This window comes from Erinaceus europaeus, chromosome 8 (genome assembly GCF_950295315.1).
Source record: "Erinaceus europaeus chromosome 8, mEriEur2.1, whole genome shotgun sequence".
Taxonomy (NCBI): domain Eukaryota; kingdom Metazoa; phylum Chordata; class Mammalia; order Eulipotyphla; family Erinaceidae; genus Erinaceus; species Erinaceus europaeus.
Window position 1 is genome coordinate 9,136,728 of NC_080169.1, and position 72,089 is coordinate 9,208,816.

Sequence of the window (72,089 nt, forward strand, 5' to 3'; positions counted from 1 at the left end):
TCATGACCCAGGTTCAAGCCTGCCATACATTGCTTTGAAGATAGTTTCAGTGCTGAGGTTTTTCTCTGTCTCTCTGTCTCTTTCTCTTTCTTACTTTTTCTTCTTCTATCTTAAAAAAAAAAGTCAGCCTCCAGTGATGAAATCCCATAGATAATCAGAAAAATAAGTAAGATACTGTACTATTATACTGTGATGTGATAATCATGTCTTGTCATAGGGCAACACGCTTTCCTCTTTTGTGATACAAACCCTTAAACCATTTCGGGAGTCACTTATGACACACATGGCTCATGTATTAGCATGCTTAAGGACACGTGGTGCAGCAGGGGTAGGGGTGGGGAGGAAACATCTGAGTGGTGGAGCAGTGCTGTAGTTGTCTCTCTTCCTTCATCCCTTTCTGTCTCACTATCAAAAAGAAAAGGGAAACAAACACAGGAATGAACAAACAACAGCCCAGCTTCCTGAAGCAGTGGAGTTCTTATGCATATGCAGACACCAAGTTTCAAATCATAACCTTAGTGGGAAAAACCCAGAGCTGTTTAAACAGAAATACTTCGGCCATTCCTACTTCAATTTGCTCATGCTACTTTAAGCTACAGTGCTGTGGTCTTTAGGACAATCGAAATAATAGCCAAACTTTATTTTCTGAGTGAGGTATGTTAGGTTTTAGAAACTGCTTTCACTCAATGTATGTCTGGTGGATGAGGTGGATTATTAAGGTTAGGGTTTTTATAAATGTGATAGCACTAGTATCTATTTGTGTGACTAAAAAAAATAGCTCCTGAGGTGTTCATTACTTTATACCTGGTTTATTATACCACCTTCTATCCTAGATCCCCCAAGCGTCCCTTTCCCAACTTGCCACTTTCTTGACTTATTCCATGTTATGAGACTAACTAATGACTAGTGGTCACTTTCCTTGATCAATGTCTTGGGTAGCCACCAAGTCAAGTCTGATATATTGGATAGCTCTTCTAGATCTCCCAGCATCTCTGTATGTCTCATCTCATTTTCCTCCACCCACCCTAACCTTGCTGCCTCCAAATGGTATTCTTACAGTATTACAATGCTATTCTTCTCTTTTGATTGAGTGAAATGTTCAACATTCCCTCTGAGCAAACTCACAATTATATAAGTTCACATGTTCAAATATGTATCCTATATAAATATACACATAAGTATTACTGTACTTGCTCTCTAGGTAACTTCAAGATGATCTATATCTTTGGTGATCATACCTTTTATTTCAAAAATGCAAATGGCCAGCCCAACAGAAAAAATTATAAAGGAATAATGCAAAACTTTAGAATTAGTTGTCACTATGTAATACATGATATATTCTATAATATATATTTAACAAGAAGTCATTTGTTCTCCTAATAAGTTTGTATTGGTAATTCTTAGAAATTTTTAGTTATTAGATGCCAGAGTCCTGTTTTTTGAACTTCTGGTTCTTGTATACAGGATATGTTCAAACTTCTCAACACTTTACTTATATATAAAAAAGAATGTATGAGGGGGGTGGGCAGTACAAAGCACAAGGACCTGCACAAGGATTAAGCCAGTTCAAGCCTTTGGCTCCCCACCTGCAGGAGGGTCACTTCACAAGCAGTGAGGCAGTCTGCAGGTGTCTATCTTTTGCTCTCCCTCTCTATCTTCTCCTCCCCTCTGAATTTCTCTCTGTCCTGTAAAAAAAAAAAATGGCCATAGGAGCAGTGGATTCATAGTGTAGGCACCGAGCCCCAGCAATAGCCCTGGAGGAAAAAAAGAAGAAGGAGAAGGAGGAGGAAGAGGAGGAAGAGAAGGAAGAGAAGGAGAAGATTGTAAGATAAATTATAAGTACTTTTCAAAGACTCAGTGATCATTTTTGAAGTTCATGGTTGAAGAGGGAATGTTAAAGGTAGGCAGATTCTTCAAGTTAATCTTCTGTCAGTTTTTCCACTTTCACATCCTATTAACAATCAAGCCTTCCCCTCATTTATATGCATATGTATTATGGAGAGATATAGGGTGTCTTGTGCAATTTAGGAATTAATCTAAATGGTACTTTCCCAAAAAATGACAAATCAAGATGACATAAAGGAGTAAGAATGCGTAGCCCCATCCCTGTCTGATTCCACCCTTGGCGCTTTTCCTTCTATAACATTCACCATTTTGCTTGGAGGGTGTGAGCCATGACTCCTCTTAGAAAACTCAGCATTATAGATTATGTAATTGAGTTCCTGACAAGCACTGTAAGCTCAGATACAGACTGAGAATTTCTATAAGGGAAATGAGGTGTTAGATAGTAGTTTATTGTTAACTGCAGTGACTTAGATCATGATTGGCCTTTCTGATCTCTATCTTGTCCATAGTTTCACTATTCCCTTGCCAGTATACTAGTTCAAAAGAATTAGAATTATCAGTACACCAACACACTCTTCTATTTAAAGATTTACCTAGTTTATTTCATGAGATACATAGGAAGACCAGAATAGCACTCTGGCATATGCCATGCCAGGGATCTGAACTTATGACCTCCTATTTCTAAGTCAAGAGAATTACCACTGTACCATCTCCCAAGCCACAACACTGGTATATTCTAGTGACAATCATGGCTTTTGCTCCACTGTCTTACACATTTAGAATAATTTCAAATTGAACAGACTTGTATGATCAGTTTTTTCCATGAATTCTACATTTCCCACTAGAGATTAGACATTAAGGAATTTGAGTAACTTCACCAAAATAACTCTAGAACCCACACAAGTGAAAACATGTCTGTGTGTATGAGCTAAGAGTAGGCCAAAAAAAAAAAAAAAAAACCTTAGTAAGGCAAAGGAGTGTAGTTGTACATTAACCCTGTTGCATGCTGTCCGGCACTGAAGAAGACTTGATGTCGCTCTTGCTGTTATTATATCCACTGTAACCTATTATGTGGGTAGTACCTGTGACACATTTATTATAGGGGGTGTTTTAACTCAGCTGATCTTAAGGGCATACATTTGGAGCTGGACATGAAGGAAGCAAATAATCATGCAAGGATAGACATAGCAGACTTCTACAATATGCCAGCCAGCATATTATTATAGGGATAATACAAAACCTTCTCTTAATTTGGTGAAAAGTAAAAGCAAATATCTAGTTTTCTTAACTTGTATAATCTCAAGGGAAGCTCTATAATTTGAAGGGTCACTTATTTTTATCCATTTACCCCTAGATCTACATAAAAAAATTTTTTTCTGGACAGAGAACACTTCTATTTTGGGCTACTATATAACTTATCTTCTGAATTAGATAAATTTTAAAAGAGAAAGAGACCACTGTTACTACGGACACTAGAAAAATAGACAAGCTAGTTTAATATATTATTAAGTTGAAATTTAGAATGTATAATGATGGCACTTGAAAGTGTTAAAAGATGCAAAAGAAAGAAGGAGGAGGGGGAGGAGAAGGAAGGAAGAGAAGGAGAAGAAAAGAAGAAGAAGGAGGAGGAGGAGAAGGTAAAGGAGGAGGAGGAGGAGGAGGAGGAGAAGGAGAAGGAGAAGGAGAAGGAGAAGGAGAAGGAGGAGAAGGAGAAGGAGAAGGAGAAGGAGAAGGAGAATGAATGAATGGATAAATTGAAGATCAACCCAAAATACTCAATGGTTTCAGATATTTAGAAAACAGTTACCCCTGTCTCTGTACTTAAGATAATCAATTTATCAGAAACACTTATGAAAAAACAGCCTGGAGAAGGGCAGCTCAGTGACAGATACTGAGTGTGCACAGTCTCTGAACTGTGGTGTTTCTCAGAAGTGGGGGAGAAGGAGACCTTGTCTCTGATTCTGCCAAAGCCTTCTTTTCCTCCTTATTGGCGATTAGTCATCCTGTAGTGTTTAAAACTGAAGTATTCATTTTAAATACTACAAAAATGTGGCAGAGAGCGCAGGCAAGGCATCTGTTCCAGCAAAATGTTATGTTTTGATCATTTTCAAAAATGATTTTTCTGTTTTTAAAGAAAGTGTGTGGACATGGAGATGAGTCAGTCAATCTGAGAGGTACTGTATGCTGGGTTATTTTGAAAGCTGTAAAATTTAAAAATACATGGAAAGAAAATAATTTTTCCTTAAATATTATTTCAATTTTATTCCTTGATTTAGTTTTTTTTTTTCTTTTTTAATCTTTCCATAGCATCAGATTTTTTGTGAGCAAGAAAAAAAATATGTCATCTTGAAGGCAGCTATAGAATCACTATCATATGGAGGTCTATAAAAATGCTTATATTCTTGTTCATGTTTCTAGTTCATCTTCACATGAGAAGAAATCTAATACAAATTTACTTAGATATTTAATTACAATCCCTATTAAAACTGGTAATACAAATGTTAGCCAAAATCTGTCTGTTCCCTGACCACAGTTTCTACCAATTTAATACTAGTTCTCTTATTCTAGTATAATCATACATAAACTACTGCCATAACCTCAATAAATTTTATCCTGAACTATAGACACTTTAATCTTCTAAATTAAATTCATTTAGAGAGTTAACAATTAATCGACAGCCTAATAAATGTAGGGTAGTCTCCATAAGTGAAACGTCTGTGAACCTCAATGCCACAGACAAAAAAAACTCAGATTTTAGTTAAGACACAGCTTACTTCCTGTTCTCTAGTATTTCTCTGTCAGAGAAACTCAGAACTGATTTCTATGCTGTTAGTGAATACTTCCTTGTATGTAGATCTTATTTTGGGGACTTGAGACATCACTCACTGAGAGAGAAGCCCTAAAGAATGAGTAGAAAACGAACCCTGACTGGGTGTGTTTTTCCCAAAGTAAACCAGTGGCATTATTTGACCTAGAGAGCTGGGGAGTAAAGGTAATGCTCTATCTTCTGTTCGATCAATGAATTATGACAAGAAATTATTTACATCAGTAAGGTAATTATCACTTAAAGCTTACAAGGTTACCATTTCAAACAAAACAAATCAGGACATCTACCTACCCAACTATTTTTCTCTTAATCTTGTCATATGGACCATCAATAGCAGCACAATCAGTTGGACCAACCATCCTGATGTACAAATTGGCTGTTAACAAAACCAAAACACCAGATTGGCTGCTTTTTTTTTAATTGGTGTTTTTAATGATACAAAAATATTGGGTGAAAATGGAAAAAAACTTAGCCAGTGATCCAGATGTTTGAGCCTCTCTTTGCCAAACAGCCACACATTTTGCAGTGTTCAGATCTGCAACTAAATTTCTCAGCTTTCACCAGTAAACCTGTCATCACATAGACATATACTTAGAAGAACTATAAACATGAAACTAATATGGTCCCAAGAAAAGCATCTCTTCTACCCAAGATAACAGTTGCTTGTGCATCTGCTGTTTCGTACTCACTAGGAAGTTTCCTGGACAAGAAGGACACAGATTTCTATTGTTTAAAATTCTGTAGTAATTTTTTTCTTTATTTATGTCTAAATATTCTTAGAAAGAAAATGAACTGTTATGACAAATAATGGCCATGGGAAGAAGATATTTCTTGAATTGGCTCACTTAATGATTCAGATACATCGATAGAGAGAAGCATAGGGACCAAGCAGATGTTTTCTGAGTTGTTTTGTCTCACCATATACTAAGTAAAGTTTCGAATTGCCGTCAATTATAGTGCATCATATTCTCCACATGCTAATTCTTTGACCAATTATTATAATGTTCAAAGAAACTTAGCTAATATAAATAATGCCATCCCTATATTCCAAGGGATATTCCAAGATAGGCAGAATGGAGAGGGTTACAAGCTGAGTGTATTGACATTTTTCTGTTTTTTGATGGGTGACATTTGTTTTCATTATATCTTCTGTACCACGGCACATATTAATTCAAAACCACAACCACAGTGTGTATTTTTTTTCTCCTTGGATTCACTCTTTTTAAAATATCACATTTTAATTATGTGCATAGCAATGACTTCACTGCTTCTTAACTCAGTAGCAGCCAACTCATTTTTCCCCTGATGGTATGATGACCTGTCCTTGTGGGAGAAACCCATCTGTTTATATTCTTGAAGCTGTATCTACACAAGGAACAGGTTTTGTGTGTTTTTAAATTATCTTTCTTCATTTCACTATTCAGTGCTTACCTAGAAAGGAGAAACCAAGAAACTAAGAGGGAAGAAATTACCACATTCAATTAATATTTCTAGCAAAACCAATACAGAGTGAGAATTTTAGAATAAAGAACATGACCTGAAAATTATCAAAGGTCAGGAATATCAGGCCATTCAAGTCTTTGATCTTAGTGTCAAATATAAATGTAAACCATTTAACGTGGGGCTTCATGTATGTTAGAATAAATAGTAGTCATATTATTTTCACAGGGGCTGCATATGAAGGGGCCAAAGAGATGTGTAAATGTTAAGGGAAAACCTTTTAACTTTCTTTCTTTCTTTTTTTCTTTCTTTCTTTCTTTCTTTCTTTCTTTCTTTCTTTCTTTCTTTTTTTCTTTCTTTTCAAGCTGGTTGTCTACCTGATGCTAATAATAGGTTTATAAAGAAAAGTGATTCTATCTGTCTGGCATAAATTCCTGGCTTGACAGTAAACATTGGTTGAGATAAACTTAATAGTGTGCCTTCAAAAGAAATTTTGTACTGTCAACTTACTTTTGCAAGTAATTGGGTAAGATTGCTATCACCTGTCATAAGAACTCTTTGCACACGAGAAGGGTTTATTCCAGAAAGAATGCAGTATTTGTATGTGGAACATTCTTCCCCCAGTAGTGTTGTCCATGGCTAGTTTTACTCCCAACTATGAATAGAATGGTCTTTGTTAATGATGCCTCCTAGTAAGTGGAATGCTATATAATGAGACATTAGCTTAGATTTTTATCCTGAGCAAAATTTATGTTAAGTCTTGAAAGAGAGCTGGTAAATTATTTTAAAAAAAAGTTTCCATCTCAGTTCCCTGACAAGGTGCATCTTCCTGGGGAGGAATGGATATAAATCTTCTACAGTCAATAGTTTATCAACAAAGTGTAGCAAGTTCTATGAAAAATAAAGCCTTATGTAATGTAAACAATGTCAAATGTATCCCTACTTACAAACCCCACAGTGACACTCAGGAACAGGCTTAAATATGCCCAGACCTGGAAATAAAGCAAACTTATATTGGAAGGAGGGTCTTAATATTTTTCCCTATAGACAGACAAGAACTGATGATAGTTTATTACTGTTATAGCTTCCAAAGCCCAAGGTCTTGGAACTAGACATGGCATGGATGCAAGTGAGATTTTATTGTTTTGTTTCATCTCCTTTTCTCACCATAGTATATATCATTAGACATTACGCTCAGGTCGCTAATTTACTGTTAAATTTTATTTCTTCTCGTTTCAATTCCCTCTTGATTAAAAATATCAAAATTATCACGTATTAATTAATGAGAGAGAGGAAGTACAACCAGATATCACTCTGTTACATGAGAGGCTGGGGATCGAACTCAAGACCTCACACTTGAGAGTCCAATGCCTTATATACTATGCCAACCCACTCCCACGCCCTGCTACCGATAGAGGTTTGTATTGATCTGTGGACCCCAGTCACATTTTAGGATGCACATTTTCTTTGTTTTTTAATTGCCACCAGGGTTATCACTGGGGCTCAATGCCTGCTGAATCCCCTACTTTCCTAGTGGCCATTTTCTTTTTTCCTTCCTTCCTTCCTTCCTTCCTTCCTTCCTTCCTTCCTTCCTTCCTTCCTTTACCTGGCTAGAGACAATTAGAGAAGGAAGTTGGGGGAGAGAAACCCCTCAACCGCCACCCTAGTCTGAAACTCCGCTACCTGGGGCTTTACCTGGAGTCTTTGTGTTAGGACTTCTTCCCTGAGGAAAAAGAATATATATTGAAAGTCAGGCAAGATAACTGACCTGGGCAGGACTTGTTTTGCATGAAGCTATCCAGGTTTGAGTCTAGTCCCACCTCACTGGGGAAATCTTTGGTGCTGAGGTGTCTTTCTGTCTCTCCCACTTTTTCTTTCTATCTGATGGAAGTTGGATTAGAGTGACTCGAGAAGTTGCACAGTGGTTAAAGTTTTGAACTAAAGTGTATGAGGTCCTGAGTTCAATATCCAGCGTTGCATGTACCAGAGTGATGCTCTGATTCTTTTTCCGTCTCACTTTCATGTTAACAAATAAATGAATTAAACAATATAGTGGCACAGAGCAATGAAGGCTCAGTGACCACAAGACAACAACAACAAAAGTGTTGGATGGCCAGCAAAATAGCTCACTTGGACAGTGTGCTGCTTTGCCATGTGCTTGACCCAGATGTGAGCCTGACCCCTACCACACTGAAAGGCTTTCAGTGCTCTGATCTCTTTCATTCTCTGCCTAAAGACAGAAAACAAAGGGATTGGGTTTTGGACGTAGACAACTAGAGAAAAAGACATTCTGTGAAGGCTAACAATGAAAATGTAAGGGCATAGGAATTCTGGATTCCAGCACACAGCCTGAACATGAATCAGTACAGCTGGGATTTGAAGTTGATACAGTGTCATCTAATACAGCAAAACATGGATGCTAATGGTAAACAGAGACTTCTTCGTTGACTAGGAACAAGACCTAAATAGTCCTACCACTGCTTTCTGAGCAAGACCTAGAGATCTCTATCATTACTCTCAGCTATGTCATGAGGTGGCATATTCACTGGAAGAAAGGAATCAACTATGCTTTTTAAAGATAATTTTTGGGTTGGGGTAGATGACATAATGGCTATGATGGCTATGCAAAGATACTCTCATGTCTGAGGCTCCAAAGTTTCAGGTTCAATTCCCTGTACCATCATAAGCAAGATAAATATATATATATATATTGTTGTCAACTACATTTCCCAAGTTATGGTGAAGCATAGTTCATTACTGTTATAGATTGTGTCAGTTTTAAGATGGTGTCCCTCACCTTTCAAAATCATACTCTACTCTTTGCTTGGTGTATTGGAACAGAGACTCAGAAATCACACTACTTTTTAAAAATATCTATTGACTTATTATTCTTAATTTGATAAGACAGAGAGAAGTTGAGAAGGAAGGGGAGATACAGAATGAGAGAGAAAGAGATCCACCTGCTGAACTGCTTGACTACTTGTGAAATATCCCCCAGAAGCCATGACCAAGGATTTGAACCCAGGTCTTGGCATATGGCAACATGTGTGCTCAACCATGTGCACCACTGCCTTGCCCCTGAAATGACACTTCTGCCTGCCTGAAGACTCTATGTTAGGTTCTTCCAGTACAGAGATCTGGAAAGAGACTATAGCATAGGAGGAAGAAAAAGATTTTCTTTTCCATGTCTCTTATCAACTGAGCAATGGTTCTTCACCCCGCTTCCAGAACAGCAGCTGATTCCAGGAAGTGATCTCTCCTACAAGATCAGAGTAAGGCTTACAGGTTTTTCTCATGATCTTGATCTCAAGTTGCTCTTCAAATCTTGGAATATATCTTGTCTTGGATGGAGGTTGAAGCAGTCATAATAACAGAGTTAAGTCAAAATGATAAAGGGGAATATTGGAAGATGCTTCTCATAGGTCAAATTTAAGTAGCAAGGACAGAAAGGGAAAACAAAGTAAAACTTGGATGGGGGTAAGGAGAGACATGCTGTAGCACCAAGACGTGCATACAAGCTCTCAGACTCCACCTACAGGGGGGAGATTCATGAGTGCTGAAGCAATGCTATAAGTATCTCTCTCTCTTTCCCCCCTTTCCTCTTAATTTCACTCTGTCTCTGTGAATGAATGAATGAATGAATGAATGAATGAATGAATGAATGAATGAAACTTGGACTGTGTTTGAGGTAGGGTATGAATAGTGTTGAGTTCCTGGTGCCTGAAGGTAGAAAAAGCACCTGAGTCTGAGAATATTTTGCAGACACCTATCACGGTGCAATGAGATATTGTAGCCATGTTTGAACAACTGTACTATAACCCCTTAACCACCCTCCGATAAAATAAAAACAAAAAATATGTAAAAGAAGTTTCCTACCTCTTCTTTTAGTTTATCCCAGTTCTATGTGTGATGAGGGTTTCCCTTAACTGCTGCCTCCCTAATATGTTAGAATTCTTCTTTTGCTCTTTTAATGCTTACATGGTTGGTTAAATTTCTTTAGACTGCACTCTCTCAGTGAAAGTGACTAGAAGGGTTTCTGTTGCCTGGCTAAATCTCAAACTTAAATAGATTGATTAACTTGTATTTTTAATGTGAATTAAAAAAAAACCTATAAGAATAATGTTTGCCCTGTCAAGAATTTCGTTTTGTCTCACTTCTCAGGTAGGATGGTCTTTTATTTAGTTATGTATATTGGTAAGTGACTCGGTTTTTCCTTAGCTGATGTCATTTCCACCTGCTATTAGACCACTATGACATATGCTTCTGTTCTTTGGTGAGACCACACTATCTGCATTCCAAGTCTATGAGAAAAACAACTAACACAAATGATTGCTTAAGGATACCCAGTCTATTCCCTTATAGATTCTTACACTGTGAAGCAAGTGTGTTTTTAAAAATCACATAAGCAAAAGAAATGGGAAGTGTTTGTAAAATGTGTGCTAAATTCGGAGCGGTTAGGAAATGGGACTTAGCCACTTGTCTTAGTGCAAACATATTGCCTTTCTAAACTAACATGGAGGAAATGAGAATTATACATAGTCTAGTCCAGTCTCCCCTATGGAATTGCTTGAATGATTATATTTTGCTAATGTGTCATCCATCTTTAAGGCCTTCTGTGCTATACTAATAGGTAATTCTCCTGGAGAGATGTTTGATTAAAGTGTTTTCTGTTCCATTATAGGAATGTGTGTGTGTGTGTGTGTGTGTGTGTGTGTGTGTGTACATTCTCTAGGAAAAATAATTTCTATTATAATTTTAAAGAATGGTTTTACATTCAGTAACCAATTGTAGGTGTTTATTTTATGGACAAGATAAACCATGCGACTACTTTCTCTACTGACTTTAGTTGCTAGAAGACGTGAAACTGAAATCATGGCACGGCAGTATTTTTTCCCCAAGAATTATATTTTTCTTACAAAAGCCATATTTATACCATTAGGTTATATTTTAAAATATTTTATTATTATTTTAATGGTTACTGGGGTGCTAGTTAGGACTCAGTGCTTGTATAAGAATCAGTCTACCACTCCAGGCTGCCATTTTTCCCTTTTTAGTTATTTTTTTATACAGACAGAGAGAAACTGAGAGGTAAATGGGGCGATAGAGAGGAAGAGAGACACCTCTAGGATTGCATCACCACTTCTGAAGCATTCCCTCTGAAAGTGGGGACTTGATCTCTGTGTTGTGTGTCCCCTACCTGATATGCCATAGCCCGCTCCCCAGTTTCTTTGTTCTATAACAGTTTTTATAAGCTGTTTAAGCAGTATTATTATTATTGTCACCAGGGTTATTACTCGGACTCTGTGCCTACAGAAATAATTCACTGCTCCCTATGGCATTTTTATTTATTTATTTATTCCCTTTTGTTGCCCTTGTTTTTTTATTGTTGTAGTTATTATTGTTGTTGTTATTGATATTGTCATTGTTGGATAGGACAGAGAAATGGAAAGAGGAAGGGAAGACACAGTGGGGAAAAGAAAGAGAGACACCTGCAGACCTGCTTCACTGCTTGTGAAGTGACCCCCCTGCAGGTGGGGAGCCGGGGGCTTGAACTGGGATCCTTATGTTTGTCCTTGTGCTTCATGCCACATGCGCTTAACCCACTGCGTTACCACCTGACTCCCACCTATGGCATTTTTTTAAAGCCCCCCCTCTCTCTTTTCTTTTCTTTTTTTTTTTTTTGATAGATACAGAGATAACGTGAGAAGGGGAAGGAAGAGAGGAAGCTAGAAAAAGAAACCTGCAGGAGGGTAGGGGGTAGATTGCATGATGGTTATGCAAACAGACTCTCATGCCTGAGGCTCCAAATTCCCAGTTCAATCCCCCATACTTCCTTAAGCCAGAGCTGAGCAGTGCTCTCTGGTGAGAGGGAGAAAGAGAGAGACAGAAAGAGAGAGAGAGAGAGAGAGGTGGGGGGGGAGAGGGAGAGAGATTTGCAGGACCATTTAGTCACTTGTAAGCTTTCCCCCCTGCAGATAAATCTGGTGGGGGGGGGGGCTGAACCTGGGTCATTGTATAGGGTAATGTGCATGCTTTACCAAGTGCACTATTCCAGGATCCCAGTTCATAAAATTTATAAACAACTAAATGAAGAACAGAGAGAAACTAAGCTTGATTCAGAGTTATGGCCTATTAACAGCAATAACAAAAAAAGGCCAGATGTCAATGAGATGGCTCACCTACTTAGTATCTGCTTAGCCATGGGCATGGCTCAGGCTTGAGCACCTGCACACCACATAGCAGCACTAAAGGCTGAGGATAGCCTTGGCAATGTGGTGCTGCCTCTCCCACCTTATCTCAGTCCTTCCATCTCTCTCTCTCCACCCTCCCCCCCCACACACAGTTGAATTCTTCTTCTAGCGTTTGCCCTTCTTCCGTAGCCAGTCAACAGCGTCAGATTGAGCCTGATGTAAAGTTTCGAGACCTCCTTTGAATCTGGAGAGGTGGCAGTCGTTGACTATGTGGGTCATAGTCTGTCTGGAGCCGCAGGGGCAGTTCGGGTCGTCTCTGGCTTCCCAGCAATGGAACATAGCGGCGCACCGGCCATGGCCTGTTCGATAGCGATTGAGGAGGGCCCAATCATAACGTGCTAGGTCAAAGCCGGGTTGACGCTTGCAGGGGTCTGTGATGAGGTGTTTGTTCTTTACCTCGGCTGACTGCCAACTCTGTTTCCAAGAGACTGGAACAGAGAAGTTCAGTGTAGGCGTAGGGGACCAGATTGGGTGACAAGACGTCAAGCGTTGGACAGGGTGGGCGAAGATATCCGCGTAGATTGGCAGGTCCGGTCGAGCGTAGACGTGGGAAATGAACTTAGATGATGCCGCATCCCGACGAATATCTGGCGGGGCGATGTTGCTAAGAACTGGCAGCCATGGAACCGGGGTGGAACGGATGGTTTCAGAAATTATCCTCATGGAGGGATATAATTTGGAATCGACCAGGTGGACATGGGGGCTATGGAACCATCCTGGGGCACAGTATTCTGCAGTGGAATAGCATAATGCCAGAGATGATGATCATAGTGTGGAAGCGCTCGCGCCCCATGAGGAGCTGGCCAGTCTTGCAATGATGTTATTCCTCGCGCCCACCTTTGCTGCAGTTTTTATGAGATGTTCATGAAATGACAGAGTGCGATCGAGAGTAACACAGTTGAATGAAAAAGTTGATCAGGAAAGGTAAAATCATAAAAGGCCCAGAAGATTAAAAAAAAAAAAAGTTTAGTATCCTTCATAGAACTGGTGTAGACTTTGGAGAGATTTTTAAATTAAAGTCATATTTGACAGACACTAGTATAGAAATGGCTTGAAACTGATGATATTGGATGCAATTACTAAGAAACTGGATTTTATCAGATAAGAAAAGCAGTCTGGGGGCTGGATGGTGGCACACTTGGTAGAGCAAACATATAACCATATGCAAGGACTTGAATTCAAGTCTCCAGCCTTGCTCGGCAGAGGGGAGCCTTCGAGAGTAGTGAAGCAGTGCTGGAGGTGTTTTTCCTTCTCTTTCCCTTTCCATCTCTCCTTGCCTCTCACTCTCTATCAAAAAGAAAAAAAATGAGGAAAAAAATAGCTGCTGGGAATATTGGCACCACATTGGCATAGAGGCCCAGTGATAACCACATTTAAAAAAGAGAATGAAAATAAAAGAAGTGTGAATCCCAGGGCAGAGGGAAGATGTCCGATTGATAAGAGGAATTTCAAGGCAAATAAGATAGGTGCATTGAGTGGGAAATGAAAACATAGGCTTACTGGTGCCAATACAGAGACAAGATTGGTTTCCTAGGACAGTTTTCCAGTAGCTATTGTCTCAGCACAATTGACAACACTTTCAGGATAGGGTGTGAGAAGAGCACAGCATGAAGGCAAGACAACTGAATCAAGAAGTTCTGCTTAAACAGGGAACACCAAAAAATTGGTGATAGCAGACTGACAAAACAACTCATTGGATAGTAGGCTTGCTTTAGTCTGTATGCAAGCCAAGTTTGAACCAGGTTCTTGTCACACTGATGTTAGCTTTGGTGCTATGGTATCTTCTATTCTTTCTATATGAAAAAGGTCACCCCATAGATATGAAGCCCCAGTGATGAAAGAAAGGGAGAAAGACAGAAAAAAGAGGGAGAAAGAGAGTGAAAGAGAGACAGAGAGAGAAAGAGGAAGACAAGATAGACATGTCACCTAGAGGATGAAATATGTTCAGTCAGGTTGGTGTTGTGGTGGCACCTGCAACTCTGTAGAGTTCACACATTACCATGAGGAAGGACCCTAATTCAAGCCCCCCCACCCCGCATCCCCATCTGCAGGGGGGAATCCCACCTCAGGAGCCGTGAAGCAGGTCATCAAGTATCTCTCTTTTTCTCTTCTTCACTCTATCTTCCCCTCCACTCCCAGTTTTTCTCTGTCCTATTAAAAATTAAAAATGGCTGTCTGAATCCTTGGTTTCATCATGCAAGCACCGAGCCCCAGTGATAAGCCTGGTGGTGGGGAGGAAGTGTTAGTGTAGGGTTTGGGGAGGCAGCATAGCTGTTATGCCTGAAGCTCTGAGGTACCAAGTTCAATTCCTAGCACCACCACAGGTCAGACTGAGCAGTGCTCTGGTATTTCCTTGTCTTTCTCATTAAAGTTAAATTTTAAAAAAAAGTATATATTTTGAAGAGTGTGAGGTATAGATATTTATTATCCTTTTTGATTTTTTGTGAGCATGGATTTTTTTTATTACTTTTTAAATTATATTATTTTGATCTTGGCCCTTTAACTACTGAGCTTCATAGGAGATGATATATTCTGGTCTTTTTTTTTTTTTCTATTGTGAATGACCTTCCTTGGTGACTTTAATGATTCTTAGGAAAAGCAACTAATTCTAACTGTGAACAAATCATGTAAGCCAAAAATTCTCATTCCTCTTTTGAACACAAAATATCTAACTGCAACTTGCTGAATCAGATGGCCTTTTTTTTTTTTTAAATCACTGATTTAATAATGATTGACCAGCCTGGTGGATAAGAGGGGTACAATTCCACATAATTCCCACCACCAGCATTCCATATCCCAACCCCTCCACTGGAAGATTTCTATTCTTTATCCTTCTGGGAACATGGACCCAGGATCAGTATGGGGTGCAGAAGGTAGAAGACCTGGCTTCTGTAATTGCTTCTCTGCTGACATTAACATTGGCTGGTTGATCCATATTTACAGCCTGTTTCTATTTTTCCCTGGTGGGAGAGGGCTCTGGAGAGGTGGGGTTAGAGGACATATTGGTGAGTTCGGTGTCATGGTAGCATCTGCAACTTGGTGGCTGAAAAGCATTAAGATATAAAGCAAGAGTGGTCCAGGAGGTGGCGCAATGGATAAAACATTGCATTCTCAAGCATGAGGTCCTGAGTTCAATCCCCGGCAACACATGTGCCAGAGTGATATCTGACTCTCTCTCTCTCTCCTCATACCTTTATCATTAATAAATAAATAAAATATTTTATAAAAAGATATAAAGCAGGAAAATTGTTTAATAATCAAGAACCAAAAGGTAAGAATATAGCAGATAAGATTTGGGGTCTCCATTTTTGGAAACACCTAAGAAGCCTATTTTAGGTATATTCCAAGAGGCCTATGACTTTACTAATTTTTTTGCCTGAACCCGGCATCTAACATGCAGGTGGGCTAAAAGTATTGTCTGGGGAGATGGTGTCAGAGTTGGAAATAGGACTAGAAATCTGGGTCTTGAAATGAGTGAAACCTAGAATGTCTCTAGCCATGACCACAGAATGTGAGCTCAAACCTACAGGGATGCAGAGGTCACACAGGCTCCTGTGCTGAATATGGGCCCCAGATCACATGGATGGGGTTACAGTTAATGGTATTTATATATATTTTTTGGTATTTGGGAGCTACTCTCTTCCCTGATCCAGGTTTCTAGTCAGATTATCTTCTTAAAAATCCATGTAGAGGACATTTTACACTTAACGGATCCCAAACTGAACTTTAATATTGATGTTCATCAAATATACTTCTATATATGGTACCGATTGCTCAAAACAGAAACGTAGAGCTCAATTTTCAAATTTTCCTTGCTCATTTTTTTCACATCCTCTACATCAACAAGTCATGTCAGTTCCATCTGAAAATACAGAGATTCTAGACCTATTGACACTCAGATTCATTCTGCACCTTTTTCCTCCTATTCCCTTGTTTTATGTCTTCCAGCTGTGTTCCCTAAATGGAAGGAAATGGTAGAGCAGTTGATAATAGGAGAGGAGAGAATAGGCTTTTTTTTTTTTTTAATTCCTGGTTATTTTAGAAAGTGCTTGACAATAGTTTATCTCTAATCAGAGGATTCTGGTCCAGAGGTCCTGGGTATGCCACCTTCTTTCCTGACACTTCCAACTAAAAAAAGCTGAAAGTGATGCTTTTTTTGCCTCTGGGGGAAGAAATTCTGGGGCTCGATGCCTGCGCTAAGAATCCACTGCTCGTGGAGGCCATTTTCCCCATTTTTGTTGCACTTGTTGTCCTTTTTGTTGTTGTTGGATAGGACAGAAAGAAATCCGGAGAGGAGGAGGAGACAGAAAGGAGGAAGAGAAAGATAGGCACCTGCAGACCTGCTTCACTGCTTGTGAAAAGACCTCCCACCCCCGCCCCGCAGGTGGGGAACCAGGGGCTTGAACCAGGATACTTGCTTCAGTCCTTGCACTTAGTACTATGGGCACTTAACCCACTGCTCTACTGCCCGCCCCCCTGAAAGTGAACTTTTGTTAAAGTTCAAAGTTATTTCACCTGTCTCCTTTGGTTTTCCTTCCAATTTCTGACTAAAAAATTGATAGATTATGTTTATGGTTCTTCATTACTCAAGTAGATACCTTAGAGAGAGTTAGTTTCATCACTTTTTTTCTCCTCTTGAAAAATGATGTTTGGAATTACTATTATCTCTCTTCTGAACCACTGTGTTTGAGCTGTTGTTCACCACCTCTAACCCATCCTTTCTCTGATGTGTTCACATCAGGTTTATCAGGTCCCAGGATGATGGTAACGTGACTCAAAACTTTTCCCTTTAATGATTTTCAGTTTTATTTAGACTAACCCCTTCAGCTGCCTATAAGATCAGGCTTTCTTTGGCCTCTGACAATTTCTCCAGCATTATCTCACTTACTCTATCCCACATCTTTCTCCCCTACCTCCTACTCCTTTTATGAAACCCCTACTCTCATGTCATATAAAATCGGTCCCCTCTCTTAACCTTGTTATTTACTTTCTTGTTTTTTTTTTTTCTCTCCCTCTCTCTTTCTCTTCAGCAAGAGCTTCAAGAGGTTGGCAAATATGGTTATAATGCCCTCTGTCACTCATCAGCACCACGTGAAGCTCTTGACTTGCATGATGCTTTCCTAGAGACAGCATTTGAATAAGTGGATGGAAATATTAGCACTCATAGTAGCATTTTCTTCATTTAGAGATTTTTTTTCCCCCCCGTGGCCTTTTTTTCAGAAACATAACTCACAACTTAACTGTGAGTTTTACCCACCGTCATGAAGTGAATCAGTCTCCATTACTTAGAGGGTTTGTGTTAAAAGAAAAATGAAGAAATAGATTTCGGTTTTAAGGAACCAGAACTTAATTACTGATTCCCCCCACCCCTATTACTTTCTCTGTCTTCTACAGATATTATTAATTTCTCTAGTTCTTTAAAATCTTCTCCATTCTCTGAAGAAAAAAAAATTAAAAGATTTTTAACATGACCTGTCAATGCCTCTTCCCATATTCTTGAATGATGCACTTCTTGTCACCATAGTCTGTTCTTAACTGGTATTGCTATCTCAAAAATATTTGCACATGTAGTTTCATCTATCTCTTCATCCATGCCCTTGTTTTATTCTTCCCATCACTGAGCAACGAGAGCACCCCTTGTTGTCTGAGAAACCTTGATTTACTTCATGATCTAACACTAAAACCTTCTCTTCTTTTGAGCTTCCCCAAGCTAACCTTCAATTTCTCTGATGGTTCTTTATCACTCAAATCTTTCTTTAGGAATTTTATTACATAGTGCTTTACTTATCTGTAAAAGGCCTCATCTGTATATTAAACCAATGTCAGGGACCTTTTTTATTTCTGTCTGCAATCTAATACACAGCGAAGAATCTGAAAAGTGTCTAAAAACCTTGTGTTGAATATCTCATTGGGGAGAGTGCCATTTAGCTTTAGCACACTCTCATCATCTCCAGAAATTATCTTACCACCAAAACTTCTGTTTTCTTCTTTAATTCCCAAATCTCACTGCTCAGCGTGTTGTTCCCCTTTCCTAAAACTCTTTATTTTGTAGCTTTGAGCTCAGTTACCACCTACCCATCTGCTCCCCCTGCCACCTGGCCTATTGACTCTGCCTCCTGTTCACACTCTGCCTCCCCCCCCCCCCCCCCAGTCCCACTGCCTGCCCCACCAGCACCAGCTCACAGACAAATTGAGGCCCCAGTGCCTCTAGTATTTGCAGAGACTGGAAGATGTTTCAGCACTCTTACTTCTGGGGGGTGGAAAGGCACAGAGTGGCCTTGACACCCACTGCTCCCTCCCTTACCTAGAATCTTCCTCAGTATTAGAAGCAGTCCTTGGGCTTGATGAGCTAATCTGTGCTGCCTTAACCAGGAGGGTACAGTGGGAGGAGACATTCTGCAAATAAAAGAAATAATCAGAGACTCATTTGCACGCACTATTGATATTGGTTCCAGGAAATGTTAATAGCGACACAGAGTGAGACCCTCATCCCTCCTTAAGCTAAAAAAGCAAGGCTTCTCCATTTCCAATCCCAACTGTATTTCTAGACAATGACTCTAGCATTTAATTAGTGAGAATTTCTAAGGCCAAATTCCCCTTTGTGGAGCAATCATGATGGACTTTAATCTAACTTAATAAGACAGCCTCTTAGCTTTCTCAAAATCATTTCTTTTAAGAAAGCAGACATAAAACAATGGTTGTGTTTGTGTGTATGTATGTGTGTGTGTGTTTCTCTATTCCCATGACTGATATGAGAAATTATCTGATTTTCTTTTCCCAGTGTTCTTCCACAGATGAAAGAACTAGGAGAAAGCCCTGCAACCCCACAAGTCCACCCGTTTGTTGAAATCAGTTCAAGATCATCCAGGTCTGGAAAACTCAGCTGAAGCAGCTTGTTGCATAATTTACCAGAGAAAAGAGGACCATCTGGAGAGCCAATCTGGAGAACGAAGCAAAGGCAGAGTATTTTTTTTTTTCCTCTTAAGTTCTCCTGATTGATTCCCTGCCTATATTAAGCCTAAGCAATCTTTGGCCTGAGTCCGAAAGATGGCGGTCTAGGTCAAAGGTCTTGGCCTTCCAGCTTTCAAACTTGGCAAAATTATTACCTAGGCCACAACCACTGATAGCTCCATCCACTGTCACTCTTAAAGGTTCCCAGTCAACTCCCATCAGTCTTACCCCGTGACACTGTGGAGGCCTGTGTCATTCCAAAGGACAGCTGGTTTATGCATATGCAATGCAGAGGAGGCAGCTACCCACAAAGGGATGTAGGAAAACTCTATCAAATTTTTAAAAAATGTAAAAGGAAAGAAAGAGAAGAAAACCACCTCATCCTGTATCAAGAAGTCAGTCATTTCATCAACAGAGAGTACATCTTTTTGGTTAATGCTGTTTCTTTTGAATGCATAATTAGTAAAAGTCTATAGGGCAATTAATAATATATGATTATCAGAGAACAGTATCTTTTAACTATTTAGGTGATGTTTAAGGGGCTTAAGTGGCTTTTATAGGATTTCCCTCTCTTACTTTATTTTATTTATTATTGGAGAGAAATTGAGAGGGAAGGAGGAGATAGAGAGGGAGAAAGAGACAGAGAGACGCCTGTAGCTCTACTTCACCCCACATGAAGTGCTCCCTCTGCAAGTGGGGACCAGGGGTTTGAACTCAGATCTTTGTGCACTGTAGTGTGTGAACTTATTCAGCCCACCTCCTGGCCTCTGGGATTGCCCTCTCCATAGGCCTGAGGACTAGATGGAGACATTGGGACTCTATTCACTAGTCCTTGTTCACCTTCTCTAATTTCCTTTCTCCCTGCATCTTCTGGCTGCCCCTGAGTGTAAAGTCTCACCTATGTACTAGGTCTAGCTAGTCGTTTCCTTGAATGTTTCATTGAGAAAGTCTCTCGGTTGGAAAGGTAAAAGAAAAATACAGTTGTTAGTGGATGAAGTCTTCCACAGGTACGACCTAAGAATGCGCCAGAAATTTTCAATCTTTTTTTTTTTTTGACAGCATGCTTCAACATGATCCTATGTTTTTCATAGTCAGTGTCTGTGCTAGAATTCAGTCAGTCAAAGTAACATTAGACTCTGATGTTTGACAAATCATGTAACTTTTGAAACTTAGTTTCTTCACTACACCGAAGAGATAACAATACTTATTTCATCCAATATCTGGAAATTCAGTATCCACAAATCATTTCACGTGGCTATATGTTCAATGACATATGCTTTCTTTTCTTCTCTTTTCTTTTCTTTATGTGACTTTAAATGTATGGAGGTAAACAGGCTGAATTTACTGTTCCAGCAGCGTAGTAGAATCTCTTCCATGAGTCTCTCAATGGCACTAAGGTTAAGGATCCAGAGCTCTTTTTCTTGAATGGTAGTCTACATTGTTCAGCTTCCTTTCCTGCCAAAACTTTGAACTCCAGTGTGTGGGGCAGGGGGAGGATTTGTGCAGTCTTGCATGAACTTCTTTGGTGCCTCGGCTGAACAATGTTTTAATTATGGCCTTTCAGTCTCAACTGCACCTGCCTACTTCACTATCAGAAAGAAAAATCTCTCTTTTCTTCCTTGCTTTACTGTTACACTTTAGAGCCATGATTGTTTTGAGGAAACAGATATTGACTAGAGAAGGGCAAAGCTCAAAGGGTTTGGATTAAGTTCTCTTTCTGATAAACATGATAGAATTTGAATACTTCAGGGAATTCTAGTCCAACAATCTTAACTTTGGAGCCCATAAAAACTGGAAGAAAAAATTTTTTTCTTGCCATTTTTTTTTTTGCTACCCACCAGAGTTCTACCAAACTACACATACTTACCATTGCAAGGTTTTTAGCTATGATTGTTTCATATACTGTTTTGAGGTCTCCCAAAAGATAATTTACAAACTTTAAATAAGAATAATAAATGGGTAATTACTATGTCAAGGATCTGAAGCTGTTTTTTTTTCTTTTTACCCCATGGATTGTCACAATAAAATATGCTCAGTTTTACGGATATTTTTTCACACGGTGCTTTTTCAAAGCATGAATTAAACATGTAGGATCTAGAAGCATCAGATAGATTGAAATACATCTTTCTCTGCAAGACAATTAGTTTATCTCAGAATGCAGAAACATCTTTACAAGGGAAACCATGCTATCTAGTAAAATAAATATAATTTGTGATAAAGGCAGAATGGAAAAATTAAAACGATCCACAGCATTTATTTCCAAAGAATCTTTGAGTATTGTTTCATCTTTGATAGGTTATCAGGCTACACAAGAGAATTGTATTACTTATTTTTAATGTTTTAAAATACATGAAATGGACAACTAAACAGTGAGCGTAACTTTGGAGGACCTTTCAATTAACACCAGACCTTAGAGTTTTTGAGATTAAAGGAAAACTTATTATCTAAAGATATCATAATTGGCATAAACATCAGATTCATCTGGGAACTTTTTTTTTCTTCAGTTCAGATTGTTGGAGCCTACCTGGTTTTATTTACAAAAGCCTCTAGAGATAGAAAAAGCTGTTCTTTTAAAGATTGATGAGAGTATCTGATTATGAGCATCTCTCTCTTGGAAATCATTGATAATGCCCCCCCACACACACACACACTCACTAGGAATGTTCTCTGACAAGGTATCTAAACACATCCTCCAAAGCACCTTCGATTAGTTTACATGCATGCTGCCCAGTGGTCCTACAGTGGTGGCATTGTGTCCTATCCTGTGACTGGTAAGGACCAGAGATATGGCATAGTGGTTACAAAGAGGACTTGGATGTGAAAGGTATTGGGTTCAGTTTCCGGTACCATCTGAAGTCAGAGATGAGCAATGAAGGTCAAAAACAAGCAAAAGACGGGCAAGACCTTAGGTTCCAAAACTGTGATATCTGATCACTTGTGGCCTCATCTGACAGCTCCTTTCCTTTCTATTTGCCATGCCCGAAGGCACAGGGGAAGGGATAGTTTTGATGGACCCTAGCTTTATCAAAAAAAGGGAGAAATACACTTGAGGGGGCATGAAGGTGAAGGTGCTTATGCTTAGAGAAATTCTGTAAAGCTGGATCGTAGGCTTTTTTCTCTTCATGAAGTCTACGTGCTGCATTTTATTCATTAGCACCTACAAGGGACTAATTGCCATCAGGCATGTAGGTGGAATTCCTGGCAGGGAGCAAGAAATGGAATAGGTTTGATGACAACCAATGATCTGCCAAAGCTCTGTCAGAAGGAGAACAGAGTTTTGCTGTCACTCATCCACCCCTTTAAATTCAAATGAAGATGCTGCTGGTGGGGGGAGGGGGAGAGGGCTTGGCACACATCCAACTTTGCATTGAAAATACTGTACATTTTTACTGTATATGTGAAAGTCCCTGCTCCTGGCAATGCTGTTTCTAAAATGAGAGAAAGGAAAGGAAAAAAAAAAAAAGAAAAAAGAAAGTAAAGAAGAAAGAAAATGGACGTGAGGATTTTGAAGCTTTCAACTCTGTGGTACTTGTTACTTTCTGTTATGTCTGTGGCCAGAGGTCACTCAGGCTTCCCCCAGGGGCCATCAAGAGACCTATCCACCTCCTATACCTGCACTGTTCTGTGAGTATGATATGCGTGCATTCTCTGTAATTTTCACTATGGAGAATAGTTTATAGTCCAGAAAAGATGAAGGAAAATTATTAAGGAATGCCAAGGCTGCTGTAGGTCACTAAGAGGTCACTATTACACAGACTAACTCCAAGATGCCCCCACCCCACTCCCTGCAGGAAGAATTTTAAGCTACTAGTAAAGTCCCACTGATCCAAATTGCAGTTTTGCATGTAGCAGTAATTTCCCGAAATTATACATAAAAGAGGCAGGCATGAGTTGCCTGGGTGTGGAACCACATCCCCCAATGACAGTGGGTAGTAGTAACAGTGGGTGGCAGCACTCATATATTTAAATCACATCAAGTTATCCTTGATAAATGCCACTCATGTTCTGAACATTCCCAAGTAATAAACTTCAGCAACTCAAGTCAAATTCAGCTTTTTACCACAAAGGATAACCACACCTTTCTCTCTCCTTGCCACCCTTTCTTCTCCTCCTTGCTATTTGGTGAGGCAGGGAGGGAGCGGACCAGTTCCAGCCTCTGCAGTACAGATGCGCTGATACTTGGTAAAGGCGAGGGTGACTCAGCTACTCACACTGTTTTGCTGAAGTAAGCTGCAAAACTCTCCTCTCAAACAGAGTTAGCAAAATGCTATAAAATGATCTGTCTTAAGCACTTCTATGGTTGAAAAAGAGTTTGATTCAATGCCCCCATTTAAGTCTTCTGAAGTTCATGAATCAGTCACTATTTAAAACTGTCCCAGGTTCTCACCTTTAATCCAAAGCAGAAGGATTTGTCTGTTACAGAACATTTTTACTGAGAAAATAGGCGAATGATAAGTAACTTTATCCTTTTTCTACTAAAGAATATTCTTATGCATTCTCAAAATGGGACTCATCATACTTTTATTAACTATGTCTGTCAGTTGAAGTTAACATATTGGCAAGAAAGAGCATCTGATTGTGACAAGTTAGTAAACCTTCAGCGTTAGCAAAATAACTCACTTGGCTAGTAAACTTGATTTGCCCCATGTGACCCAAGTTTGAGTCCAGCCTCCATTGTACTTGGGGAAGCCTGGTGCTAGGGCTCTCTTTCTTTCTCCTTCTCTCACTCTCTCAAAAAGTTTTAGAGTGGTGAAAACTCAGTGATGACAAAAAAAAAATATATATATATATATATATATAGTGATTCGTCTATTAAAACGGCTGTGGCTAGTGGAGACAGGTAATGTTCTGTCCTTGTTTCCTAAGTTGCACCTATAAGTGTGAATGCACCTTTGTTTTGAGCCTATCTCACTTAACATAATGCTTTCAAGCTCCATCTGAAAGGAGGCAAAGCGAATGGCTTTAACAGCTGAGTAGTACTGCATCAAATAAAAGACTTTGTGGCAGGAGGAGGGAGTATGGGTAGGAAGGAGACTTGTTTCCTGTTGCAAGATGGTAGAAAAGGGCCTCTGTTGGGGCTGAGGGTGTGCTGCAGACACCTATCATGAGGAATGAGAAACTGTATTCATGTGTCAACAGCTGTATTGTAAACCAGTAACCTCTCACGAAAATGTCAAGAAAATGATTACCAAACAATTTTTAAAAAGGGAACCGCTGGGAGAATATCTTACAGACACCTATCATGAGGAGATGAGAGGTTCTACCTATATGTCAGTGACTGTCTTATGAACCTTTAAGTCTCTTACTAAAGTATAATACCATTAAATTATTCATATGCAAAAAAAAAAAAACCGAAAAGTTGGGGGGGAAGGGTTGTTTCTCTACTTAACATTATATACTCTGGTATTTGTCAAATTTATTTTGTTGTGCTGTGTGCCAATTTTGTGGATCAAGAAAAAGTTGGAGTAAGAAAAGAGAATGTGACTGAGAGGGAAATGACAGGAGACATACAGATACAGGATTATATTGATTGGCTGCAATATGGGCTTAGGCCAAACATAGGAAAACAAATAAGGATGATCTTTTAAAAGCCATCCTAAAATGTATGAAGAACAAATATAAACTATGGTCCCTTCTCTTAAAGTTATACCAATCTGCAGGGAAGTCATATAAGTGATCGGAACATAACATCATATAATACTATATGTCCATCAAAATGTTAAGGAGTACGCCAACAAGTGATTTGTTTGTGAAGTTAAGAAGGGATGAGTTTAGGACAAGTAAGACAAAGCAAAACCAATGTTTAAGTTTAACCAATGTTTAACCAATGTTTAATACCAATGTTTGGGTATTCTGAAAAATAAGATGTGCCAAAGGTTCAGCCAAATAGAGAAATAGAGGGGACTTAAAAGCAAAGCTATAAAGATAAGAATTTGGAATGTTCTGGAACCTAGAAATAATCTGGTGAAACTATATATATATATATATATCCCTAAATGTCCTTAAGTATAACAAAGGACATGTGGAAGGAATGATCAATGTAACTTTGAAAATAGAGATACTGGATGATTTGCAAAATAGTTTGCCTGGGTCAGATTAGTGCCTGTAACAAGAAAATGATGCATCAGAATCTGACTTCCTACCTGTCACTTTTACGTTGCAAAGAAATTCTATGGCAGAAATTCAGTTGTATGAAAATCATTCATATTAGGTAGACATTTCTTCCTGCCTCCCCTACCCATCTTCTTGGGCCACTTGAGCTCCTGTCATCAAAGCTGACCTTACACTTGAGTCACTGGAAAGGCCCTCTTCCCCCTCTGCCACCTTCAGTGATGCCTGAAATACTTTAAGTAGGAGACCAATCAATCAATTTTGCCTCCACAATATGAGTAACACCTAAACTTAAATTCATACAAAGAAATGAAAACTGAAAGCAGACGTCTCCTCAGGCAGCTAATATGGGATGATAGAAAGAAGGAGCACATGCAGGGTGCTCAAGGCCAGAAGGTATACCACCTGTACGAAGTTTCAGAGAAAGTATTAAAAAAAAAAAGATGAGTATGTGAACATAGAAGCCAAATGTCACCTATGCCAGTTTTACCCAAGGCTTGTTCTAATGAAACTCTACAACCTACTCATTGGCCACATGGTATAAAACATGGTCTTATGCCAGTAGCTTGCACAGCTAAAGGTTAAATATGTGAAATTATAATAAAGTGCAAACCTGCTAAATACTCTAATAAGAAGTTTTATTCAGAGTCTATTCACTAACATAAAAACATCTCAAACAGATCAGCTGTAAATGTCTAAACATGTACTTAAGTTTGATCCAAAACAATGAAAAGTCCATATATAAATTAATATACTAAAAAGTCACAAGAACTCAAATCAAAACCATTTTTTCCAAATGCATGGAACTATAATAAGACTACTTGCCTCAAGTCTAACAATTCAATTTATTTATTATTTTTTAAATTTTTATTTTATTTTATTTTTTATTTCTTTATTGGGGAATTAATGTTTTCCATTCAACAGTAAATACAATAGTTTGTACATGCATAACATTCCCCAGTTTCCCATATAATAATACAACCCCCACTAGGTCCTCTATCATCCTTCATGGACCTGTCTTCTTCCCACCCACCCACCCCAGTCTTTTACTTTGGTGCAATATGTCAATTCCATTTCAGGTTCTACTTATGTTTTCTTTTCTGATCTTGTTTTTCAACTTCTGCCTGAGAGTGAAATCATCCCATATTCATCCTTCTGTTTCTGACTTATTTCACTTAACATGAATTTTTCAAGGTCCATCCAAGATTGGCTGAAAACGGTGAAGTCACCATTTTTTATAGCTGAGTAGTATTCCATTGTGTATATATACCACAACTTGCTCAGCCTCTCATCTGTTGTTGGACACCTGGGTTGCTTCTAGGTTTTGGCTATTACAAATTGTGCTGCCAAGAACATATGTGTACACATATATCTTTTTGGATGGATACGTTGGGTTCCTTAGGATATATCCCCAGGAGAGGAATTGCAGGGTCATAGGGTAGGTCCATTTCTAGCCTTCTGAGAGTTCTCCAGACCATTCTCCACAGAGGTTGGACCAATTGACATTCCCACCAGCAGTGCAGGAGGGTTCCTTTGACCCCACACCCTCTCCAGGATTTGCTGCTGTTACCTTTTCTGATGTATGACATTCTCATAGGAGTGAAGTGGTATCTCATTGTTGTCTTGATTTGCATTTCTCTGACAATCAGAGACTTGGAGCATTTTTTCATGTGTTTCTCGGCCTTTTGGATCTCTTCTGTGGTGAATATTCTGTCCAAATACTCCCCCCATTTTTGGATGGGGTTATTTGTTGTCTTGTTGTTGAGTCTGGCAAGCTCTTTATATATGTTGGTTACTAAACTCTTATCTGATGTATGACATATAAAGATCTTCTCCCATTCTGTGAGGGGTCTCTTGGTTTGGGTAGTGGTTTCTTTTGCTGTACAGAAGCTTTTTAATTTGATGTAGTCCCACAGGTTTGTACTTGCCTTAGTCTTCTTTGTAATTGGATTTGTTTCACTGAAACAATTCAATTTATTTGCTGTATTTTCTCCAAGTACATGGAAGTGACCATAGAGAAAAGAATTGCAATTGTTTGTACAATAGTAAATTATTGTTTTGATAATTCTTGAGAAGTAGTAGATAAATTCCATAGAGGTTGGTAATAATAATTGTAAATAGAAACAATGAGAAATCATATTCTTCATACATACAAGATATTCTCCTACTTGGTTGGAAGTTGGTTTTAACTCCCACAAAATGAAAAAGCTTACTCTAAATACTGCTATTCATATATGTTCAGAAAATGGAATAGCTCACTTAGCTAGTAAGCTGTTTTTCTATGTGCACGACCCAGGTTCAGACCATGTTCCTACCATACTGACAGAAGCTGTGGCGTTGTTATCTCTCTGATTGTCTCATTGATTCTGTCTCTAGCTTAAAAAAAATGTAATTGGAAAGAAACACGCTGCCTTGATTTAATATGGACATTTATAAGAAGCTAGAGAAACGTTAAGATTAATGGTATGCCTAGGTTTATCTCTTGTTGTGTTGTCATACCCATGAACTTTTTGGAGCGCTATTTGACATACTATGTACTATAGCAGGGAAAGAAATTCACATCACTTAGACTAGTTTGTGATAGATTGGCAAGCAGATTTCTCAAGTTTTCTCAGCCATAAAAAAAAAAAAAGGCACTCCAGCACCTACTTATATTGTTAAGGCATAATGTTTGAAATCTGATTTTATTGCCAAGTGTCCCACATTGTTATCACTTGTTTCATATCTATTTCTATTCTAGGAAGGATAAAAAGGGGTTTCTTTTTAGTTCCCATGCTTCTAGCTATCTCCATACTTAAGCTGTATCTTTTCGACTTTTTCTGCTCTATCAAGCAAGGGTGAATAATATAAGGGATTGAAAACTCTGTGTGTGTGTGTGTGTGTGTGTGTGTGTGTGTGTGTGTATGTGAAAGAGAGAGAGAGAGAGAGAAAGGATGTAAAGGAGAATTATTTTCCATCTTCTTGTTCACACCTGTGATACTGAAGATAGATTAGAGCACAGTATTTTAAAAAATAACTTCATGAACTCTTACACAAGGTTTCAGTTTATTCTGTCAAAATGTTCTCCATGATATAGGCATTATTCCTAAAATCTGATATAAACATGAAAGTATATTGGTAGGAAACACTGACTGGGTATATTTAGTGGTATTTCTAGGTTTTAACAAGCTGCAAGATAGCTACAAAGAGTGAGATGTTGAACTTTACATGAATTTGTTACTTTAATTTAAAAAAAAATTTATTATCTTTACTTATTGGATAGAGACAGCCAGAAATCAAGAGGGAAGGGGGTGCTAGAGAGGGAGAGAGACAGAGAGACATCTGCAATACTGCTTCACCACTTCCAAAGCTTTCACCCTGCAGGTGGAGACCAGGGACTTGAACTTGGGTCCCTTCACACTATAACATGTGTGCTCAGCCAGGTGCACCACCACCCGGCCCTAGAATTTTCATGTAGAAAGAAATAAACAGAGAAGGGGGAGAGATACCAAGTAGAGAAGCTTCTTTCAGATCTGCATAGTTCCCATTTGGTGTTTGGGGAGCTGCAACCTGTGTTGTGACCTGTCCTTGATGACTTACCAAAATACAGCAGGCTATCTTCTGTGGCATTATTGAAATGCGAGTGGATACCTGTCCTTAAAATTCATTACACCATTCTTTTAGTGAGATAAAGTATCTCTTAATGCTTTGCTTGGGCTGTCAAGTTCTATAAGATGATCGCATAGCCATATTCGTGTCTGTCTGCCTTACTCATCTAAAACACACACAGTGAAACCAAGTCAACAAATTTGTAGGAACTGGACATTAAAGACTAGATAGATGCTAAGTGGAAACTCAGAAAAAAAATGACTTTGTGATCATGATTTGTTTTTGTTTATTTTCAGATTTGTGGCTATATTTCAAAGATGTGAGCTGTCACATAAGTGGTCAGTGGATCAATAAAGAGCACACTTTACTGTGATTTCAAAAAATTACCATTTAGAGAAAAATAAGTGCATCTCTTCACCTGTTTCAGGTTGGAAGGTAACAACGACCTGTTGAGAATAATTACCCAATGCGGAAACCTCATTAGTTTAAAAGTATCTCCCACAGAGGCCAAGCTTGTGTAGGAATATAATCGTCCTTTCAGTCTTTTGGATGCCAGGAGCAATGAAAACAAACAATGAATTTGCCAATGTTGTTTATTTAGTTATTTATTTGATGTGATTTCATCATGGGTACTGGGAAGGACCCTATGTGAACTTTAAATAAAATAAAAATGGCCTTAGTAAAAGTGAAAGTGATACAATAACCTGTTTTTGGTCATCAAATAGAACAGGAATGAATATGAAGTGATATCTTACAGGGGTAGGGCTTGAAAACACCCATTTTTTAAATTTTATGTTGATTATCAACAGGAGTTACAACTTGCTAGACTTGCCTACATCTGAGTATATACAAGTCCAAAGATGAAGCTCTATAAATATGGGGTATAGTGCTAAAGTGCCCATATTTACATTCGTATATTTGCTTTAAATGTCATTGTTGGGGGAAGGGTGGGCAGTAGCACAATAGGTTAAGTACACATAGCCTGAAGCACACGGACTGGTGTAAGGATCCCTGTTCAAGCTCCCGGCCCCCACCCTCTACCTGCAGGGGTGTCACTTCACAAGCGGTGAGGTGAGGTAGGCCTAGATGTCTATCTTCCTCTCCCTCTCTCTTACCTCTTTTCCCTCACTTTCTCTCTGTCCTATACAATAACAGTAATAACAACAATAATGATAACAACAACGGTAACAAAACGGAAAAAAAAAATGGCCTCCAGGAGCAATGGATTCATAGTGCAGGCACTGAGTCCCAGCAATAACCCTGGTGGCAAACAAAGTAGAGGAGAGACACCTGCAGCCCTGCTTCACCACTTGCAAAGCTTTCCCCCTGCAGGTGGGGACCAGGGGCTCAAACCTGGGTCCTTGTGCATTGTATCATGTGCACTTAACCAGATACGCCACCACCTGGCCCCTTGGATATATTTGCTTTTCTTCCTTGTCCCAATATCTTCTTTTTCACCAAGAACATTCAAGAGTTGACTTCTGAAATTTCAGATATCATGTAGGATGTTTTTTGGAAAAACATTCTTATATGTTAAGGCTAATATTGTCCTAGGTAGCAAAGGGATTGCAATTTTCTGCTAAAGGCATCAAGTGTGTTATGTAACTCCCTTACTTGTTTAAGGTTGGCATTCTTATCATCACCTAATGAATGAGGAAAAAGGAGGTCAAGGGGGCCAGGTGCAGTGGATTCAGAGTTAAGCTCTCATACTATGAAGAACAAGGACCTGAGCAAGAATCCTGGTTCGAGCCCCCAGCACCCCACCTGCAGGGAGTCAATTCACAAGTGGTGAAGCAGGTCTGCCGGTGTCTATCTCTCCCCGTCTGTATCTTCTCCTCCTCTCTCCATTTCTCTCTGTCCTATCCTATTAAAAAAATGGCCTCCAGGTGCAGTAGATTTGTAGTGCAGGCACTGGCACTGAGCCATGGTGATAACCCTAGAGGCAAAGAAATAAGTTAATAAGAAAGAAGCTCAACAATTTACACAACTCACTAGAATCCAAAGCCTCTTCTGTTTGATGCTAAAGATTTCATTTTCTCCACTATGTCAAACTCAAATCTCCCAAATTGGAATTATTACATATGTAGAGTAATACCCACCCTAAGCAAATGAATACAGACATCATGATAAACATCAGGATAAGCACATTATAAACATATAAATATCATTATAAACACACAAACAGCATCTGCAAGTGTAATGTTTACATTAGTTACTAGGCAAATGCTAATGGGATGTTGTTTTGGTATGTTATTGAACACATGAAATGACAAAGGAAATAAGACAAAACCAAGTGCTGGTGAAGGTAAGGGGCCACTAGAATGTTCTTTCTCTCATATCTTACTGAGGAGAAGGTCTAGTAATGCTAGACAGATAAGTTTCTTTTTTTTCAATTAATTAATTTTTTTTATTTTTTCCCTTTTTGTTGCCCTTGTTGTTTATCATTGTTGTTGTTATTGCCGTCATTATTGTTAGATAGGACAGAGAGAAATGGAGAGAGGAGGGGAAGACAGAGAGGGGGAGAGAAAGACACCTGCAGACATGCTTCACTGCCTGTGAAGCGACTCCCCTGCAGGTGGGGAGCCAGGGGTTCGAACCGAGATCCTTATGCCAGTCGTGCGCTTTGCGCCATGTGCGCTTAACCCACTGCGCCACCGCCGGGCTCTCTAGACAGATATATTTCTAAGCATTTTACACAGAGTAAACAAAAGCCACGTCCATATGTGGAATGAACCTGTATTGTGAATTTACATAGTGGCTTTCCCCTAATAAAAATAACTAACTAAATAAATAAGTAATAAAAAAGTCCTCAAAAGTTCACCTAGTAGGGAGCACATAAACATTTAGTTGACCAAACATACACATATATGTATACAATGGAATGAAACTGAAAAGTAATAATGAACAAATAAAATAAAAATAAAGAGCAATTAAAAACATGAATCTCAAACATTATGCTAAAGTAAAGAAGGCAGACATGGAAAGTCACATACGTTCCAGTAGAGGGCTTGTTGGAAAAAAACAAATGTGGAGGAAGAAAACAGATGAGTCGCTGCTTTGGGATCAGGATGAGACATGGGCAGGCATTAAATAGCAGAACACATGAAAACATTCTGTAGTGAATGGAATAGTCTCTGTTGTGGTTTCAGTAATGGCTACTGAATAATCCTCTTTACTAAAGAACTTGTCCTGTGCACTGTAAATGATGGGATTTGCATTATAGCAGCTGTAGATTATTGTGAAAGGAATGTAACTGTGTACCTCAGGCAGGGTTGGTTGTGCTATCTGGAGACTGACTTCAATGGTATTATTTTTAAGATTTTTTGTTTTATTTTGCCTATTTTAGATAGAGGCAAAGAGGCAGAGAGAGAAAGAGAGAGAGAGAGAGAGAGAGAGAGAGAGACCACAACACCAAAGCTTCTTCAGTGTGATGGCAGCTAGGCTTGAATCTGGGTCAAGCATATGGCAAAGCAGCACACTATCCAAGTGAACTATTTCGCTGGCTCCTCAGTAATCTTTACACACACACACCCTTTCTAAAACCATGCGTTTTAATACAAAACCAAATGTTTATGTTTTCATCTCTTTAAATCATCCCGGCTTTGCCCTTTGTGCAAATCCCACCCACAAGGTACTGTCTTTCATGCAAGATTTTGTAATGAGTAAGGATACCAGAAAACAATAAGAGTAATTTGTTCCATCTACCATTGCCCTGTTACAGATGCAGACAAAGCATCTGAGTGTGAAAGGATTTGAGCCTGTTACCAAGATTAATAGAAACCCAGATGGGGGGAATCCTGAGGAACTAATAGCTTCATCTGAAATCCAGTGGAAAACAATTGTCTTAGAGTCATGTGAAATGCTATAAAAGTTAAAAGTTATAACTAAGTCCGACTGCCCTCCGGCACTTCTTGACAGCCTTGTGGGGTCTGAGAGCAGAGACCCAAGAACAGAGATTTATGTCACAAATTAAGCTCCTGAACCCTCAGTGGAATATTTTGCTAGCCCCGTGGTCATATGTAACTGTACTGCTGTCACTACTAGAGAACATTCTAAAAATGAGGTGGAACAGGATGCAGGACATGGGAATATTTAATTGAAAAAAAAACTTTGTAAAAATAAAAATAAAAATTTAAGAGCTATTTTGCAATTCCTTAAAAATTGCCTCATGTTCCAATGATGTCTAAACATGCTTGAGGCCATCATTTAAATTAGTTTTTCTCAACCAGTGGGGGTGTACTTTTAAAGTCACTGAAGATGTAAAAAGATAGTCATGGTTTTCATCTGTGAAAAATTTAGGGCTTTTTTTTTTCTTTCTTTCTTTCTCTAGAATTCCTATTTGCCTGCCTGGCTTCTCCTTCTCTTTCTCCTTCTCCTTCTCCTTCTCCTTCTCCTTCTCCTTCTCCTTCTCCTTCTCCTTCTCCTTCTCCTTCTCCTTCTCCTTCTCCTCCTTCTCCTCCTTCTTCTCCTTCTCCTTTTTCTTCTTCTTTTAAGGCTGCTAAGGCCTCTAAGGTCAAGAGGCATAACTAATCACAATAAGGAAAAATAGTAGAGAAACAGAAATTTTGTCTCAAATGCATCTTACCAGACTCACATATGGTATTATATACCATTGGCCAGTTTAGCAGGGTTTCAGTTCACTACAATGTTTTCTTCATGCTCAGTAGTAGCTGAGCAAGTTCAAGAGGGCTAGGGAGAGGAAAAACTTTCTTATAACCCATTTTTCAAGAGGAAGACTTGTAGATGATGAATAAACAGGCAGAGATAGGTATATTACAAACCTCTGTATGTTTTAGAAGCTGGCAATGATATGAACATACCTTTCTTTCTAATCTTAGAGGCAGAATTTCAATAGAGGCTTCGATGAAGTATTTATCTAGTTTCTCATCACCTGACCAGAGCCAAAACTCTAACCACAACAAATAATTGTCTTTAAAAGAAAAAATGCAGTTCTAGCAGCTTGAGCAGATTAATTTTTCAATTATGAACACACATATTTGTGTGTCTGTTGACTACACACACACACACATACACACACAGCGAGTTGTATAGTAATGACAAGAAATTCCTACACTCCTGGGTCTCTAACTCTCCACTTGTAAAAATAAAAAGTCATGGGCGGGGGAGATAGCATAATGGTTATGCAAAAGATACTCTCATGCCTAATGCTCCAGGTTCAATCTCCCACACCACCATAAGCCAAAGCTGAGCAGTGCTCTGGTGTTTCTTTGTGTGTCTGTCTCTCCGCATCTCTCTCAAAAATTAAAATAAATGAAGTATTAAAAAGGATGAAAAAAAGATTTTTTTAAAAAGTCAGATATCCTAGAAATTTAGATGAAAGCAAAGTTAGTATGTTCTTGAGACTATAAATCAAGAATTTCAGAGGTGATATTGTGAGACACTTCACTTTGGTAAATTTGGTTCTTAAATTTGCCCAACTGTATATGTGTGTCTGTCAGCTTTTCCTTTCAATTACTTAGACTTACCCTCTTTCTGAAGCCACAGCTCAATATGTAAATTGATGAAGTAAGACCTAGAAGAATTAGGTGGTTTCCAAGATATATCAGTATTTAGAAAACCTTTTAGAAGGGACAGATACTTTGCACAGAAGTGGTAGGACCATGGTGGAGGCATTTCCACAACCAAGATGTCATTAGTGGACACCTTACCATTCTTTCTTTTTATTATTATTATTATTATTATTTTCCACTTGAGTTATTGCTGGGGCTCTGTGGCTGCACTATGAATCCACCACTCCCAGTGACCATTTTGTCTTTCTATTTTTATTTGACGGGACAGAGAAAGTTGAGAGGGGAAGGGGGGACAAAAATGGAGAGAGAAAGATAGATACCACAGGCCTACTTTAGGGCTCAAGAAGGGTCCATCCTCCCTGCAGGTGGGGATTCAGGGCTCCAACCAGGGTCCTTATACATGGTGACATGTGTGCTGCCTCCCAACCCCAACACTGTTTCTTGATTACTATCTGACTTAATGTGTGAACCTTGTATTATCCAGACATTTATAGATGAAACCAGAAATGCAGGAAATGGTTTCTCCATAACCCCGGAACTGGAGCAGGAAAATTGATCGGTACCTGTTGAGGTTTTCCAAGCGGTTTAATTTTGTCTTGTTGATGACAGATTCCAGTTCTTTGCAGTCATCAGCACCAAGGTCTCAGAGAACAGATGAAGTACAGACAGCCCAGGAACAGCAAGTCCATAAACTGTGATGCTCAACCCTGCAAGCACGAGACTTTGGTCTTATAACTGCTAAGGTTCATTACAGTAGAAGGCCTGCTGAAGGCAAAAAACAAAACAAAACAAAAAACACTAGTATAGCAACAGGCCCTTCGGAATATAACTAAAATATGCCTACGAGCTATCTACAAAATGGAAGACACCCCAACTCTTCATCTGCACTATTCCAGCCTTTAGGTCCATGATTGGTCAACAATTTACTTGGCTTTGTATGTTAACTCTCTTTTCAACTACCAGGTTCCAGATGCTAGCCGGACTTCCCTGGACAGACAACCCTACCAATGTGTCCTGTAGCTCTGCTTCCCCTGAGACCTTCCCCACTAGGCAAAGAGAAAGACAGGCAGGGAGTATGGATCAACCTGTCAACACCCATGTTCAGCAGGGAAACAATTACAGAAGCCAGACCTTCCACCTTCTGCATCCCACAATGACCCTGGGTCCATACTCCCAGAGGGATAAAGAATAGGAAAGCTATCAGGGGAGGGGATGGGATACGGAGTTTTGGTGGTGGGAATTGTGTGGAGTTGTACCCCTCTTATCCTATTGTTTAGTCAATGTTTCCTTTTTAAAATTAAAAAATTAAATTAAAAAAAAGAAGGCCTGCTGAAAATTTCAATGGATTCAGCCCAACACTGTGGCCTAGATGCAGGGCTTTTCTCACACTTCAGGGGAAATCTATCCTTCTCCAAACTAGTTAGAAGAGAGGCAAGGTCTCTGAGGATCCAGGAGAAAGTCTCTGAGACTATAATCCAGCATGTCCTGAGCAAGATCTGCCTCCCTGCAGACCTACTTGGGGGCTGCCAGGTAGAGTCTCTTGAGCTTGGCTTTTTGTCTTCATCAAATATGGTCAACTGTCTTACCCCCAGAGCTCTGCAATTGGAAGAAGGCACCACTGTACCTGGAGAAATGGTTAAGTGGAGGTTGGTCTCTTTCTACCAGTTGGATATCACTTGGTTCTACTCACTTGGTCTCCTCCCATGGATTCTAAAACTTTTCCTTAGTCACTGGGTTACCCTGTATTCAACAGAAACCTGATTTAAACAGTACTGTTGAGGATACAATCATGTTTTAAGGTGACACATGATCTTACTCAGGACAAAGATAAGACTTTGTTTTCCTACACCACCATACATAAGAGGGAAAAAAAATAATTGGCCAAGATTTAACATAGTGTAAATAAAGGAATTCTAATCCTTGCATCATTATATTCACTCATGAGAACACTTGAATGAGGGGATCATAGTATACTTTGTGGGCTGTCTTCACTTAAAATAGTATTTTATAAATTGTTTGTGTTTTACCTGAAAAGTGAATTAAAAATGCAACTGAAAATCCTTGTTTCATAAAACTCAATCTCTTTGGAATGATAGTACCATCAGTAAAAATTCTGGTATGCTTAATTTTTTTTCATCTTTTCCTCAATCATTGTTAATATACACTGATTCTATAAAGAATATTATTTGAAGGGTAGGGGTAGACAGCATACTTGTCATACAAAGGGACTTTCATGCCCAAGGCTTTGCAGTACCAGGTTCAATCCCCTGCACCACCGTAAGCCAGAGCTGAGCAGTGCTCTGGGAAAAAAAAATGCTCACAATAATCCTGTGTCTTGGGCTAATTATTTCTATTCAGTTATCAGAAAATGAAAAATATTAACATGCCCACAGCTATAAGTAGTATGAGATAGAACTGGTGATTTAACTATGTGTTTCCATATTCTTTCCACACTAAAACAAAATACATTCACACAATAAATAAAGCCAAAAGGGAAAAAATGATGAGTCTTACTATGAATTTTCTCTCTTTTCATTAACCAGGTGGCCTCTCCTATAGGCACTTGGAATTCTGGAAAGAACTTTGAGGTAAATGGGTCAATGACTCATAAATTAATTCAGACTAAAATCTCAAAGGCCTAAAAATAGTTGAAATCTATCCCCTGGGAGTTGGGCAGTAGTGCAGAGGGTTAAGCGCACATGGCGCAAAATGCAAGCACCAACGTAAGGATCCTGGTTCGAGCCCCCCAGCTCCCTACTTGCAGGGGGGTCGCTTCACAGGTGGTGAAATAGGTCTGCAGGTGTCTGTCTTTCTCTCCCCCTCTCTGTCTTCCCTTCCTCTCTCCATTTCTCTCTGTCCTATCTAACAACGACAACATCAATAACAATGACAACATCAATAACAACAAGAATAACTACAACAATAAAACAACAAGGGCAACAAAAGGGAATAAATAAAAATAAATAAAATAAATCTATCCCCTTATGTTTCTATAGCTCTCCTGACAAACTCTCTTGAGAATACTGTTAAGTGAGAAATACACCTGAAGGAAGGAAGCCAGAAGATAGCTCACTTAATAGCATACTTTATCTTATACCACATCTGAGCAGTATGGACAGCATCAGGAGATGACTCATGAACTGGGTCTGCGGAGTGGTGCTATGGTGTCTCTCTTCTCTCTGTCTCATCTCTACTTCCCTGCTTTTCTCTTTCTAAACTCAAAAATGGGAAAAAGAAATGCTGAAAATACTGAAATCATTCAGGTGTGAGGCCAGTCCCAGAAGGTGAACTAAAATACCGAAATGCATCTCAACTTTTGAACAGCACGGCTTTACTTTAGAATTGCTCCCAAACTTATACATTAGCCCATAGTTGGCAAGATCATCTAACACCAAGTTTATTTGTAATAACAACTTAAAAATGCCATGCGATTGATTAACTACTGTGCCAAGAAATAGAAGAAATAGTGCGGTTGTACGTGTTCTCACTCTGTATGTACACATTTGACAGCACACTGGGATCAAAGACTGTTTGAAATATCAAACTAGAATTGCTGATGATAGGGATGCCAGAGCAATGAGGTCATCCGTGTCTCTTCTTGTGAGGCGAGAATAACTAGCAGAAGGTTGTTTACCCTTATTATTCCATGGCTGCCAGAGAATTGCAGCTTGCTGTTACCACCCAATATCATATGAAAATACCACATTGTATAATTCTAGCCAAGAGAAAAAAATAATAAAAATTCAGTATTTGAAATATAGTTTCTATTCAATGCTTGCTACATTTCTACCATTGACAGTGAGAAGGTTATTAAGTTAAGCCATAATAAATTGGAAACTAGCTGTACGCTAACAACATCTTATAAAGAGGAAAAAGTGACCCTTCAATAGTGATAAACTTTCTGAAAGTATTTTTTTTAAGTTACTATCTTTATTTATTTATTGGATAGAGACAGCCAAAAATTGAGAGAGAAGAAGGTGATAGAGGGGGAGAGAGACAGAAAGACACCTGCAACACTGCTTTACCACTCCTTAAAATAAAAAAAATAAGCTAGGAAACAGATCACAGAATAAGTAATAGCTTCAAGTTCCCAGAGCAAGAGTGAGGAATGTAATCATAATTAAATAAGTAATTAAATAAAAAGAGCAAGATCAAAAGCAAGGGGCAGGACTGTTGTTACGACTCCAAGTAGGTCGAACTATTCTAGAGTCAGAGAAAATACAACTAAAATACTTTGACATACTACATTCTCCCAATTTAGGGAGAAGTTTTGTTTGTTTGTTTGTTTAAGTTATCGCTTAGTTTTCAGAATTGTTCTCTCTCTTATCATTTTTATGGGGGCCATTAATAGTTTACAGTACAGTTCCTAACAAGTGGATAAAATTGCACATCTCCCCATGAAAGTTCTCTGCAAAACACTCTCACCTTTGCCGTTACTATGCTACAAGACCCACAGATTTGGGTGATATTTCTCCACGTGAATCTGATGGGCTCTCTGGCACAAGGCAACTGGATGTGATTTCTGGAGTCCCGGGAGGGTATGTGCAAAATGCAGGCTTGAAGATTTCTATAGTCGGGCTTAGTGAGACGTGTGTGTGTGTGTGTGTGTGTGTGTGTGTGTGTGTGTGTGTGTGTGTGTGTGTGAATCTTGAAGAATTCTATAGTCGGGCTTAGTGAGATGTGTGTGTGTGTGTGTGTGTCAGTCAATCTTGAATATTTCTATAGTTGGGCTTACTGAGACGTGTGTGTGTGTGTGTGTGTGTGTGTATGTGTGTGAATCTTGAAGATTTCTATAGTCGGGCTTAGTGAGACGTGTGTGTGTGTGTGTGTGTGTGTGTGTGTGTGTGTGTGTGTGTGTGTGTGTGAATCTTGAAGATTTCTATAGTTGGGCTTAGTGAAGTGTGTGTGTGTGAATCTTGAAGATTTCTATAGTCGGGCTTAGTGAGATGTGTTGGCTATGGAAGAAGGGCAAACGCTAGAAGAAGAAGTGAGATGTGTGTGTGTGTGTGTGTGTGTGTGTGTGTGTGTGTGTGTGTGTGTGTGTGTGATTTCTTCACTGTGTTAGTTTGTTGACAGAAAGAGCATTGCTTAGCTTTGGTATATGTCCGTACCCTCAGCTACGTAAGCCTTGTGCTCCTTCACGCATGGATCACCCTTGATAAACACTGCTTCAGCACACTAGAAGTGAACTCTTGCAAAGGTAGTATCAATAAGAGAAGAGGTTTGGGGGGATGGGCTGTAGTGCAGTGGGATAAGCGCACATGGTGCAAAACGCAAGAACCGGGGTAAGGATCCGGATTCAAGGCCTTGGCTCCCCACCTGTGGGGGGGGGGGTTGCTTCACAAGTGGTGAATCAGGTGTGCAGGTGTTTATCTATCTATATATCTATCTATCTATCTATCTATCTATCTATCATCTATCTTTTATTTATTTCCTTTTTGTTGACCTTGTTTTTTTTATTGTTGTAGTTATTATTGTTGTTGATGTCGTCATTGTTGTATAGGACAGAGAGAAATGGAGAGAGGAGGGGAAGACAGAGAGGGGGAGAGAAAAATAGACACCTGCAGACCTGGGGAGCCGGGTGCTTGAACCTGGATCCTTAGGTCGGTCCTTTTGCTTTGTGCCACGTGCACTTACCCACTGTGCTACCTCCCAACTCCCAGGTGTCTATATTTCTCTCCCTCTCTCTGTCTTCCCCTTCTCTCTTGATTTCTCTCTGCCCTATCCAACAACAACAACAGTAATAACAACAATAACAACAACAACAAGGATAAACAACAAAGACAACGAAAGGGGATAAATAGCCCTCAGGAGCAGTAGATTTGTAGTGCAGACACCAAGTCTCAGCAATAATCCTGGAGGCAAAAAAAAAAAGAGGAGGTTTGGAACTGGGACCTAGCTCACCAGAAGAGCATGTAGGAACCTGAGCTAGAGTCCCAGCTCCACGTGGGGGGATCATGCACACCACCAGGGAAACTCTGTGTATAGTGAATCAGTGCTGTGGATCTCTCTTCTCTATCTTCCTTTTCTCTTCTTTCTTCCTCCTCTCTCTCTCATTTGAAAATAAAATAATAGGGAAAAAATCATCCAGGACATAAAGCATGAATGTGAGGTCCTGGGCTCATTCTCTCATACTACAAAGGAAAAATAGTTGGCTAGTTTTTTGGGTTTTTTTTTTTGCCTTCAGGTTTATCGCTGGGGTTCAGTGCCCATACTATGAATCTACTGTTCCTGGAGGCAATTACTCCGTTTTTTATTAGATAGGACAGAGAGAAATTGAGGGGGAAGGTGGAGAAGGGGAGAGAAATATAGACACCTGCAGATCTGCTTCACTGCTTGTGAAGCGACCCACCTACAAGTGGGGAGTTGGGGGCTCGAACCAGGGTCCTTGCACTTTGTACTGTGTGTGCTTAACCTGCTGCACTACTGACCAGCCTTCCTAGTTGACTATTTTTTTTAACCATTGTTTTGAATATCATTTTGATTTCCCTAATCAAGTAATAATATTTGAACCATGGGCAGCGGAATAAACAGAAGCAGATACTGTACCAGTAGGGCACAGAGAATAAACTCACTAAGGACTGTGTAGCCTCAGTCTCTAGGCACTGACCTCTGGACTACAGGAGGCAGAGGAATCTCAGTCTGACTGAGGCCAGTGCTGAGTCTGAACATTAAACTGCTAGAGACAGCACAACATTCAAAGAAGCGGCAGTAAGGAGCTAAGTCTTTCTTTGAGAAGAATTTCCCATCACTGACCTGGTGAGTGGCTTACAGATGTACCACAGACAGGCATAGTATCACGGTCCTGATTGGTTGGCATTTCACGTAAGTTAGTCCCCAAGCAACTACTGGGGCATGGCAAGCAGCATATCACAAAATATGAATCAGGGCCAGACAGTGGCACACTTGGCTAAAAGCATATGTTACAAGCCCTTGGTCCCCACCTGCAGGGGGAAATCTGTTGGTATGCTTTAAAAACCCCTTCTGTTTCATTTGGTTTAATCCCCCCTGCATTCTATTTACATAACACTGTATTCTATTTACATAACCTCTGTTAACAAGCACCACCTTCCCTCCAGGGCATTGGTGGTTCAGTGGTAGAATTCTCACCTGCTCCACCCCCTCTCCTTGTCACACCCTGATTTTCACCAGTCACTTTTCTCTCCACCCTCTCTGCATCACATCCTGTTCACACCCTACTTGGGAAGTATATATAGAGACAACATTGTTCGTTTTAGTTAGTTGTTAGTTTAGTCTAGCTTGGTATAGATTGTGCTGCGTCCTGCATGAATAAAGAGATACTGCCTACAGCTCAACCATGAGTCCCTGGTCGTCTGTCTCCCGTCAGTGAAGCTCAGCCCAGCAGAAATCTTTAGGATTGGTAAAGTGGGATTGCAGCTCTCTCTCTCTCTCTCTCTCTCTCTCTCTCTCTTCCCCTCTCTTCTCAAATTCTCTCAGTCTCTATCTAATTAAATGCATAAAAATACGAATCCAGAAAACTTAGGGTGCTTTGCTAAAACACAGAATCAAGGCCTCACTTGAGATTTATTTAGTCAAAATTCCAAAAAGTTGGAAGTTAATAATCTGCAGAGACCGATGGTGCTCTGATACGACTGGGCTGTGCTGTGATGGTAACAGATGTACACAATGGTTGGCGTCTAGTATACTCACATAAGAAAAGTCGACATTTGAAATCAATTTAGAAATATAGCATTCATTTTTCTATTCTTGTTTAAATAGAGGAGGTGGTCGTTCTTTAGAAAAATAGAGCCCAGGTTTGAGTCCCCGGTCCCCACCTGCAGGGGAAACTTCAGGAGCAGTGAAGCAATGTTGCAGGTGTCTCCCTGTCTCTCTTCCTCTCTATCCCCCCTTCCCTCTCAATTTCTGGCTGTCTCTATCCAATAAAGATAATAAAAAATAAAAAAAAGAAAAATAGAAATAACATTGTCAGTATTTATCCTAAGAGATAACTGAGAGGTTTCTTTTTGTCTTTCTTTCTTTTCTTTTCTTTTCTCTTTTGTCTTCTTTTGTTTTCGCATGGGGTGGAAAAGAAAAGGTGGATGTTTTCTGAAAAAAATATGGTGAAGTATTACTGTTGACATGGGCTTGTCAGCTTTGTTTGTGTATTTGTTGACTTTTTGCTTGTCTGTGTGATATCTCCCAGAGAACCATATAGAGCAGCTGAGGTTACATATGACAGAAGAGAAAAGAAAGTGAAACTCGTATGAAAGAACTTGTGGGGCTTTGAGTCTAAACTTCTGTCACTTTGACAACATAGTGAGATGAGGTGGTTCCAGAAGGGAGAGAAAGAATATCTTCCCACCCACTGACTGCATCGTGAGGATCAGGTACGCTATTCAAGTGAGCTGTGTTTGCTGGTCCTCACGATGTAGTCAGGAGCTCACTTGAATAGTGCACCTGCTTTCCTGCTTTGCTATGTATATGACCTAAATTACAGCCCCCCCACAGGAAGCTGTGGTTCTCTCTCTCTCTCTTTCAATGTTAAAAAGAAAAAAATCAGAACTCAAGTAGTGAAGCCCTGGTAAGACAACAGCAATATATATACATAAAGTAATTAAAATAAGTGCTATAAGAAGTGTAAACTTTGGGAGGACTAGAAAATAATCCTTTGGATACTTTTCTAGAAATACACACCAGGTGGGACCAGGCAGTGGCACATCTGGTTAAGCCCACATATTACAGTGCACAAGGACCCAGGTTCAAAGCCCCTGGTTCCAACCTACAGGGGAAAGCTTCACAAGTGGTGAAGCAGGGCTGTAGGTGTCTTGTCTCTCCTTCTGTCAACTTTTCTCTGACTCTATCCAGTAATAAATAAGTAAAATATTTTTAAAAGAAAAGGAAAAATACTCCAGGTGAAAAAGGTAGTATAAAAGTTTTGGGGGAAAAATATCAAGGTTTGAGAGGGGTTAAGTTAGCACTTGAAGTTGGATTGCCTTAGCCCTAATGTACTAGCCACGGACCTGCCTCGGACACAGACCTTACTGGCAGGGGTCATTAGAAGAGGAGTAAATAAAGATCTCAGTGAAAGCATGTAATAGTTCCAGAAATGAAGATAAAGAATCAGATGATCCACAGTCAACCCATTCACCCTCAGAGAAGATAAGAACGTTTGTGATGTTGCAGGTGTTGGGTCAAGACCCAGGATATGACTGTCCTCAGAGGCACTGGTTGGTGGAGTCAGCAGTCCAAATGAAGGAGGGTGAGCAGTGTTGAGTCAGAATATTAACCACAATGTTTAAGTCACTAAGTGATGAGGAAAAGAGAAGGGCAGGAAGGAAAAAATGGTGAGTCAGTCCAAGAAATGGTTGAGGAAGGTAGTGGTGAATCGTGAAGGATAATAAATGACAGTGAAGAGGCTGATAAAAATAGATGCTTAGGGCTTCTGATGTAGAAAAGCTGAGACAATGAGGGATGATCAGTGATGATAAAACTGTTCTGAGACGCATAGAGAGGAGTAGAGAAATAAAAGTATCCATCAGAGCTCCGAAGCTTTACTGTGTCAGCAGAAAACATCATACTTCCTATTGCAAGTGATGACTTGGAAGAATAAGGTGCAAAAAATATTTACAGATTAAAAATAAAATCGCAAGAGTTGGGCGGTAGCGCAGCAGGTTAAGCACAGGTGGCGCAAAGCACAAGGACCCAAGTAAGGATCCTGGGTCGAGTCCCCAGCTCCCTACCTGCAGGGGGGGTCGCTTCACAAGCTGTGAAGCAGGTCTGCAGGTGTCTTTCTCTCCCCCTCTCTGTCTTCCCTTCCTCTCTCCATTTCTCTCTGTCCTATTCAACAACAATGACATCATCAACAACAATAATAACTACAACAATAAAACAACAAGGGCATCGAAAGGAAATAAATAAATAAATAAAAATAAAAAATAAAATAGTGGTCCGGGAGGTGGCGCAGTAACTTTGAGCCATCTCCCCTGGTCCCAAACAGAGATTTTTAAATATAAATTGACCCTCTAAATATGCTGGAATTTTTTTAATCACAAATTATCTTTCTTATTGTATGACATGGACTACTTATTTATACACTGAATATTTCAATTTTCTTAATTTATTTTTAAATATTTTTATTTATTTATCATTGGATAGAGACAGAGTAAAATTGAGAGGGAGATAGAGAGGAAGAGACAGAGAGACACTTAGAGCCCTCCTTCACCACTCATGAAGCTTTCCCCCTGCAGGCAGGGACCAGGGGCTTGAACCTTGGTCCTTGTGCACTGTAATGTGTCCACTTAATCAGGTACACCACCACCTGGATCCTCAACTTTCTTAATTTAAAACAAAATTATTCAAACAGAAGAAATTCACAGTGTGCACTTATCACACACAGAGAGGAGATATTACATTCATATGACAACAACTTTCTTGTAGATCATTATTTTCCTAATAAAACTATTTGGGAAAAATATAAGTATTAATGTGATAGATTTTTCTTTTAAAGATTTTATTTATTTATTTATGAGAAAGATAGGGGAGAGAGAGAAAGAACCAGACATCACTCTGGTTCATGTGCTGCCAGGGATTGAACTCAGGACCTCACGCTTGAGTCTAGTGCCTTAGCCACTGCGCCACCTCCTGGACCACAATGTGATAGATTTTATAGAGATCATCTATATAGCAAAATATGACATTTGCTGATTTGTATAAAGATGACATTTGCTAATTTGTACTGCTTATAATGAAAATGGCTACAAAGAAGAGATTCTTTCCCATTAACTCCTCCGAGAGAGAGAGAGATAGATAGAGATAGAGAGCGAGGGGGAGGAGAGAGAGACTCATTCATTCGTTTTAATTCTTTGAATGCTATTTTGCTAGATGGCTACTGAGCATCTATCATGTCACAGACACCATGTCAGGGTAAATAGTGAGTAAACATTAGTAAAGGAAATATAGTGATCTGTGGGGCACAGTCACTGAGCAAGAGATGAAATGGATACCCTGCAACCACACAAAGGAGACATGTAACAGCAAACTTCATAAAATGCCAGGAAGAGAAAGAACCCTATTGAGGAAATCTAGAAAACCAACTCTCTTGAGATGGTGGCATGTAAGCAGAACCTGGTAGGAACAGTTTGACTAATAGTATTCCCGCCACTTGTGAACTGGTGAATTGATAGAATTTATAGAAAGCAGAGGCGGTGGACTAGCTCCAGCCCAGGAGGAAAGGTAGTCAAAGCCAGACTGCACAGAGCCTTGTTAACATGTAATTCCCACTTGGGTTACTAGACAAAAACTATGATGTGAAATGTTTCAAATGACCATTTTGATCATGTAGAAATGACCACTTAAATACAAGCTAAAGTGAACTTTTTTTTCCCCTACAAATCTCAGGTTATTAGCTTAACCAAAATCTGTTTTTTGGTTTTTTTTTGTGTGTGTTTGTTTTGTTGTATTGTGTTTGATGTGTAATCCCTGCTATGCTTGAAGCATAGTGCTCTAAGTGACTTAGTATCTCTAATAAAAAAATCCCATAGACTGGGGGTATAATGTTGTTCCGGATAGATTCTCTGTGGTTTAACACAGATGGGAAAAGTATTTTAGGAAGCTTAGCTATTTTGTTAAATGTTTATGATTTGTAAATTCCCAGCCTTTTAGGATTATCCAAATGTGTTGACATTGATGGTGAATTTGTAGGGAAATTAGCCAAATATGTTTGTCTAATTAACTAGTGGGGTCTAATAATAGCTGTCAGGGTTTGTGTGTAAAGCCGGGCTACTTATTTATTTCATGGATATATCAGCATATTATTTCCCTTTGAAGTTACGATTCTCAAATTCTTTCCTACCACTTTCTGGAGAGTCATCAACTAAGCTGTTAGAGCAAGAACTCCCAATCTCAATCTCTCTCTCTCTCTTTCTCTCTCTCTCTCCCTCTCTTAAACATAGTTCAATAGTTTCATTTTGCCAGAAGTCTGAAGTCTGACTCTTCCAAACTTCTATATCTGTGCTTCTCATAAGATACAGAAGTGAAATCACTCACTCCACATTTGGCATAATGGTCTTGAGAGATGAGAAGTTTGAACTTCTTGTGATGGTTTTTAATCTCTTGGGCTAATGGTTTTATAATTCGGCAATTATATATCACCCTTGTTTAAGTACTGTAGCAGTTAGGTATGCAAAGTTGTAATAATTCTGTCAGACTGAAATGGTAATATTTAGCAAATTACTTCAGGACCTCCTACTGGGACTAACTGATAGGAGAAAGAAAACTGTCTTTGAGTGACTATTGCTTCAGATACACCACCAGACATTTTGCACACACTTTAATTATCTTCACAAACACGACTGTACGTTTGTTTGACTGCATGATGATTGTTTGTTTGATTATTGTCATCACTGGGCTCTAGGCAGACTTTTTCAGAAAGAAAAAGAAAGAGATCTAGAGGCAAGGGGAAGAGAAGGAAAGACACCACCACAATGAAGCTACCTCCCCAGTCCTATGCAGGCCACATCAGAACCTGAATTTTGGACATAGCAAAGCCTGAGCCATGCTAGCTGGCTGAGTTTTCTTGCTGGCCAGGACTCTTTTCTGAGGAATATGTTTGACACACAAGGGAAAAAAAAAACAGTGGAGTAGGGTTAGTATCCAGAGAGAATATTGAAAAGGATTCATCTAAGTCTAACTTTCTCCAGTTGATTTAATGTTGACTTTTTATACTTCTCTCCCAAGTAAAATTGTCCTAGTCTTATATATCAGGAATACTGGTTTGTAGCAAAGCTTGTTTTCTCTTTAAAACAAAATTTTTAAAAAATGGAGAAGATGATGGTAACAAATGTTTGTTAGCTATTTGGGGCTTTTTTGTTTCATTTTGTTCACTTAATGAATCAACATGTAGAAAACTTCCACTTACAATATGAAGTTTAGGAGAAAATGCTAGTATATTGATTATCTTAGCTAAAAAGCTCTATAAAAAGCAGTTGTATCAATAGTATAAAGGTGAGATATTTTGTCTTAGATTTTGTCTTATTTTGTCTTACAGAAGGTAATCTGAAATCAAGTCTTCTAAGCAGAATTCATTTACCAGTATAAGCAGGCTAAGGAACTGTATTCTAAGTGTCCCTATACAGATTCTACTGCTAGTAAACACAAATTGCCTAGTTTTAGTGCACATTATTTACTATAAGGCTTTGTTTATTTATATGATAAATAGCATAATGGTTGTGCAAAGAGACCCTTATGCTTGAGGCTCTGAAATCCTAGGTTCAATCCCCTGTACCACCATAAGCCGAAAGAAAGGAAGGAAGGAAGGGAAGAAGGAAGGGAAGAAGGAAAGAAGGAAAGAAGGAAAGAAGGAAGGGAGGAAGGGAGGAAGGGAGGGAGGAAAGAAGGAAGGAAGAAGTCAGAGCAGTACTTAGCTCTGGTAAATGCTGATTTCAGGGGTTGAATCTTAGCCCTTAAGTGCTGAAGTCCTATGCTCCAGTGCTCTGAGTTCTTCTTCTAGCGTTTGCCCTTCTTCCGTAGCCAGTCAACAGCGTCAGGTTGAGCCTGATGTCTGCTTGTTGCTGGCTTTGAAAGTGACTGGGATCCATGTGGATTCAGTCGGCTAGGAAGGATCGTCAGTTTCCCCAATAAATGAGTTGTCTACCCAGACACACACTTTCTGCTTATCTATAAAATAAAAGGGACTTTAAAGTATCTTTTAGCTATAACATTCTTATATTTGATTGAAAACTCTCATTTTGTAGACTTCTCATAATAGAGGAGAGTTTAAGCTATTTTAAAATTGAAAAAATAAAAAGGTAGACTTCTTGCTTTTATTTCTATCTATATAGTTTCTACGTACTTTTAAGTTTGAAAATGTGAAGTAGGAGAGAAACATTGTTTCCACATTGTTCACATTTTCTTTTACTTCTCATTTTCTTTCCTTCCTTCCTTCCTTCCTTCCTTCCTTCCTTCCTTCCTTCCTTCCTTCCTTCCTTCCTTCCTTCTTTCCTTTTTGCCCATAGAAATTCAAGGAAGCAAGCCAGGCATGCATTCTACAGCTGAGTCATTTCCCTAGCACTCACAATTTCCCTTTGATGAAAACTTCTTTGGGGGCTGGGTTGTCACAATGTTCAAGAACCCAGGTTCAAGCACCTGGTCCTCATCTGCCAGTAGAAAGTTTTGCAAGTGGTGAAGCAGTGTGGTGAGTGTCTCCTTGTCTCTCCCTCTCTATCGCACCCTCGCTCTAGATTTCTGGCTGTCTCGATCCAATAAATAAATAAGGATAATAGAGAATATTTAAAGACTTCTTTCTGCTTCCGTATTTTCAGGGGTTTAGCAAATTTTATTTACGAAAATGCTGAATGATAAGAGTATTAAATTTTGACTTCAGTATTTCTATTTTAAAAATCTGTTAAGTTCACTTTGTGTGGTTTTGGTTTCAGTTTGAGTATTTTGATGATACTACAGTAAGTTGGCCCCAGGATAGTAATTAACTACCCAGTCAGAGTTTGCTCATAATTTCCTATTTATTTGGCAAGACTGTAAAAATATCAGTTGAAATCATAAATTTCAGGTAGGGAAGGCTTTTGGCAGTGTTTAACATAGTAGTGCAAATACAAAAAGGAAAAGATCAAGATAAACTTAAAATTCATCTAAAGTTTAAGAAGATTGGAGTTTTCAAAAGGTTATCTATTAGTAAGAAATATGTATTACTTAACTCCCAGTATACAAGAGATTGTTTTTCAAGTTAGAAAGGGAAATCAAGCAACAGAAAATTGAAAGCTACTGTAAGAGTTAAAAACTATCTAGGTCTTCTTCTTCTTCTTCTTGTTATTTTCAATGCTCAAAATAATGACTATGCCTCCTCTACTGAGTTTCTATACTTGATGTTCATGCCTAATGCTTGGAAGTCTCAGGTTCAATCCCCAGCACCATAATAAGAAAGAGAGATTTACAGGGCTTTGGTAGAAATAACTAACATATGACTAGCTGACTAAGCCCAAAAGTCACATATACTCTTGTAACTTTTTTTTTTCCTTATCATTATTGGAGCTTCATTGATGCACACCATCCTTTTATAGCTAGAAAGACAGAAAAAGAAAAAAGTGTCCTTTGGTGTGGTGGGAGTTGACTTGAATATAAGTAGTACATTCCCAAGTACATTATTCAAGTAAGCTATCTTTTCAGTTATTCCTGCAATCTTATAATCTTGTAAACCAGTGTTAAATCACTAGTAACAACAACAACAACAACAAAAAGTTGGGGGTGGGGTGGGGTGGGGAGACAAGACAGCATAATGGATAATGGTTATTACAAAAGAAAGGCTCTCATGCCAGAGGCTCTGTTCCCCCAGGTTCAGTCCCCAGCATCACCATAAGCTCAAGCTAGCAGTGCTCTAGTGTCTCAGTATCTCTCTCTCATATATATATGCCATTAAATAAAAAAAAATTTGTAAAAAACAAATAGAAAAATGTAGGACAGGTGTTAGCTGTCATCTAAATGGGGGTTGGCAAACTACCACCAGGGATCAAACTCACTCTGATAGCTCTTTATCTTTTCCAAAGAGCTAAGACTATTTTATATTTAAAAATGAAAAAATAAAATTAAAATAACATATTAAGACATAAGAAAATTATTTGAAATTCAAATTCCAGTGCACATTAAATTTTTATTAAGACACAGCCATACCTAATACATAGTTTCTATGGTTTGTATGACAACTTGCAGGATTCATAGCTGAGAGAAATAGAAATATATTAATAGAGGTAAAAAAAAAAGCTTCAAATATTTTATCCACATTCTTTTTTTTTTGTAGCAAAAAAAAAAGAAAATAGAAGACTTGAGAAAGTATTACAGCTGACTGAGGAATGAATCAAACTAAAAAACTAAAAATGAGGATTATGTATTATAAAAGAAAGTATGATGAGTAATTAAAACAAACAGAGACTAGTCTGTGTTGGGGAAAATATGTAGTGAGTAACTACCACTAAAGAATTAATGTATAAATCACTACTGGGAATGTTATGAAAAGTTGAAAAAAAAACATGCCTTTATTTGCTTGTCTCTGGAAATTTGTATTTTTGAAAAAAAAAATCCCGTATGTTTGTTGGTAATCTAACTCCTAGGTGAAGAGTTTGTTCAGTCCTTTTCCTCATGGTTTAGTGTTTTGTTTTGTTTTTTTTTTTTGCTAATATTGGTATAGATGCTGCTGGGTTTTGTGAATTTTTTTGGTGATTAGACTCTTGTCTAATATATGAAGTGTCAATATTTTCTCCCATCCATCAAGAGTTTTTCTGATTTTCTCATGGTTCCTTTTGTTGTGCTAATGCTTTTCAGTGTGATGTCAACCTACTGGTTTTTATTTTTGCTTCTTTGCTGTTGTCTTTGAAGACATTTCCAAAGTAGACATCATGTAATACTTTTTTCGTAATAGGGGATAGGATTTTTGATACTTGTGTAAAATATCTCAGAATGATATTCTAACCCTCAGTTCATACTCTATAGAATACTCTATAATTCTCTGACCCTGGTCTAAATCCTCCTCCACCAGTAAGCACTATGACCTGAAAGCTCCTTCCTCCCCCCTCTCCCTCACTCCCAGAGTCCTTTACTTTGGTGCAATGCACCAAATTCAGTCCAAGTTCTACATAGTATTTCCTGTTGCTGTTGTAATTTCTCAGCTTCTGAGTCAGGTCTTCCCATATTCATATTTCTCTTTCTGGCTTATCTAACTTAATATAACTTCTTCAAGTTCCATCCAAGACATTTGAAGATGGTGAGTTCATCATTCTTAATAACTAAGTAGTAATCAATATATACATATCTCACAACTTTCTCAAGCCACTCAACTCTTGTTGGACACCTAGGCTGCATCCAGGTTTTGCCTATTGCAAATTGTGTTGTTATAAATATAGTTACACAGTTTTTTTTTTTTTTTGGATGAGTATGTTTGATTCTTTTGGATATATCCCCAGGAGAGGAATTGTGGGGTCATTGGGTTGGGGTAGGACCATTTCTAGTCTTCTGAGAGTTCTGCAGACTCTTCTCCACAGGCACTGAGACAATTTACACCCACCAGCAATACAGGAAGTTTCCTTTGCCTGTAACCTCTCTGGTATTTGCTTTTACTATCCTTTCTGATGGATGCTATTCTCACAAGAGTGAAGTGGAATTTCGGTGTTGTCTTTATCTTTGACAATTAATGACTTGGAGCTTTTTCATATGTTTGTTGACCTTTTTGAACTCTTCTTTTGGAGTCATTTATTTACTTATTTATTTTTGTTGTTGCTACTGAGTTTGGTAAGCTCTTCATATATTTTGGTTATTAGCATATAGTGCTCTGATAATGTTCCCTGCTACATATGTTATGATATCTGGTCTAACATCTAAGTCTGTGACCCATTGGGGTTGACTTTTACACATCATGCTTTTCATGTTTCATTCTTCAGCATGTAACTACCTACTTGGAATACTGCCTGGTCCTCATGAAAATGGGCTACATTGAAAAAAAAAGTTGTTAGGAAAAGTATAGTGAATATATGCTAAAAATTACTGATATAATGATAACAAGAATTTAAATGGGCCCAACACCTATGGAAAACAACATGGATATTCCTCAAAATGATTGATATAGCAACTTCTCTCCTAGATATTTATCCAAACACAAACACAAGTATCTGAAGAGAGCTATGCACACCTAGAACTATTTGCAATAGCCCAAACCTAGAAATCCAATTATACATCAACAGATGACTAATCAAGGAAGTTGTGATATATACATAAGTACAAAGAAATACTATTTAACTGTTAGAAATAGTAAAATCTCTTCTTTTGTTACCACATGGCTAGAACTTGAGAGACTCATACTGAACAAAATAAACCAGGAGAAGGACGGTACCACATAATCTCACTCAGAGGTGGAATCTAAGAAAAGCAAAAGATAATATAGGTGCAACCTCAATGGACTGCAGTCTATTGCAGCAGGTTCAAAGACTCAGAAGTGGGGGGCTGGTAGGTATCAGCACTAAAGGGAGATTGGGTATTTAAGGCCTCATCGGTGGAACAGGTAGGGGGTAAGATTTACTAACACCTATTGTGTGAAAATGTGGAACGGTACCCTTATGACAACAACCAACCTGAAAAGCAACATTCTCTCAAAAAGTGATACTGAATTTGAAAAAATAAATATTTTAAAGTAATTCTTGTAAAATAAAATTTAAAAAAATGACTGTGATCTGAATGAATCAGCTGGTAGCACTTAATGCCTTGAATGGACGGAGCTCCATATTTGAGTCCTGGCGTCACACATGATGGACAGTCCTCTCTGACCATCTCTTATACACAAGTATCATTTAAGGCTTCTATGAACAACTATATGCCACCAAACTAGAAGGCCTAGAAGAAATGGAAAAGTTCTCAGAAACATACAACCTTCCAAAACTGAGCCAAGAGAACTAGAAAATTCAAAGGGCCAATCACAGCCAAAGACATTGAAACAGTTACCTTCCCAACAGAAGTCTGGACCAGATGGTTTTACAAACGAATTCTACAAAACCTTCAAGGAAAAGTTAATACCTATACTTTTAAAGCTCTTCCAAAAGATTGAAGACACAAGAATACTTCCTTATGCCTTTTATGAAGCTGAGACCTCCCTGATACCCAAAGCAGACAGACACACAACAAAAAAAGGAAACTACAGACCAGTATCACCGATGAACATAAATGTTAAAATATTGAACAAAATTCTGGCCAACCAGATACAGAAGTATATTATAAAGACTGTGCATCATGACCAGGGATATAACAAATATTTAAAAATATCAGTATTTTGAATATGGATTTTTTTTTTATTGCTTCCTAAAAGGGTTATTGCTAGGGCTTGGTGCTGGCACTGAAAATCCTCTGCTCCTGGTGGCCACTTTTATTTTTAGATAGGACAGAGAGAAACTGAGAGAGAGGAGGGGGGGAATTAGAGAGTGGAAGAGAAAGATAGATACCTGCAAATCTGCTTTGCCACTTGTGAAGCGACCTTCTGCAGGGTAGGGGGTGAGGGGACTCAAACCCTGGTCCTTGTGCTTGGTAATCTTTATTCTTAAATGAGTGCATATAATTCCACACCATTCCCACCACCAGAGTTCTATGTCCTCATCCCCTCTGCTAGAAACTTCCGTAGTCCTCCCAAAGTCACAGATATGGGTTGAATTGGTTCTTTATTAAGATGACTACCTTCAAATTCAGGTTTGGGGCCAGGTGTGGCACATCTGGTTAAGTGCACAAGTTATCATGCACAAGGGTCCATGTCAAGAACCTGGTCCTCACCTACAGAGCTGGTAAAGCAGTGCTGCAGGGCTCTCTCCCACTGTCTCTCTCTCTCTGTGTCTCTCTCTCTCTATCTCTCTCTCCCTTCATCCTTCCTTCTCTCCTTCCCTCACTCCCTCCCACCCCTTCCCCTCTCAGTTTCTGTCTCTATCCAATAAAATAAAAAGTAAATAAGAATATCTAAAAATAATAAAATTTAGGTTTAAGAAGCATTGCTACAGTTGATCTGTAAAGTTACTTTGAGCTATTGCACTGTACTTTTATACAGATACATATAAAGATATTTTATTTTCCCTACTTGTCCTTTTTTTTTTCTTCCTCAAGTCCTTGGTTCAGATAAGAAGAAAACTCCATTAAAGACGTGCAACATACCATTTTTGTGAACTGGGAAAACAGTGCACATAAATAATGCACCTGCTTTCCTGTGTAAGTGGCCCAAGTTCAAGTCAGGTCCCCACTGCACTGGACAAAACGAGTATGGTAGTGTAATTCCTTGTTGTTCTCTCTGTTTCTTCCTTTTGATAAAAAAAAAAAAGTTAGCCCCAGTTGGTGAAGGCCTGGTAATGAAAAGAAGGAAAAAGAAGCTATTTTTATCTAAATGTAGACCTGAATACTTAAATTGGATCAGGTTCAACCTCTACTCAGTTTTAACAATAGTAACTAGATGTCATCTAGATGAAAGTCATATCATTTTTGATTAATACTTCTGTGTGAATAATATGAATCTAATATCCTAAAATAAATAGAAAAATAGGAGTTTTCCAGTGATGCCCTGAAGGATATTGTGACGTAGAAAGTGAGGCAGAGGATGAGAGAAATAATTCTCTTGGACAATGTTCTGTTTTGCCATGTAGTGACAAAGGTTTCAACCCAGTTCCCGTCTTGCTGAAGAAAGCCTCTTGCTGTAGTCTCTTTTATTCTTTCTCTCTCTGTCTCACTCCTCTGCTCTATTAAAAAAGAGAGAGAGGTAGAAGGGGGTCAGGCGGTGGCACACCAGATTAAATGCTCACATTACAGTACATAAGGACCCAGGTTCAAATCCCTGGTCCCTACATAGAGGGGAGGAAAGCTTCATGAGTGGTGAAGCGGGGCTGCAGGTATCTCTGTCTCTCCCTATCTTCTCTTCCCTTTCAATTTCTTTGTGTCTCTATCCAATAATAAATAAAAATATTTAAAAAGAGAGAAAAGTAGAAGCATATTAATCAATACAATCAAAAGAAGAGAATGAGATCTTGCCTTGATAGACCGTTTCAGCTTATCAGGCTTTTGAATACTCAACAACTACTGAAAATCATTACCCATTCAGAGAATGCAAGTTAGACATTTTCAACCAGAATGGGGGAATCCAAATAAATTTGAATAGTCTACCATAACCCAAACCAGTGCTTACACTTCTGTCCTAAAGTTTCTGTCCTTTACTTGAATTCCATGCTAAAAAACAGTGTAAGTGGTCTTAGAGTTCATACAGCAGCTGGAGCCTTGAACTTTAATGCAGGAGGCCTGCAGTTACTGAACTCTTAGGATGCTTAACTCTTGATCACTGGCTCTGCCTCGCCGGCCCCCATCGCCTCTCCCCCTGTGGCAGCTTCCTCCTTTCCACCTGGCTCCTGATCACCCTTGTTGGGATTGGGAACTCGGTGTGGTTCAGCTCTCTGTTCTACCTCCTCCTCTCCACCTGGTCCAACCACCACCCGGCCAGACCTTCCTCCTCTGCTGAATTGTAGTTATGGTAACGGACAGTCAGTGGGCCCAGGAGACACTGCTCTGAGCCAAAACTGCAGGAAGAGGCACTGAGCAGCATCTGTGGGGGCTGAAAAGGCCAAAGGTTGCTCAGTCCCACCTATAACTAAAGAGAAAGTGTTCAGACCATTTTGGTGATGACAGATCTACCAGGCTTCCTGATCAAACAGAGTGGTTGGAAAACTTGTAAGCCCTGGTTAAGTTCCAAGTGACTTTTGGGCTGTATGTCTAACTCCAGTCTTTGGAATTAGTGTCTCCATCTCTTTTATGCGGAAAAGTGCAGGAGAAATTTTAATTTTCTTTAATAGTATTCTGTATTGCTATACCCCAGTTTTATACAAACTGTTAGTGCTAATTATGGTGGAGGTGGCTACGTGAGAATTTGCATTTAAAAAACGTACGTTTAAAATTTGGTATGGGGGTTGGTATGGGTTGGCGGTGGCTCAGCGGGTTAAGTGCACATGGCACGAAGCGCAAGGACCTGTGTAAGGATCCCGGTTCGAGCCCCCGGCTCCCCACATGCAGTGGGGTTGCTTCACAAGCGGTGAAGCAGGTCTGCAGGTGTCTGTCTTTCTCTCCCCCTCTCTGTCTTCCCCTCCTCTCTCCATGTCTCTCTGTCCTGTCCAACAACAACGGCAGCAATAACAGCAACAATGATAAACAACAAGGGCAACAAAAGGGAAAAAACAGCCTCCAAGAGCAGTGGATTCGTAGTGCAGCACCGAGTCTCAGCGATAACCCTGGAGGGGAGAAAAAAATTGGTACCAGGGGTGGCAAAAACAAAAACAAACAAACAAACAAACGTGCTTGCTCATATAGTGTGCTGTTTAGTTATGTGTAGGATACCTCCCGCCTCCAGCCCCCATCACTGCACTAACGGAGCCTGGGTGGTATGGTCAGTTTCATTCTCTCTTTATTCTCCGATTTCTCTGTCTCTGCTTACAAAATTAATAAATAAATTAAATAGATAGATAAAATTAAAAGAATTTAGTAAGGTAGTTCTTTGTAGCCTATAAAAATAGTCATTAAAACATTAGCAGTGATCGCCTCACATTACAAAGCATCTCCAAGTACCAAAAGCGAACGCCCTTGGTTTCACAATGACTCACTTACAAAGTGAAAAATTTAGGGATAAAGATCACTAGAGCTCTGCTTATGACACTCAGGTGTTATTTTATCTGTAACACTCAGAATATGAAGATTTTATATATTTAATAATTTTTTGTTATTTAAGAAAGGATTAATTAAAAAAACCATAGGGTAGGAGGGGTACAACTCCACACAGTTCCCACCACCCAATCTCCATATCCCACCCCCTCCCCTGATAGCTTTCCCATTCTCTGTCCCTCTGGGAGCATGGACCCAGGGTCATTGTGGGTTGTAGAAAGTGGAAGGTCTGGCTTCTGTAATTGCTTCCCTGCTTCTGAACACGGGCATTGACTGGTCGGTCCATACTTCCAGTCTGCCTCTCTCTTTCCCTAGTAGGGTGGGTCTCTGGGGAAGCTGAGCTCCAGGACACATTGGTGGTGTCTTCAGTCCAGGGAAGACTGGCCGGCATCCTGATGACATCAGGAACCTGGTGACTGAAAAGAGAGTTAACATACGAAGTCAAACAAATTGTTGAGCAATCATGGACCCAAAGCTTGGAATAGTGGAGAGGAAGTGTTAGGGGGATACTCACTGCAAACTCTAGTGTACTTCTGCTTTCAAGTATATATTTTGCAGTATGGATACATGTGAACAGCATGGTACTGGAACAAAAATAGGCACACAGACCAGTGGAACAGAATTGAAAGCCCAGAAATAAATCCCCACACCTATGGACATCTAATCTTTGATAAGGGGGCCCAAAGGATTAAATGGAAAAAGGAGGCTCTCTTCAATAAATGGTGCTGGGAAAACTGGGTTGTAACATGCAGAAGAATGAAATTGAACTACTTTATCTCACCAGAAACAAAAATCAAATCCAAATGGATCAAAGACCTAGATGTCAGAACAATCAAATACTTAAGAGGAAAACATTGGTGAAACAGTTTCCCACCTACACCTCAAGGACATCTTTGATGAATCAAACCCAATTGCAAGGAAGACTAAAGCAGAAACAAACCAATGGGACTACATCAAATTGAAAAGCTTCTGCACATCCAAAGAAACTATTAAACAAACAGAGAGACCCCTCACAGAATGGGAGAAGATCTTCACATGCCAGACATCAGACAAGAAACTAATCACCAAAATATATAAAGAGCTCAGCAAACTTAGCACCAAAAAAGCAAATGACCCCATCCAAAAATGGGCAGAGGATATGAACAAAACATTCACCTCAGAGGATATCCAAAAGGCTAATAAATATATGAAAAACTGCTCTAGGTCACTGATTGTCAGAGAAATGCAAATTAAGACAACACTAAGATACCACCTCACTCCTGTAAGAATGGCATACATCAAAAAGGACAGCAGCAACAAATGCTGGAGAGGCTGTGGGGACAGAGGAACCCTTTTACATTGCTGGTGGGAATGTAAATTCGTACAGACTCTGTGGAGAGCAGTCTGGAAAACTCTCAGAAGGCTAGACATGGACCTTCCATATGATCCAGTAATTCCTCTCCTGGGGTTATACCCCAAGGACTCCATAACACCCCACCAAAAAGAGGTGTGTACTCCTATGTTCATAGCAGCACAATTCATAATAATTTTTTTAAATGTGGAAATGTACCCTCCTGAATTCTGTAATCAACCTTTCCTTAACAACAAACTCAAAAAAATAAAGGGGGGGAGAGGATCTGGGTCATAGTGTACCAGGTGGAGACAGTTATCTTGGTCTCTGTCAAAAGCAAAAAGAAAATATGACCACTGAAAATAGTGGATTCATATATGCACCAAGTCACAGCCTAATAAACACAATGATATGACAAAGTCATAGAGAAAGGGGAAACAAAAAATGTGACTTTAAGTATGCATACTTCTTCATTTTAATGAAAGAACTTTGCCACTGGGAAAATGGGCCATGGGTTGAAAACATATGAAGTCCTGGTTTGAATGAGCCAGATAATATCACTGATTTTCCCCCACCACCACCCTTATAAAATACACAAATTTTATTAGTTAAAAACTATGATAACCATTAATTAAATAGCTTCCCAAACAAAAGCAGTATAAAATTGATTATCTTTTGAAGACAGAATAGGAAAGCTCACTCTTTTCTTCTAAAGTATTTCCTGTACTTTGAATTTTCAGACATGTATATGTATTTATTTATAACTGTAATTGGCTCCCCAGTTGGGATTTGGTTAACTAAATTAGAGGATCCATATAAAATGGAATATTTGACATATATTGAGAACAGAGGTTATTTATTTATTCTGATATATAGAAGTATGTGCTTAATAAGGGAAATAAATGAAGAGATTAAGTTATGGAACCACAAGTCAGCATTATCTCTGCATAGTTTTTCTTCTGTCTAAATAGTAAGACTTTTTATTATTTAACATTGGATATTTCATTTTAAAATATCAAAATGAAATTACAGAACTAAAAAGGAATGAGAAAAATTCTATAGTTTCTCAGAATGAGATATTTCACAAATATAATTCAAATCTAGGTTTAGCACAAACCCATAGTGTCACAGTGAAATAAAAGCTTCACAAGTGATTTACTTGACTGTATTTCTGACATTGTGTGTGAATAAAGTATAAAATTAGTGTTTAAGAAAAAAAAAACATAGAACAGTTGAATTCCAGTTTTTAAATTAGCAATATGATGAATATTTCTTCTTGGAAACTAATGAATTTTGAAGTGAAATAATTTTGAATTTTTGCTTCAAATAGGTATAGTTTCTCAGGGCCAGGTGGTGGTGCACCCAGTTGGATGCACATAGTACTAAGCGCAAGGATCCACGCAAGGATCCAGGTTCAAGCCCCCAGCTTCCCACCAGCAGGGGGAACCTTTCACAAGCCGTGCAGCAGGTCTGCAGGTGTCTATCTTTCTCTTTCATTCTCTGTCTCCACCTGTATCTGAGATGCTTGTTCCTCTGAATATCACCCTACTCTTTCCTGGTAGGTAACTGATGTAGTATATATAGGTAGGTAGAGTCTGTGTGCTTGAGAATTTGTAAGCTCATCATAGGTTTTTGTTAGTGTCTGGAACAATGTTTAACTGGTGGTTGGAGACTCTTACAGAAGGTATCACACTTTATTCTTTTTTTGAAATTGCAACAGTAATTCCTAATCCAGGTCATACCCTCAAATTGCTCAGTCACCCATCAAGCACATAGCACAAACATCTGTCTTGAGTGTGAGTGATACACATATACACATTGTTAAACATAAAACCCTCTGGACTATAGAATCATAGTATATCCACCTCTATATCTTCATCTCTGAAAGAATTAGAATATAAATGATTTCCTCCCCTGTCTCTGTGGTTCAAAATGTCTCCCCAAAGTCTGTAAACAGACAGACGAAAACAATGGAAATAATCTCTTCATTCCAACCAAGAGTCCTGTTGGGAACCTTATTTTAGGACAACTACCTTTTGTTTATTTTTTTCTTCCTGTATTTCTTTCCATTTGAGTTCACAATAGGGCAAGAAGTTAGCATAGTCATCATGAAAATATTTCCCTGCCTGAGGCTATGAAATTTTAGATTCAGTCCCCTGCACCACCATATGCACTGGTTTAAAAAACTATATAGGGGTCCATTGGTGGTACCACTGGTTGAACTCACGCATTACCATCCCCTAGGACCCTGGTTCAAGACTCTGGTCCTCACTTGCAGAAAGGAAGCTTCACAAACAGTGAAACAGTTCTGCAGAGGTCTCTCTTTCTCTCTCCCCATCTCATCCTACTGCCACCAGCCCTTCCCCAATTTCTCTTAGTCCTATCAAATAAAAACTAAGAAATAGGAAGAAAATGGCTTCCAGGAATAGCGGCTTCCTTGTCCACCTCTGAGCCCCAGTGATTAAACAGGGCCAACAACAACAACAACAACAACAGCAAATTGAGAAACTATTCACTACTTTTATAAATACAACAGTGTGAAAGAAATACATAATTTTTGTAGACAGCTTTCTATCATTTATTCAAAGTATTGGGTGTTTTCCTGGGTTCTCTTTATTTTACTTATCATTTTAGAAAATAAAATTAATGGGGGGGGGGCAGCAGTTGCACACCTGGCTGAGTGCACATTACCTTTCACAAGGACCCAGATTCCAGCCCCTGGTCCCCACTTGCAGAAGTAAAGCTTCACAGATGGTGACACGGTGCTGCAGGTGTCTCTCTTTCTCTCCATCTCTACCTCTCACTTCCCTTTTGATTTATCTCTCTATCAAAATAAATAAATGAAATGAATGTATCATCAATATGTAAAATCTGAAAGTAATGATATATTTTGAAATAAAATGCAAACAGCAATCATTCATTCTTCCACCTAAAGGAGAGAATTCCTATAAACATACTCCCCATATTTTTATGAAGTCTCTCACCTATATCGTATTGTCTACCCTGTAATGACACTCTGTAGATAATTTTGTAATGTGTTGTGATCTATGTGATATTCCAAGTTAATAAAAGTTTGAAGTTATTTAAATCAAATTTCCAAGAAATATATTTAGTATTTCTAAACAAAAGGAACTATTTTGCATAATCTTACAATGCTGATCGAACAAATACAAGTATTTTATTAAGATATTTTCTTTCAGTCTTTTTCAAAAAATACATGTTCTTTTTACCATGGTTGATATAATGGTTTAGCTATCATTATTTAATATTTTTATTTTTTTATTCTGGCTCCATGTTATGGAATTTAACCATATCATTATATTTGTATCAAAATGACTTTGTATGCATTTTAAAATGGCTATATCATAGCAGATCATAATTCAATAAATTATTTGGGACTTAATCTTATAATGTAATTGCTTGTTTATATACCAATTGTGAGAAGATGTATTTCATTTGGTTTTTTAACATGTAGGTTATTTTAGATGTGAGTGAATAAAAGGCTATACCAGGTAGCTGGAGTGCAGGAAGTGTTTGGGGGCAGGCAGGGCCGGGTGGCCAAGTGTGAAGAGAGGACAGCTGGAACCTTTGAGTCCATCCAGCACAGTGCTGCAGGACACCAATCTGTCTTCCAAGAGTTCCTATGCCAACAGGATGCTGAGCTGAGTAAGGGCTCCCAGAACTGCTTCATCCTTTTTTTTTTTTTTTTTTTTTGAATTGTAGATTTGTAATCTAAATGATGGCAGTGCAAAGCTGGAGGTATAGAATTAGTATGCAACACCTTAACAAGTTGTGGAAAGAGGAATTTTCAGATTAAAGCTGCCTCACTATTTTCCATACAGACCAAGGACAGTAACCAAAGGTGACTCAAAGGTCAGCCTGGACTGGTTTGTTGCAAAGTCAAAGGATGAATTTGGTGGCTTAAAGGGTTTGAATTTCCTGTGAAATTAGAGAAACATGAAATTACATTTTGTTCTACTTGAAATGCTTTTCTATTGTAAGGTGTCTACCACTGCTTTAATCATATTTATATATACGTATTTTTTAGTTCTCAAAAGATTGTCAATTAGAATAAGTCAATTGTAAATTAGCCTGCCACTGTGGAATTCTGCTAGCTTTGCAGGCTGGGTATTATTATTATTATTAATTTCTTCCTCACTTTTATCCTTTCATTCTTCATTTCTTTACGTTTTCTTCTCTTCAGATTTGTGGTTTCAGGTCACTCTCTAATAAAAGCTATAGATTTTAGGTTTAAGAGAACAATTTTGTGTCGCATATTTAACTTTCTCTTATCTTCCCTTTGAAATGATCAAGTATGTTAATTAAAAAGAGAGAGAGAAAGATGGAATTAATGATCTTAAAAAGAAAATAAAAGGGAAGAAGAGGTGAGGCGAGGAAAGGGAGGGGTAAGGGAGGGGGGAAGATGGAGTTCAGGCTAAGAAACTAACAACTAAAAGTCAGAAATTATCCACCATTCACAACAGAAAAATTAGGAGGAATTTGGGGAACTGTCCTAGGTGAGATCTGTCCTAGGAGAAAACCAGCCCACCTGAATTTTAAATGAAGCGAAAGAAAACTATAGAAGGATTGAAGATGTTTGAAACCCAGAGCATCTCTTGGATTAGAGGGAAGGGAGCTAGAGGTAACAGAATAATAGAGAAACCAGGAAGGGGGAATTCTCACAGTTGTCTTCCTCCCAAGTACAGGCCAGTGTCCTCGCTGGTCCTACACTTTGCCTGTATATTATTCTACCTAAAACAAGAACATTCAAATAGCACTTTTTTTTTTTTTTTTTCACTTAGAGTACTTTATTGTGGTTTGAGAAAGGAAACAAAAAAAAAGTGATCAACAAATGTAAAATCAAAAAACCAACCAAACAAACAAACAAAACACACACATGGGGATAGATGGGAAATACCTCAAGCTAGCTGAGTCTGTATACAATAAACCAACAGACAACATTCTTAATGGTGACAAATTGAAGGCATTTCCTCACCAGTCAGGTACAAGACAGGGCTGTCCACTATCACTATTCCTATTCAACATTGCCTTGGAAGTCCTAGCCATAGCAATTAGGCGAGAGAAAAGAGTCAAAGAGATACAGATTGGAGGAGAACTCAAGCTGTCCCTATTTACAGATGACAAAGTGCTAAAAAGTCCAGTAGGTAACTCCTAGGTAACACTGAACAGTATAGTAAAGTGATTACAAAGTCAATGTACAAAACTCAATGTCATTCCTCTATGTAAGCACCAAATCGGAAGAAGAAAAAGATACAGAAATCAATCCCCTTCACCATAGCAGCAAAAACAGTAAAAAAAAAAAAAAAAAGAAAAAAAAAGAAAAAATTGGGAAGGAAGTTAACAAAGGAAGTGAAGGTATATAACATTTTTCAGTTTTCCACATAACAATATAACCCCCACTAGGTCCTCCATCATCTTTTCCAGGACCTGTTTTCCATTTTCCATGTTATACATGTAAAAACTATTTATTGTTGAATGTAAAACATTAACCCCCCAATAAAGGGGAAAAAATGAAGAAAAGAAAAAAGGAAGGGAAGGAGCTTCAAGCCTGCATGTCCTATTTTCCGCTAGCTGAGCGATTACTCTCAAGATAAACTCTTGATGATTAGAAATTGTATTTGTTGGGGGTCAGGCAGTAGCGCAGCGGGTTAAGCACACATGACACAAAGCGTAAGGACCCGACATAAGACTGGTTCTCGGTTCAAGCCCTGGCTCCCCACCTGCAGAGGGTCACTTCACAAGTGGTCAAGCAGGTCTGCAGGTGTCTATCTTTCTCACCCCTCTCTCCCCTCTTCTCTCGATTTCTCTGTCCTATCCAACAACAATGACAACAACTGGTGGTCTGCTTCTAAAAACCCCTTCTGTTTCATTAGTTTAATCCCCTCTGCTTAACACTATTCTATTTACATAACCACTTCATTCTATTTACATAACCGCTGTTAACAAGAACCACCCTCCCTCCAGGGCATTGGTGGTTCAGTGGTAGAATTCTTGCCTGCTCCGCCCCCTCTCCTTGTCACACCCTGATTTTTGCCAGTCACTTTTCTCTCCACCCTCTCTATGTCACATCCTGTTCACACCCTAGTTGGGAAGTATATATAAGACAACATTGTTTGTTTTAGTTTTAGTTTTAGCTTAGCTTGGTATAGATTACGCTGCGTCCTGCATGAATAAAGAGATACTGCGTACAACCCAGCCATGAGTCCCGGGTCGTCTGTTACCCGCCCGTGAAGCCAGCCCGTCGAAAACAACAAACAACAACAACAACGATATGAATAAATAAATAAGTACATAAAAATGAAACTGTATTTGTTGTTTTCATTCTTATTCTTGCTTAGAACCCTTTACTTATCCTGCATTTCTCTCTGTTACGTCAAATTGCCATCACAGTTTTCATGGACTATGAATCAGTTTAATTGTCTTTTTTTTTTAAATCAATTGTCTTACTTAGAGACGACATTATTAGCATTGAATCAGTAACCTAAAGAAAACCAGCCAATTTGGGTAGGAATCACCCAATTAGTTGACTGCCTGAAAAGAAGGAAAAGGTAAGGAAGAGTGAAGCAGTTTGCAATGATGGAAAATCCGTTTTACGGGGATGCAGGGATTCCTGGTGCTAGAGCATCTCATTGGTGTGGAGTCTTGGACCGTCTGCTTCCCTGGCTCTGGGCCTTTGAACTCAGACTGAATTCTATACCTGGCTTTATTGACTCTCTAGATTGTATGCAGTAAACGGATGATGAAACTGCTCAATCTCTATGACTGCATGAATCAACTGCTCTTGTTTTGTCTCTGAAGAACCCAGACTAAGGCAGTCACTAAACAATACAAACGTGTTTCAGGTTCCTTCATTTGTGTATGACATGAAGAAATAAATGCACATATAAACACACACACACACACACACACACACACACACACACACCTAACTCAATATAGTACCTTTATATAGTGGTACCTACAGTACCCTTATAGTTGTTCTTAGAGTTTTTCACATAGTAATCTTGCTACTGGTTCAAACTGTGTTCCCAGATGAAATATCTATTTTATTCATCCATTATTCAAAATTTAAGCAAGTACTTAAATAGTATACTAATAAACACTTGATTTTAAAAAATCATTTTATGGGGGGGTTAATGGTTTATGATACATGGGGACAATTTCACATTTCTTGTACACTTAATGCTTTCAAACCAGATTTTTTTTTTTCTAATTTAGCTAACTAAACTTTTATTGAGCATGTAAAAGGGTTTCGAGTCACATTTCACAAGTATTAAAGAATTCTCATACCCAGAAGAAATTACTCAGTATGCTTATAGATACATCTTTTCATGCTCTCCCACATTTTAAAATCTTTATTTATTCCCTTTTGTTGCCCTTGTTGTTGTTATTGATGTCATCATTGTTGGACAAGACAGAGAGAAATAGAGAGAGGAGGGGGAAATAGAAAGGGGGAGAGAAACACAGACACCTTCAGACCTGTTTTACCACTTGTGAAGTGACTCCCCTGCAGGTGGGGAGCCGGGGGCTCGAACCAGGATCCTTATGCAATTCCTTCACTCTCCCATTCTTTACTTAATTTCTAACATATCCCCAGGCCCTTAATTTCTCTCTTTTCCACCTGAAACATTTTCCTGACCCCACTATTCTTGTTCTTGTTAGGTTCACTCATTGAGCTTTTTCTTTTTTTTTTTTTTTAAATTCCCTATAACATTCTCCACATTAACACAATATTTCTTATCTTTTCACTGAGCTTCATGTAGGCAGAGCTGTATTTGTCAAGGTCCTCAATATATCAAAAAAAAAAAAGATAACAATATCATATGGTAGCTACATAATAAATGTAGCTGAACAAATAAATAAATTGTAGCCAGGATAGGAATTGCATTAAAAGTTTATCTCTCCTTTTCGCCTTTGTCCCCAGGAGACCCCATCCTCCAGAATTCAAAGAAGAAAGCTGAACCCTTCTCACATTAAGCCTATCTTAAAAGCTGCTTTTAGAAACCCCAGTACACACTCACACACCATTATATGTTATTTCAGGCTGCGGTAATAATAAAACTGTCAATCCTATGAATAAGAACTGTTTCTTTACTGGGATCCTTGCTCATGCTCGTGTATATTGATGTATTACTAGAAAAGCAGCATTCTTAAGATTTCTTAGATTGTTTTGATAAGATAGGACTATACCGTTCCCAGCCTTTTTATAAGAATCTTTAGCCAAGTTCTTTAAACAGTTGGCACATATTGTCTTACATTTTATGTGATAGAAAGTATAGAGCAATCTCTCTCTCCCTTTTTAAAAATTATTTTTCAATATTATGGTTAAATAAGGGAACTCAATTCCTGCTTATGCAATGCTATTGGGGCAAGTAGCCAAAACTATCAATATATTTGTACATGGGAAACACACCAATTCTTTGGTTTCTGGTGAGGTATAATGATCCGTAATTATTATTTATAAGGCAGACTTCTACAGCATTTATCTTCATTTTAAAGCACTGCTTTATTTAAGGATGTTGACTACAAAAGCTGTTGTTATCATTATTGTTGTAAGTAAAGTAACAAAAGTGACAATGTCAACTAAGCTAACAATTTATTTAATGTCTAAATGGACATGGCATTTACAAAAACAGTTTAAAGTAATAAGTGAAAGTATGGCTCGACAAAGAAGAAATAATATATATATTATATGTAATATATATTATGTAATATATATTATATATAGAATATACATATAGCGCCAGTAAGCACCCAACTCTGAGTGTCCACTTCTGTCGGTACCATGGCCTTTGCCTTACTGATTTTAGCTAGAACAGTGAGCAAATGGTAGCAGCTCTTCTCAGTCTGTAAAGACTTATTTTTTAAATACATTTTTATTTTTTTCTTTCTTTCATTTGAAAGGACACAGACACATTGAGAGGGGCAAGGGAGACAGGGAGGGAGAGAGACACACTTGCTGCGCCGCTTCTTCAAGGCTTGTGAAGCTCCAATTCTCCTCACCCCTGCAGATATGGACTAGGGTTGAACTAAGGCTTTTGCACATAGTAATGTGTGCACTTAATTGAGTGCACTACAACCCAGGCCCTGCAGGCTTATTTTGAGCGGAGTGGCTCAGAGGAGAAATAGAAACAGTACTCTCCATCTCTGGCAAAAAGATGAGAAATGATAAGTAAGCAAAGGGAGATGAAATGAAATAATACGTGCGATTTCCGAACACTAAATTAAGTCTCATTCTTCCCTTCACTAACCATACCATCTGCCATCTTTCCCATGGCGTTATCCCTTCTGCCATGGTAAACAGTAGACTTCTGTAAGTTCCCTCACTTCCTCACCTGCCTATACCATTTGGATGTCAATAAATACAGACTGTGAGACGGTAGTGAGGCTCAAGGTAAGGGGAAGAGAAGCATGTTCTGCATAAAGCTAGGGGGAAGGGCTGGGTGGTAATGCCCCCCTAGCGAGCACACCTGCTGCCATGTGCCAGGACCAGATTCAAGCCCCGGGTTCCTACCTGCAAGGAGGACATTCACTGAGTATAGGGGAGTGTTTTCCTTCATTTAGTTAATGTTGTTTGTTCATTTGCTTGTTGGACTATGATGAAAAGTGCTGCTAGGGCCAGACACTGGTGCACCTGGTTAAGCACACACACCACAATGCACAAGGAGCCAGGTTCAAGCCCTTGGTCCCTAACCAGCAAGGCAAAATCTTCACAAGTGATGAAATGGGGCTGAAGGTATCTCTCTATCTCTCTCCCTCTCTATCTCTCCTCCCCTCTCAGTCTCTATCCAATAGTAAATAAATAAATAAAGTATTTTAAAAAATGGGCATCAAGGTAGCAAAATGGTTATGCAGAGACTCTTATGCCCGAGGCTTCAAAGTCTCAGGTTCGATCACTGCATCACTGTGAGCCAGAGCTGAGCAGTGCTCTGGTAAAAAATAATGAACTAAAATAAAGAAAATGTAAAAAAAAAAAGTGCATACTCCCAGAGGGATAAAAATATAGGAAAGCTATCAGGGGAAGGGATGAGATACAGAGTTCTGGTGGTGGGATTATGTGGCGTTGTGCCTCTCTTATCCTATAGTTTTGTCAGTGTTTCCGTTTTATAAATTAAAAACTAAAAAAATGTGCTGCTATGAATATAAGCACACACAGAAATTACTTCACAACTGTAAGGATGCCGTACAGAAAAGGCGTACAACAATAAGGAGTGCAGGTGAGGAGGCAGGGGAAAAGGAAGACTTCTGCAATGCGGGTGGCAATGTAATTTGGTTCAAGCCCTGTGGGACATAGTCTAGAGATACCTCACAACGTCAGAAGAGGATCTACCTTAGGGGCCAGGAGGTGATGTACCCGGTAGAGCGCACACATTCAACTACAAGGACCCATGTTCAAACACTCAGTCTCCACCTGCCGGAGGAAAGCTTCAGGAGAATTTAAGCCATGCTGCAAATGTCTCTCTTTCCATATTCCCTCTCTCCTTTAACTGATTTTTGTCTCTATCAAAATGAAAGAGTGGGAGAAGGAGTGGGGGAGAAATGGTTGCTAGGAGCAGTGGATTTGTGCACAAAGTGCACCAGCAATAACCTTTAGAGAGAGAGAGAAGGAGATATCCCATAACCCAGTGATCCCTTAACTTGGGATCTAGCCAAAGAAAGTTCCATCTGTTTGCATACATGTAGACATTCACAGAGTTGAACTTGTACATGAATTGGATATTTAGAAGCTATTCACTGTATCAACAAATGTGTCCTCTATGCCTTGAAGCATTAAAACGACAGTCTTTTTTTTTTTTTTAAGAAAAAAAAATTATGGTGGTAAAATGAGTAAAAACAATAAGATAGCTTTAACTCTACTATATAATTAGACTTCCTTGGGTATGATCCTGGATATCATGCTGTAGACTTAAAATGAACAGAGAAGGGCAGGAGAGACAGCATAATGGTTATGCAAAATGACTTTCATGCCTGAGGTTCTAGGTTCAATCCCCTGCACCACCACAAACCAGAACTGAATAGTGCTCTGGTCTCTCTCTCTCTCTCTTCAAAGTAAAATAACCTAAGTATAAAATGAGTGGAGAAAAGGAACTCAAGAGTCTGAATTTACCATCATGTCTGAGACTTTATGCATAGTAACCGCAGCTGCTTTTTTGAGCACCCATTAAGGGTTATGAATTACACTTGAGGATTTTTATCATATACCACACATTTCACAAAAGCGCTATGAGGGAGTCCAGCGGTAGCGCAGCGGGTTAAGCACAGGTGGCTTAAAGCACAAGGATCCCGGTTCGAGCCCCTGGAAGGGGGGGCGGGGAGGGAGTCTCTTCACAGGGAGTGAAGCAGGTCTGCAGGTGTCTGTCTTTCTCTCCCTCTCTCTGTCTTCCCCTCCTCTCTCCACTTCTCTCTATCCTACCCAACAACAACAATAACAATAACCACAACAATAAAACAACAAGGACAACAAAAGGGATTAAATAAGTAATTTTTTTTTAAAAAAAAGTGCTGTGAAATGGAAATAATTTAATGTAAGGGCAAACTTTGGTTAAATAGCCGAGCAGAGCAGTGCTTCACACCCAGATATCTCAGGCATTAGAGCTCATATACCTTCAGTTTCAAACTGTCCCAATTATATTTCACAATTTGACAACTGGGGCCCAGGGAATTAAGGGAAGAAAGTCTACACCTGACCGTTGATCAAACCAATAGAAAGGCAAATAAGGTAAAACAAACAAACAAACAAACAAAAAACGAGAAAGCAGGAAAACAAAATAGAGGGCAAGGTAGGGAACCGCTTTCAAAAGTAGAAGAGCAATTAAATTGGCGTCTTCCTAAGTGGTCTGGATTCACATACCTACAGCCTTGACTGCTCTAGTTTATCTCATTAAATGTCTGGTAATGGATGGGCAGGTTTGCCATCTGTTTAAATAATAGTTTTCTGTTCTCCATGAACTCAACTGCAGTGTGGAGGGGAATTCAAGCCTTGTTTCCACTGCCATCTCCTTCAGCAGGAATCCCGATAATTCAGGAGCATCATGCCATCACTGCTCTGGCATCTGCTCCCAGCTACCGTTTCACTGCTTCCTCACCTAACCTTCCCACCAGCGGCAAACCTCCCTGGCCAAACTGCACACTGTGCATACATGAGCACCCACTCAGAAGAGAGCAGAAGACAGACTAGGAATGGCTCCAGTACTCTCTTTCTTGGCAATTTCAGAGAGATGGTTGTAACTTCCTGTAAAATTTCATGATAAATCACTTTTCAAAGATTCAATGTGAAATTAGTGGGCAAGGATGGGCTTATTTTGAAAGTGACGTGCTTAGAACTAGACCTGAAGTAGAAGCCAGGTAGGTGATGGAACTTCTGACAAAGGAAAAAGAGAATCAGGTTATTTGGACACTCAAAGGAAGGGACTGCAGATGGTGGCTACATGGAGGAGGATGAAGAGGGCTGCATCTTCAGACAGGGCTGGCATGGGAAGATAGGCTTTTGAGTTATGTGCCCATTCATTCATTCATTCATTCATTCATTCACAGACTGATTTTTTTTTTAAGTTAGATACAGAAACATGGGCTAGGGAAACAGCATAATAGTTATACAAAGAGATTTTCATACCTAAGGGAAGATTCAAATGTTCAGTTCCCAGCTCCACAATAAACCAGAGCTGAGCAGTGCTGGTCTTTCAATATCTCCCTCTCTCTCTCCATATATATATATATATATATCATTAAAAGTAAAATAAGATATCAAAAACGAGGAAGAGACACTGAAACAATGGAGAGTCCCCTTGTGCATTGTCACGGCTTAAACCCAGAGTGCACATGCCAAAGAGACTCTTGTATCTCTGACTCCTCTGCTCATATCTTAAATCAGGAAAGTATCAAACAACAATAATAAAAGTAATGACTTACATTAGCTCCTGGTCAGTCGGTACATGCGGTGGGCGGAGGGGGGGTAAGATGCCAAGAAGTGAAGCAGTGCTGCAGGTGTCTCTCATTTTCTCTCCCTCTTCATCTCCCACTCCCCTCTCAATTTCTTTCTGTGCTATCAAATAAAAGGAGAAAAAAAGGGGTGTGGGAGGAGAGCTCCAGGAGTTGCAATAACCCTGGAGGCAATAAAACATAAATAAATAAAAGAGAGGGTAAAAAAGAAGCTTGAAGAGGATAGGTAACTGATGCAAATGAGTGTTTACAGAGTCTCTTCACAGACATGGCTGCCATTCTTTTTTGGGGGGGAGTTGCGTTGATTGACCTTGAAGACATAAATTCACCCACCCAGGTGTTTTCATTCTAAGTCTAGTGCTCAACAGTGGTTAATGGTATTTCAGAGGATTGAACCTGAAACTTTGGAGCCTCAGACATTCAAGGGTTTTGCATAACCATTAGGCTATATTCTCCACTTGAGAGTTCCATTCTTTTGCCCTTGAGGATCCCTAACACCTGATTTTGCTTAGGTGGTCAATTGAAAAGGTCTGTTCAATCACTTTTGGCTTTATCGCCCTTATAATTAGATGCTTAGCCTGATTTTCAAGTTTGCCTTGTAGCTACACAGTTAAGATTGCTCTAAATGCTACGCCCGGAGTGCTACCCCCAGAGTGCTTCCTATTCGATAGTGTTTTGAGTTGGTATTTCCCTACCGTGAGTCACTGCATTGGATCGACCTTCCCATGGTGCATCCCGTGAGTACCCATTCATTGGGGAAACTGACGATCCTTCCTAGCCAACTGAATCCACATGGATCCCAGTCTCTTTCAAAGCCAGCAATAAGCAGCTCCTGACAGCTTTCAAGCTGTTGGTCCTGCTCTTCGAGTCCTCCAACTTAATGTTGAGGGGCTGTCCTTTGCCAAACGCGTTCTTATTGGTCAGTTGGCGATACAGCATCAGGCAGATGTTATCTGCCTACAAAAAACACATATAGCAGTCGATGAAGCTGCTCGATTCACCATCAGTGGATTCGATTTAATATGCTATAATCTCCATCCTAAACATGGCCGAGCCATCTATGCCAAATCGTGTCTTGC